This window comes from Macrotis lagotis, chromosome 8 (genome assembly GCF_037893015.1).
Source record: "Macrotis lagotis isolate mMagLag1 chromosome 8, bilby.v1.9.chrom.fasta, whole genome shotgun sequence".
Taxonomy (NCBI): domain Eukaryota; kingdom Metazoa; phylum Chordata; class Mammalia; order Peramelemorphia; family Peramelidae; genus Macrotis; species Macrotis lagotis.
In genome coordinates, this window is record NC_133665.1 from 160,777,222 (window position 1) to 160,849,310 (window position 72,089).

Here is a 72,089-nt window from a genome sequence, read left to right on the forward strand (position 1 = left end):
ATGACCAGGCAGAAAGAACTTAGCTGAAGAGGAGTGGTTCTAATGGATTAGGGTCTTCTGAATGTGTCTCCAATTTGAACTACGCATTCAGTCAATGTGGTTCTTCTTCATCATGTGGCTAGCAAATCGGAACAAGATGCCAAATATCTACTCCAGTTCCAAATTTCACCAGGGGATTGCATCAGCCAAGTGCTCTTTGCATTCTCATGAAAACCTGGAAAAATTGACTGCTAAGAAAAGTGAACACCAAAAACACCAAACAATTTGGCTAAGAATTAAAAATCTAGGGATAGTCAGTATTGGAAGGATTGCAGGAAGGCAGAAACCTTAATACATGGATAATGGAGCTCTGAATTCAGTTGTACCTTCTGATAAAATTTAGAATTATGCTTTTAAAAAGTGTTTAAAATGTTCATATTCTTTGACCCAGAAATTCCATTGCTAGGCATATACCATAAACAACACCCAGAAAAAGGCTCTCTATATACTAAACTATTCAAAGCAATACATTTTTTGGAAGCAGTGGCCTGACAATAAAAGGGGTTGGTCATTGACTGAGGACTGGTTAAATAAATGCAACATGATACAAGAATGTAATGGAATATTATAGCACTATAAGAAGCAATTAACAGGAGAAATTCAGAGAAGCTTAGAAAGACTTAAATGAACTGATTGGGAGCAAAGGAACAGACCTAGAAAAACAATTACATGCAATGACTACAATGATGTGAATGAAAAGAATTTTTTTAAAAAATGAATTTGAATACTGTGTAATTAATAACCAAGTTTGTCCCTAGACACCTCTCTCCTTCATTGCAGAGGGTCGGAGATTACAGCATTTACTGTCAACTATATATATACATATATATATATATATATATATATATATATATGAGGGGGTGATTCTGTTGCATTTTTTTCCCATGTGAGAAGTGATGGCTCACAGGGCAGAGAATGAAAGAGATCTTCAGAAACATAGGTGATGTAAAGATAACAAGCATCTAGAAAAATAAGATAAAATTTTTAAAAATTTAATAGAGAGTATTATCAATTAATCTATTAATAATTATCAATTAATTAATCAATTAATCAATAAAAACCTAATTACTATCAAAATATAAGAGGTTCAGTGTCATAAAAAATAATCAATCTTTTATTTAGGCCAGAAGTGGCAAGATGTTGAGTGGCAAGATGATATGACAAATAACTTTTTCTCTTATATTTCATAACTAATTATTGCATTAGGACTAAGGTTTTTCTCCTTTTCTCCTTTCTCATCCAGAAATCAACCAGTGTGGGAAAACTCTCTTAATTTAAACAAGATAAGATCTCATCAGAAAGTAAAAGAATAAGTCTGGGCTAATGGATGCTCATTGTGCTTACTCAGGTAGATCTGGGAAGTGTTTATTTTCCCTTTGTCAAAGAGGTGATATTTGACCAATTTTTAGGTGACCCAAAAGCACCTACTCCAATATCCTCATTGTAATATAGCCCACTCTCTCCTTGTAATGTTCATTTTCTCATTAATTGTTAACCAATCAGAGCTGATTGGTTCTCTCAGGAACATCTGCTCTTCAAAGGACATATGAACTGTGAACTCACTATCATGAGGAATCTTTTGTCTAAGAGAGATGGCCAAATGGCAATCATTCTATTGAAAATGCTAATATCATTGATACAATGATAAAATTGCCCAGAAGTTATGTCTCTTGACCTATTTTAAACACTACAATAAGGGAGGACAAATTTAGATCGTTTTATGCTTTGTATTTTTAACATGCATGCATATTATAATTATGATATATAAAATTATTATAACAGACATGAATATCATAATGCAAATGACTATACAATGATATGAACAGATAAAGCAAATATTAGTATCAACTGTTTACATAAGGTTTTTACATTTCTAATTAAAATAAGATAAACCAGTTATTAACTGCCTACAATGTGGAGACATGGGGGAAAAGAACAAATATATTTAACCCATTGTGATCTCCTGCCAAGCAATAGACAAAACCATAATGATATAAATTGTGGAAAAACAAAATAGTGAATTTTTCTGTATTCAAAGAAAGATAATAAATTAAATAATTTCTTAAATTTTACTCAACATTATATAAAGGTACTTTGGAAGGATGGTCTCAGAATCAGGGAAATCTTCCTTCAGATCATGTGATCATGGATAAATAACTTGACTATTAGTAGCCCATGAAAATTTTTGAAGATGCTGATTTAAGTAGGTAGTTGATCTGAATCTGTGTGTAGAGACTCCTTCCAAAAATAAAATATTCAGGCCAGAAACTACCCCCCCCACAAAAATAATTATTTGTAATACAAAATAACAGATTCCATCAATTGGTCACTTGGCATTCTTTTTTTCTTTGAAATGAAAATGTGATCTTCAACTGTAGAAAAATGTTTATGGATAAAATTACGAAGCAAGCTGCAGATTTGCATGACAATCTTTCTTTTGAATAAAGAACATAATACATAAACTTTGGAGAGCTAAGGTCCATGTTGAATGCAAGGAGAAAAATTAAGTAAATTCAGTATTATAGTTATTAAAAGCTTAATCTTTCAGAATCAAAAGTTCTTCCTGATTTCCTTTTTCACACGCATTAAGCTAATTTTTATTAGAATGATATGTCTTAAAATCAGGTTGTTCTATTATTTAAAACTATGTAAACTTTACTGTACATTAACACTTGAATAGGCCAAATAATGTTTAAGAGCCTACACATAGATAATTAGCTTTCACATTGAAGTCTAATGATTCTTTTTTTTAAGGGAGCAGCCAATGGCATTAAAACAGATAAAAATAGGCATCTCATTTAGAATTATAAAAGCAATTGGAATCTTTTAAATGTCACATTTAAAGAATAGTTATTAGTTGGAATGATATTCTAGACTCCTGATATCACCGTTTATAAAAAAAAAAAAAAGAAAAGCTGCTATTAATGGGATAAAGTGCGCAGAGTGGAAAAATAAGCAAAGTATTTTAAAATTTACTTTTCCCAATGTAATGAAAAGAATTTATGCAAAGCTAAATGAAGTTTAACTATGAAATATTGGTGCCTATCTACAATTCTATAATTATTGCAAATCCTATGAAGCAATATTGTGAAAGGTAATTTTCAAATAAATTGGCATCCCTTTAAAAATCATCTCAGTTTATAACAACCATGATCAAAAGTATGCCTTATACATAGAAAAAAGATGGAGAAGTTAAGCCAATTTTGCAGTAAAAATATGCCTATTTACATTTTCTACAAATATAAAAGGGAGTATTAAATTTGTTAGGAAAATGTTCTCTTATAATTTAAAAATTCAGAGAAAATACATGATTTTAGTGGAAGGAGCTGAAAGTTTAAACATGCAGTAGAATCAATTTTAGTAGTTTAAAATCCATCAAGTCCATAAAGTGATTTTAAAAATGCCTTTTTGCAATAGAGCTTTATATATATCCTGAAGTAAGGAAATAGTGCCAAATCAAAATAAGAAAATTAATCTGAATCCAAATATCAGATAATTTTTGAGTCAGTCAAAAATTTGTTGAGCTCCTACTATGTGCTAAGAACTGAGGATAAAAACATGAAATGGAAAGACAATCCCTGCCCTCAATGACCTTACATCTGGGAAGTAGGGTGAAAAGATGACAGGGAAAGGGTGTTTCTAGGGCAGTTAGGTGGCTCCATATTGCATAGAGAGCCAGGACCAGAGTCAGAAAGACAAATCTTCCTGGTTTCAAATCTCACATCAGATGCTTACTATGTGACCCTGAGCAAGTCACTTAACCCTGTTTGCCTATTTTTCCTTATCTGGAGAATGAACTGAAGAAGGAATCATAGACTAATTCAGTATCTTTGCCAAAAAAAAAAAAAAAAAAAAAACCAAAGGGGTCAAAACACAATTGAACAAGTCCAAGAAAGAAAAGTTGGGAGAAAATCATGAAGACTAGTCTGAGAGATCTCTTTAAATGAAGGCTTTGAGAATTCTTTGCTCCATCCCCCAGTCCTCATCAGAGAGACATCGGTACTGGGGATTCTGATGAGGAATTGAGTACCAGAATTGATGCAGTCTTGCACAATGAGATATTTTCTTGGAGACATGGTGGAATTCCACCCATGAAGGGCAAGCTGGTAGGAAAATATCATACAAAGACTTTCCATAGTCATCCTCTATTCACCTTAATCCATTGGAGAAGGAAATGGCAAAACTCTCCAATATTTTTGCCAAGAAATCCCTATGGATATATTGGCATGCTATGGTCCTTGAGGTCACCAAGAATAAGATATGACTGAATAGCAACTAGAAGTTTAATGAAATTCAAAGGAATGGACCTAAAAATACACAATCAATCATTGTTGTTGAATGTCCTTCATTTTCAAAGAGAACCAATGACAATATGAGAGTGATGTCTTGACTTGTCCATAAATTAAAGATTATGGCCACAGTTTTGAAAAACCATCAGCCTAGGTCTCTCCTCCAGAGTAAATCAACAATCAACACATATTGGCAATGGCCCAGGATGCAGTGGGTGACTTTGGTCTTTCTAAATTAAAGTCTTTCCCAGGTCTTAGTCTGTCTGAAGCCATGCCCGTTCAATCATGTGTGATAATAATAATATCTACTTCCTAGAGTTATGAGGAGCAAATGATATCCTTTGCAAAACTTCCAGAGCCATTTAAAAGCAAGTTATCCATGCCAAGGAGGCAGGAAATGGAAGATTCAGCCAAGACTGAAAGAAAAGGTCAGAGGCAATCATTCATTATTTATTGAGGTCTTAACTATCTTTATAGAACAAAAAATGACAGCCTCTCATTTTCACAATGAGTCTGTGATAGAGTTGGGAAGGGACAACATATAAGATAATTGGTGAGCAAAGCATGAATACAAAAGAAACTACAAAGACAAAGAAGGGATGAATTAATGTAAACTGAAATTGATAGGAACCTCAGGAAAAAGGTCCAGAAAGAGAAGCAGAACTTGGATTGTCTCCCTCCTACATGAAATTTCCTTTGATTCTTCCATGTTGAGACACCCCAATCTCCAGAAAAGTTGAAACATACATTTCCTCTTGGCATTACTCCAGAACTGAATTTTTAGTACTTTTAAGAAATTCTTCTGTATCTCTTATTTGCCTTTCTTTCAGTCTCAAATGAGTCAAACTATAGCATTGTTTTAATTAATAATAAAAACCAAGATTTATATAGTGCTAAGTGCTTTACAATTATTTTATGTGATCCTCACAAAAATTCTCTAAGGTAGATATTATTATTATTATTATTATTATTATTCCCATTCTGCAGATGAGGAAACTGAGGCAAACAGAAAGTTAAATAATTTATGCAAAGTCATATAGCTAGTGTCTGAAGTAAAATTTGAACACAAGGTCTTCCTGATTTCAGGCCTGGCCCTCTATCTACTGGACAATTTAGCTGCTTATTTCAATAACTTATTGTGATGTCTACTACTTTGCTTATTTTATTCAACTATCTCACTGACTCCTTTAACCTCTTACTGTTTTATAAAGTTTGGTTTTTTCAAAGTATCATTTCTAACTGCTGTGATAACGAAGTTGTTTTAAGTATATTACTAATGTCTAGTTTTGAGACTTCATACGATTTCTACATTAAGTCCTTTGCCATTTTCAGAGAGAACATTCTTGCAGGCTCTTAAAGGGTTTTATTTGGGCCCTGTTTCATTAATTTTGGCAGCTGACTTCCCCCCCCCCCTTCTCCACTATTGGATCCATAAAATATATAAAATTTCCCATACTTACCCCATGTGTCTCACTTTTGTTCTGCTATTCCAATATTTTCATAAAGTCCTCAATATGAACCTCCCTCTAAAAAAGAAGCTCAGTCACCTTCTATCCTGGAGGTGTAAAATATTGGGAAAAGCAGGAGAAAATAGGTAAAAATGAAAGGGAGTTTAATAATTTCATCTAAAATATTGTAGTTTTTTTTTCTTGATTTATTAGAGCAAGTGGCATAGTAGATGGAATGCTCGTGGCCTCCAGGAACCAAACACTTAATGACCGTGTAATTCTGGGAAAATCACTTAACCTCTCTATTCCTAAATATACTAATATATAAGATAGTGGATTTAGTGACCTCTAAAGTCCCTTCCATTCTAATCTATGATCTTATAATTAATGGGGGTTTTTAATTCAACCACATTGTAAAGCAGACATTTGTGGAGGCATAATCTGCATATCATATTTAGAAAATGATACAGTCAGTATTCAATAATAAATAAGAAGCTATTTCAAAAGAATGATAAAATTAGTTGTGTTTTGTTACCTTTGCATTGCATACTTTCCTCAATGGAAAACTAAACTCCTCCATAATTCCATCACATAATTCCATTTATTTTCCAACTGAATTCAATTTTAAACTTTTTTTTTTATTACTTGCAAGATTCCTTTTTCTTTCCATGTTTAAAGTTGTATCTACAAGATGTTAAAACATTTGGAGGAAAAGTAAAATATTATGATACATACAGATAGCTATCCAACTGTTTCGTATTCAGATAACTAACTATTTCTTCCTTTGAGTATTTGATGATGAGAAAGTCTTAGTATGGATACTCCTGGTGATGTCCTTAATTTGATCATTGACACTGGATATAAAGGAAACAATAGGCGCTGACGGTTCTTTATTATAAAATAACTTATCAAACAACTTCACTCAAAAAGGTGACCTAAGACACACATGACAGAGGCAGCGCGACTTTTCTTAACTCTGCTTTTCAGATGAGAAAGTTGTTTAAAAAAAGAAATCACGAAAACTTTAGAGTGATCTCAGAAGGCAATTTCTGCTACATCTTTTAAAATATAATTTTGTCATTCAGATTTACAAAGAAAATAATAAACAAGAAAGAAAACTAAGAAATTAACCCCCAAATGAATGGAAATAGGAAATGTGCAGAGATTGATTTGGAGTTAAAGGGACTGAGTTCATATTAGGACTCTGTCATCTTATAATTTTGAGGTCTTGCAAAAAAGATCATTTAACCCACTAACCCCACCCCCAATTCCTCAGCAATAAAATGGGGGGGGTGAGCTGGATAACCTCAAATATTTCTTCTAATTTTGAAATTATTATAAAAAAATCAGTTTGTACTTTATTAGGAGACCAGAAAAGAACCAATATTTGAGCTTGAAATAATTATTGGAAAAAAATAATACACTTCAGGCCTCTGGGTCTCTTCTAGATCTAAGAACCAAGGAACCCAAGTCACTTGATTTCTCTAGTCCTGTTCTCATAGTAACCTAGAAATATGTATTACATACACACTTTGATCTCATATAGGATCAAAGTTAGTCTTAAAGTTGGAGTTAGCTGGTCTATCTGCACTCTCCAATAGCACACGTACATACATGTGCATATGCGTGTGGACATACATGTGTGCAGGTATGTTTGTATATTGAGTGGGTGCAGATAGACCACCTAAGGCCAACTCTAAGACTATGATCCTACATGAGGTCATTGGGAGCTAAGTCTTCTATCTGCACCCACCCAATATGCATACACAACTGTCCACACATGTCCACATACACATTTATGCATATGTGTGCATGCGTGCTATTGGAGGGTGCAGATAAGCCACCTAACTCCAGCTCTAAGACTAACTGTGATGCTACATGAGGTCATTGGGAATTCATCTGGTAACAACGTCAATGTAAGTTCCTTCAATGAAAGGTAATTGCTAGGAGCCATGTTGGAGAAAATCTAAAATAAGAGTAAATGCGTGGAAGTTCCTCCCCACAAAGTAGAGGAAAAGCAGAGCAGAGTATCTGAAAACAGAGGGAAGGTGGAAGAAATGTCAGGTCACATAGGTGGAAAGGAAGGGGAGAGAAAAGGAAGAAGAGAAACCGCTGTTCTGAGGGTGTTGAGGTATGGGCATAATGGGTGGGGGAGTTGAAAGAGCAAACTATAGCTTGTCGAAGTTTTATTGTGGGAAGATGGAGGTTGGGAAGGTGGGGGAGACAATCCTCTAGGTTTTCTCCGAAATCTCTAAGGTCTCAGACCTGGAGCTTGTGGGCAAGCCTGCTGTGAAGAGGGCCTAGGGTGTTTGTGTGTGTGTGTGTGTGTGTGTGTGTGTGTGTGTGTGTGTGTGTGTGGACTCACCCTGAGATTGAGTGAGTGTGCTTCCATGGCTGTGGACAGCTCCTGTGTTAGGCTGTGTGTGTGTGTGTGTGTGTGTGTGTGTGTGTGTGTGTGTGTGTTGGGGGGCTGCGCCCCCACGTCTGTGATGAGCTCCTGTGTATAGCCGTGTGTGTTGGGGGGCTGCACCCCCACGTCTGTGATGACCTCCTGTGTGTAGCTGTGTGTGTGTTGGGGGGCTGTGCCCCCACCGCTCCCGCGTGCAGCCGTGTTGGGGGGCTGCGCCCCCACGTCTGTAGTGAGCTCCCGCGTGTAGCTGTGTGTGTTGGGGGGCTGCGCCCCCGCCCACCGCAGCTCCCATGTGTAGCTGTGTGTGTTGGGGGGTGGCTGCGCCCCCACGTCTGTGATGACCTCCTGTGTGTAGCTGTGTGTGTGTGTTGGGGGGCTGTGCCCCCACCGCTCCCGCGTGCAGCCGTGTTGGGGGGCTGCGCCCCCACGTCTGTAGTGAGCTCCTGCGTGTAGCTGTGTGTGTTGGGGGCTGCGCCCCCACGTCTGCAGTGAGCTCCCGCGTGTAGCTGTGTGTGTTGGGGGGTGGCTGCGCCCCCACGTCTGTGATGACCTCCTGTGTGTCGCTGTGTGTGTGTGTGTTGGGGGGGGCTGCGACCTCCCCCCGCCCCCGCCCCCCGCAGCTCCCATGTGTAGCTGTGTGTGTGTTGGGGGGTGGCTGCGCCCCCACGTCTGTGATGACCTCCTGTGTGTCGCTGTGTGTGTGTTGGGGGGCTGCGCCCCCGCCCCCCGCAGCTCCCATGTGTAGCTGTGTGTGTGTTGGGGGGTGGCTGCGCCCCCACGTCTGTGATGACCTCCTGTGTGTCGCTGTGTGTGTGTTGGGTGGCTGCGCCCCCACGTCTGTGATGACCTCCTGTGTGTCGCTGTGTGTGTTGGGGGGCTGCGCCCCCGCCCCCCGCAGCTCCCATGTGTAGCTGTGTGTGTGTTGGGGGGTGGCTGCGCCCCCACGTCTGTGATGACCTCCTGTGTGTCGCTGTGTGTGTGTGTTGGGGGGCTGCGCCCCTGCCCCCCGCAGCTCCCATGTGTAGCTGTGTGTGTGTTGGGGGGTGGCTGCGCCCCCACGTCTGTGATGACCTCCTGTGTGTCGCTGTGTGTGTGTTGGGGGGTGGCTGCGCCCCCACGTCTGTGATGACCTCCTGTGTGTCGCTGTGTGTGTGTTGGGGGGTGGCTGCGCCCCCACGTCTGTGATGACCTCCTGTGTGTCGCTGTGTGTGTGTTGGGGGGCTGCGCCCCTGCCCCCCGCAGCTCCCATGTGTAGCTGTGTGTGTGTTGGGGGGTGGCTGCGCCCCCACGTCTGTGATGACCTCCTGTGTGTCGCTGTGTGTGTGTTGGGGGGCTGCGCCCCCACGTCTGTGATGACCTCCTGTGTGTCGCTGTGTGTGTGTGTTGGGGGGCTGCGCCCCCACGTCTGTGATGACCTCCTGTGTGTCGCTGTGTGTGTGTTGGGGGGCTGCGCCCCCGCCCCCCGCAGCTCCCATGTGTAGCTGTGTGTGTGTGTTGGGGGGTGGCTGCGCCCCCACGTCTGTGATGACCTCCTGTGTGTCGCTGTGTGTGTGTTGGGGGGCTGCGCCCCCACGTCTGTGATGACCTCCTGTGTGTCGCTGTGTGTGTTGGGGGGCTGCGCCCCCGCCCCCCGCAGCTCCCATGTGTAGTTGTGGGGGGTGGCGGCTGCGCCCCCACGTCTGTGATGACCTCCTGTGTGTCGCTGTGTGTGTGTTGGGGGGCTGCGCCCCCACGTCTGTGATGACCTCCTGTGTGTCGCTGTGTGTGTGTGTTGGGGGGCTGCGCCCCCACGTCTGTGATGACCTCCTGTGTGTAGCTGTGTGTGTGTTGGGGGGCTGCGCCCCCACGTCTGTGATGACCTCCTGTGTGTAGCCGTGTGTGCTGGGGGGGCTGCGCCCCCGCCCCCGCCGCTCCCGCGTGCAGCCGTGTTGGGGGGCCAGCCCGCGGCCGGCACGTGCGCGGCTGAGGCAGGGGGCTGCGGCAGCCCGGGCGGCCCGGAGGCGCGTGAGCCAGGGCCCTTGACGCGCGTCGGGGCGGGCGCAGTGAGTCACGGTGGGCTCGCCGAGCGGCCGCGGGCGCTTTATAACGGCGGCCCGGGGAGGATGCTCCGGGGAGCCGCCCCGGCAGCTGGGCTCCGCTCCTCGCCGCCGCGCCGCGCCCGGCTCCTGGCCGCCCCCCGGCCGCCCGTCCCGTCGGCGTCCCGTCGGCTCCCCGGCGCGGGGGGCGCCCCGCCGCCCGGAGGGCGCCATGCGGACCCCGCGCCCCGCCAGCCCCCCGCCGCGGCCGCTGCTGCTGCTCGGGCTCCTGCTGCTGCTGCTGCCGCCGCCGCCCTCGGGCCGCGCCGCCGTCATCACTGGGGTAAGAGGCGCCGCCGCCCTCCACCTGCCCGAGCCCCCGACGCCCGCCCGGAGGCTCGGGCCGCCCCCCACCCCCGGGCCCCAAGTCCGGCCGGCCGGCCGTCGGGCAGACCCGGCCGGCGGCCCCTGGCCACCGGCCCCTCGCCGTCTGGGCGGCCGGGGCGGCGCGGTGGCGGTTTGGGGGGCGCGAGGGCTCGGGCACCCGGCCGGGCTTCAGCCGTGGCCGGGGCGGAGGGTCCCCAGGGCGCCCTCGAGCCTGGCCCCCGCAGCGGTCTCCCCACCGCTCGTTCGATTGGGCGGCTCCGGCTTTCCTTCCCCCCACCCCTTGATTTTTGCCTCTCGCGAACGCCCCCAAATAACCCCGCCGAGCTCCGGTCCGACCCCAGCGAGAAACGGGTTCGAGGGGCCGGCCGCCCCCCGCCCCCCAGCCTCGGGCCATCGCTCCGCGGGGACCCTCTGCTTTCTGAGGTTAGCTTGGAAAATGGTTCCCATGGGCGAGCCTTGAGAAATGAAGGGCACCCGCGCGGCCGCGCCTCCCAACTCTCATTTCTTCCTTTTTTCCCCAGTGGTTTCCTTCACTGGTTTTAATGGGCTTGATTCCGAATCTCACAAACAGCAGCTCAAAGGAGCATTGCCATGTACAAAGCCGAACAGATCGTGCGGACTGTACGTGAGACCGCAAGGCTCCCTTGCATTAGTCCCGCAGCGAAACCGTGGAGCGATGTTCTCTCCTTCCCTTCCCGACCCCCTTTCCAAAAAACAACCCCAAACCCATAAACATTGTTTAAGCTTAGACAGGCTGATAGAAATCCTCATCGTTTTCTTGAAGGGGAAAAAAGCAGGGAAACTTTTTTTCCTCCAGTGTTGTGTTAAGCATTTTGCCTCACTGGAAAAATTTAAGTAAGAAAAGGAAAAATGTATAGTCCTCTAAATACTACGTCTACATATATATATATATAGATATAGATATGTCAAACTATAAAATGTATAGAACTCTAGTATAGTCCATCTTCCATTTGTTAAACCATAGTCCTCAGAGTTTTAATGTCAATAAATTGCTTTAGACACCAGTTAAAATGCTCCAGTAATTAAAATCACTCACTGCATGACTTAGAAAAGTTGGTGCTTTCGAAATTAGTCTAACTGGAATGAAATATGTACCTTGAAAATGAGGTGCTTTAATAACACACTAATTGTCTTTTTCAGTTCCAATGGTTCTTTTCCAGTGGTTTCTTTCCCATGGTATTTACAATAATTCAAAAAGAAGACCCTCTCCACTAATTACTTGTTTTCTAAAAAGAAAAAAATGTGTCCCCGATTCCCCTTTAATCAGAAAATTACTTTATTAATAATTTAGAGAACTTTATGTGTTTTGTGCTGTTTTGGATCTTGAGGGGAGGGGTGTTGCTACTTAATTTAAATTTTTTTTCTTTTCCAATGGTTCTGTATATACGATTCAAAAAGAAGACCCTCTAATTACTTGCTCTCTAAAAAAAATATGCCCCTGATTCCCCTTTAATCAGAAATTACTTTGAGAATAACTTAATGAAGTTTATGATATTTTATGCTGTTTTGGATCTTGGGTGGGATGCTGCTACTTAATTTGAATATTTTTCTTTTCCAATGGTTATTTATATACAATATTTCAAAAAGAAGATCCTCTAAAGTAATTACTTGCTTTCTAAAGAAAATGTGCCCCTGATTTCCCCTTTAGTCAGAAAATGACTTTGTCAATAAGTTAGTTAAGCTTTTAAAGTTTTATGCTGTTTTGGATCTCGAGGGGAGGGGTGTTGCTACTTAATTTTAACTGTCTTACAGAAACTTTCATAACCTCTGAGCAGAAGAAACTGTTGCAATAGTAATAGGTGGTGTCCCAAAAGTCTTAGTGCTGTTTTAAACTTAGACTTCTGAGATCTGTTTATTCCAACTTACAGTGTGTCCTTTGAATGAATATCAGTGGGTCAAGAACAAAAGACATTACAGAATGTGGGAACCAGCCTATTAACCTTTAGAAATATTCTTCCCATAAAACAAAACAATGTCATTTTTAGAATATCATGAATGACTTCCATAATTTTTATATATTTTCTAGCAGTTTTATTATCCTGGATTTTAAAGCCATTTTAAGCATTGCTGATAAGCAAAGGAAAATTAATAACTTTGTTTTCCAGAGAGCAAAAATCTGGATGAAAAGTGGAAAAGGTGATCAATTCTATGTGACTATATTGTTATCACAGTGTCAGACATCCAAATTGTCAGTGACATTTTTGTTTTTATTTGAATTTTGTTCTGCTGACAAAACCAATGAAGTTCAGAGATAAAGATTTAGTATATGTTTAAGCACAAAGACTATAGATATTATATGTGTTTATTTTAGATAAACATAATTAGGAAGTCATGAATCTATTCATACAAATTTAAGACAATTATCATATGAAAATACATTTCTAAAAAAAGACATGTATATATGACATCAGACATTCAGATGAAAGGTTAACCATTAGGATATTTTTCTTCATAATTCCAAACACCAAATAATGGACAAAGAATTTCCAGTTTCTTATATCTGCTTGGTTTTAGAAAGACATCATAAGCACTGGGAGTTAAAATTTTGTCACTGAAGAACAAAATCTTTGTAGCATTGTAATTAGTTTGCCTTTATTTTGAAAGATGGCTACTATATTGGGTAATAAAGTTGAAGATCAATTTTACCCATTTCAAGTAAACATATGATTTGTAATAAATTAGGAATTTAACTCTTATCTCAATTGTGCTTATCAACAATATTTAACATTACTTTTAAGATTCAGGATAATAAAGAAGCTTTAAAATGAGTAAAATTATGAAAGTCATTTTATTATAAAAATGGCAGGTTTTTATGGAAAGTTTAGAGCTGTAATATAGGAAGAGCTCATAATTTGCCCCATGTATTACACATGTATAAATGTATTGTACATTTTTATATTAGCTGTATTTTATAATGCATTTTCTAACATGCTTTAGATTGATTTGTAATATATTACTTTACACATTTAATGGATTTGTTGAGATTTCTTCATGTCATTTTTGTTGTATCTTAATTGATTTTTTTGTTAGGATTTAATTTTATTTTAGAATAATGCATCTGTAGAAATCAGTGTTTAGAATTCCATGTTAGAGTCAATTATGTTTAGTTATCTGATGCTTTCAATAGGGAGGGATGAAAGCATCCGTTGGTTTTTTATATCCATTTATAAAACTTCTAGCTGAATGATTTTAGCAATATTTAAATAGAACAATTTTAGTAATATTTAAATAGAATCTCCTAAACAAAAATTATCCTTAAAACTTACAAATTTGAGGTAGTAATTATTTCTAATTAATAAAAAGAAGAGTCTTGGCATGATCATACTGGTCCCCTTAAAGGTAATTTTCTATGGAGAAATTAAAAAGACCAAGATAATTGCATAGGACAAGTCAAGTGCCATAAATTAATTTGAAGAAAATGGTCACTACTGAAATTTGTTTTGGTGAATTTCTACATGACAAGCATTTCATACTACTTTTATAGACTTTTAAAATCCTTTAAAACTCAGGTCTAAGATATTCTATAGTTAATAGTCACAAAATCTTGTTATTCAATTTAAAGTTCAAAATGACCTTGTATGGTGTAAGAATAATACATATGGAAGTTCTTCAGGCCAAAGGCAATTCATCTATAAAATGCTGGAAATAAAAAGTTGATTTTATACCATTACATTTGAGATTTTAATAAAATAGGGACAGTGTTTAATCCTTTTTTGAAGCAGTATATTTAACCGAATGCATACACATACATATATATTTATACATATAAATATACATATATGCATTCATAGCATATAAGAGTTTACAAAGTATCATATACATTATCTCATTTGATCCTCCTAAGAACCCTGTGAGATGGGTGACATTATCATTTTCATTTTATAGTTGGGAATACTGAGACTGATAGAGATTAGTGACTTGCCCAGGGTCACAAAGCTAGGAAGAGGCAGGATTTGAATGACTCCCTTTCTGACTCTTAAGCTCACTGTGTTCACAAGATACATTTGCTCATCACCTGCCAGTCACTGTCCTGCCCTATCATTTTATCACATTTATGTTTTTTATATTTTTTAAAAAGTATAATGACCTTTGCCTAATTGATTTTACTTATTTCTGACTTTCAGGCTTGTGACAAAGACCCTCAGTGTGGGGGTGGCATGTGCTGTGCTGTTAGTATTTGGATCAGAAGCCTCCGAATGTGTACACCGATGGGCAATGTGGGAGACAGCTGCCATCCATTGACTCGGAAAGTTAGTATTTGACCACCTTGGTTTTCATACATTGGTATAAAGGATGGGACACTGATGGCCATAAGATATGAAGGCCTAAGTAATATGGCTCACAATTGGAGTTTGGAGAACAACAATGGAGATTTGACATTTCTTGACAGTTCTACTTTTATTTTGATTCAGACCCAGAAGGGAGGCTAAGGTAGATGATATACCCATTAGAAGTAGGAGTTCATGGAGATTTTGATTAAATTTAGGCCATTTCATGGTGGGAAGGGATTAAAATTAAGGAAAAATTTGTTATATAGGCAAAATTTTATTAAAGTGCACAATCCACAGTATACTTTGGTATTTGCCTTCTTACAAAACTAAGTTTGCCTAGGTACTGGTAAAAATGTTAATTTCATATCCATGTTGAACAATTAAATATGCTTTTATTTTTGTAGATTATCAGAGATATCTATTCTCTCACTATTTTAAAAAAAATTGTTTTGGTGTTGATTGATGGCTTATTTATTCTACCATTTCATGCAATGCATCAATGATACATTTTGATTTTACACCAAAATCATTTCCCAATGATACAGGATAATGTATTGTCATTCCTTTTATTTCCCCTTGCAACTGAAAGGCAGTGAAATAGCTATATCTAACATTATGCCTCCATATCTATAATCTTCCATCTCTATGAAGAGGAACAGAAGTGTGCTTCATCAATTTTTTTCCTTCTCCAACCACGATTAGCCACTATTAGGTCAAGGTTCAACTGCCTCTCTTTGCAGGAAAGAAAAAAATGATAAGGAGTCATTTAAAAAGAGATACTATTTTCATATTTTAAACTTGATTGAATTTTTTTTAAAAAACAACTTGAATTCTTCATTCAAAAAGTAAAGGAAAGCTTTTTCACATGTGGTTTAAGGTTTAAAACTGTAACACAGCCAAGCATTTTACCATCTTTCCTGTACTCCATGGTTACAGAGAAAAATTAATGTTTCTGTTCTTCAGAGGGAATTTTAACGTAATAAATTTTGACCAGTTGGCTTGTTTTTAGTTCTCTGGCCTTATATTAAATAATATAACTTGGGATTTATACATGAACAGCTGAGTATGGAGTTGGCTCTTTAGCTTTTCCATAGCTTCACTGAGATATGTTTCTTGTTATGGTTAAATTATTCTTCCACACCCTTATACCATACAAACTTCATTGCTACTCTCTATTAACTGTTCTTACTAGCATACTGGTAGTAATGAATTTTATGATGTTCATATTTAGTTCTCATAAAAGAGAAGAGATTCAAGTGTTAGTCATCGATTTCAATGCCAAACTTACGGAGAAGAAGGTCAAGATGCTGTTATCGTTATTAGCATTTTGTTAAGGTTCTTAATCAGTATTGAAAATGAGTCATCCCTTGTAAGTTTGTATCATTTGTACAGAAGAGAACATTTTGTTCTGTTCATTTTTATTTAGGATTTGAAAAATGTTTCGCTTTACATATTATTATAAGCAAACTTATCAAATGGCCTTTAGAAAATTAACTGAGACTGATTTCATGATATTCAAACAATGAACTGAAGAGAGTAAAATAATATCAAATGAATAGTTTTGGCTTGAAGGCAAAAGAAAGAAGTTATGCTCCAAAAATAAAAAAAAATTTAAAAATTGAATTTTTACAAACAGGCTTGTGAGGAGTTTATCATGTGAGGTGATTGATGCACTAATTCTTTAGAAATTCTGTAGAGTTCCCTGAATCTGATTGTCTCAGGTTTTACACTTAGTTAGATAACCATCTGCAGAATTGTATTTAGTTGCTCTAAATTTTAAAATACCATTTTAAAATAGGTTTTGATAGACTGAAGAGCATCCAAAAGAAAAACAAGAAATGGTGAAGGGCCTAAAATCATCTCGTGCAAATATAAGTCAAAGGAACTGAGTAACGTTTAACAAGAAGAATAAAAGACTTGGGGGGGGGGGGAGACATGATGATTGTCCTTGTGTTTTTGAGGGATGTTCACATGGAAAAAGGTTAGACTTGTTCAACTTGGCCCCACAAGCAAAACCTAGGAGCATTAGGTAGAATGAAAAAAAAGTAACTAGGCCAGGTCAGCTGGGACATTGACTCAGAATGCTGATATTAAAAGGGGACACGGGCAGTCCTGGAAATCCTAAAGCATTTAGAAAGTGTGAATGATAGAAGAATTCCTTGAAAATAAATAATAGAAAATATAGGAAAAGTAGAAACAATAAAAGAATAATTCCTTGAAACGTGTAACTATCAGATCGCCTGCTTACTTCCTTTCCTTTGTCCCCATAATAGCTAAGACAGGGTTTACCCCAACCTGGCTGTACCTTACTCTGTAATCCCATAGAGAGATGGTTCTCAGTATGGCTGGCAGTTTCACAGGAGGGTCTTTTCTCCCTTCAGGACAAGTCGCTACCAGAACTCTCTCACACACCTCAAAAGAGTTCACATTTTATATATGAGGATCAGAAAGGTCATAAAGGCAGTAAATCTGAGAGCCAGGATTCAGACTCAGGTCCATGATTCTTTCTGATGATTCTTTCAATCTGGATCAGAATCCACGATTCTTTCATTTGACCTAACAATAACACTTTAAAGTAAATGAAGTTCGGAGGCTATTTTTAAACTGACAGAGGGACAAGATTTTAGCCCAGATTTTCCTCTTAAATGGTTAACACTCCAAATATTGTGGGGCAATACTGAAACATAACATTAACATTTTATTTTGGGGGTAGGGAGGGGGAGTTGATTAGGAGAAGGAATGGACAAGTGAATTCATTACTGTAAAGAAGACATCTTTATAAATGCCAGTCTACAAGGATTCTGTAAACTGTAATCCCAGAGAATTATCTAGACTACAGAGTTTAAATGACTTGTCTTCTAAGGTTACCCAACCAGTATATATCAGATATCTAAATCTAAATCTAAACCTAGGGCTGTCTGACTCTGAAGTCAACTCTATCTACCACACCAAATCGCTTCTCTCAACATTTTGTTGTTGAATTGTTATTTAGTCATTTCATTCATATCTGACTCTTTGTGACTCAATTTGGGGTTTTCTTGGCAAAGATACTGGAGTTTAATGTTTCTTGGCAGAGATACTGGAGTTTGCTGTTTCTTTCTCCAGCTCTTTTTTGAAAATCAGGCAACAGGCAAACAGGGTTAAGTTATTTACCCAGTACCTGAAGCAAAAGTTGAATTCACAGTTTCCTGACTGAAGCCCTGGCATTCTATTCTCTACCACCTAGCTGCAGCTCTTAAGGTGAAATGTCCACAATTATTCAATGGAAAAATATATGGAGAAAATTTTGATTTGATATGAAAGATAAATTACACTTAAAAAATTGATGGATGGGTTGTCAGGACACAGAAAAGTGGAACTAAATGAAAGTTATTTAAATTTCAAACTTTCTGGTTTTCTTAGTCATTGCATTTCTAAAAAGATGAAATTAAGGGTCAGATTTAAAAGGATTGATATTCAATAAAATTTGTTTAAATTATTTTCCTCTGAGAGACAAGTTAATAACTAGCATTTTCATATGTGACATTTATATTGCAAAGCTAAAGCTTTACAATTAGAGTTTTTATTATAATCTCATATTTTGACAGTTGTTATTAAAAGCAGAAAATGTCCACTAAGCTAGAAAGAAGAGCACATTAAATTTGATAATATTCTTTTCCAGATAAGATTGTAACATTCTTGCAATGAATTCTATACAAAAATACCCCCACCTAATTGTCTTTCTTTGACTCTACAAAACTATCATGTTAAAGTCTTAATTTTTCTGACTTGGAAAAAAAGATAATCAGTTTTACTCAAATTGCAGTCAGCTGGAACCTCCAACATTGTAAATTATCCCTTTCTGTAAACTCTCTCTTCTCTTAAGTTTTATGACACTGCTTTCTACTGGTCTCTCCCTGACCACTCCACTGATGGCTCTTCATCTTGGTCATACCCAATAATCCTAGGCATCCCACAAGACTCTGATCTGAGCCCTCCTCTCTCCTTTCTGAATTCTGTGACTAGGTGAATCATGAGGTCCCATAGGTTTAGTTATGTCTCCACAGATTCCGAGATCTTCTCTCCTAAACTGTGAAGTGGCTGTTCTTGAGGCATCTCAAACTCGATATTTACAAGGCAGACTTCATTCTCTTTCCCCAAAAATCCTCCTCTTTTCCTGATTTCTCTGTTAAAGTTAATGTCACTAATTAGCTTATCTGTTGCCCAGACCCACAGCAGCAGGGTCATCCTCTTTCCTTTACTCACCCTCACCCCACATAGATAATTTGTTATGATATTTTAGCTTACCTATCATCACAACATCTCTTACTTGGGGTCCCTTTTCTCCAGTCACACAAGTTTTACACTGATTCAGGGTCTTGTTATCTCACACCCTGTCTACTGCCATAATCTTCATATTGTCTCTCTGACTTGCCTTTTTCCATTCTAGTCCATCTTCCAATCAGTTGTACAACTACAACTCTGTTTTGCTTTAAAAACCTTCACAACGTTTTTCCTTCTTGTAGCTCCAATCTTTTTTACCTTTTGTTCCTCTGCAAATCACTTTATGATCCCATGACACTGACCTCATTGCCGACTGGCCTATTCCTCTCTTGGGACATTTCATCTCTGGACTTTTCTTTCTAATGAATGTCCCACATGCCTGGAATGCTTTTTTTCTTCACTTCCAATTCTTGGTTTCCTTCCAGATCCCACTCAAATCCCACTTTGCAAAAGACCTTCCCCTAGAATCAGGGTTCACATGTTAATACCTATAGATCCAAATTGTTATATAAAAGATTAGCTACTTTAATCCTATTCAAATTAACCATATTAAGTGATTGAGTTTCAGTTCCACAGTTTTTTGTATGCATGGTGTTTTTGATATTATGTTTGGTTTTCTAAATGAATGATTTTTCTTTGTAAATTTTTGAATTTGTAATTTGTAGACTTTTGAATTAGCTTCAGTTATTTTCACAGTCATTTAACAGATACTTATTTAGTGGCTTATGATGAGCATGGTACTGTGCTAAATTCTATAAAACTCCAAGGATAAGTAAGATATAATCTCTCCTTTCAGGAGTTTTTTCATCAATTAATGGAAGAGGCTGTGTATACAAATAACCAGAATACTCCAAGGAGCTATGATTTCATTGGTCTATGTCTCTGTAGGCCCTCCCTGTCAGTCACATGCTATACTATCAAAGTAAATGTCACAAGTACCTAAGATAAGTAATTAAAAGAGGACTTTGTTTCTGTTTGGCTTCAAGCAAGCTGTGGTCCATGGAGTAAGCAATAGGAGTTTAGTGTATCTGGTATAGAATAATGGATTATAAAGCTGGGAGCAGAGATTGAAAGATGTTGTAAAGGGGCCTGATTGCCAAACTAAAGAGTTTGGATTTTCTTTGGTAAGGAGTAAAGAATAATTGGAGGCCTTTGTATAGCAGAGTTATGTGTCATGACAGAGACCTGATGAATTAATAATTAATTATCATATTCTGGAGATATGCATTTTTTAACCCTGTTGGGTTTTTTTTTTGGAGTGACCTAAATGAATTATTGTGAATTGCCTTGTTAAGGCCTTTTATCATTCAAAAACTCATTTTAATTAGTATAGTAGGGAAGGGGTAGGGATTGGATCTATGATTTCATCAGTATAGGGAACTTCCAGGTGAGTGATCTTCCTTTATAAATACTGTATAAGTGGACAGCTACTCTGCAGTTACATCTTAGAGAAGATATGTCGTCTTACAAGAAGAGGTTAAGTCATTTCCCTTGTGTCACATAGGCAGTGTGGCTCATAATTGAGACTTAAACCCAAAACTTCTGAGTTTTATGACCAATCTCAATCTACTATACGATATCATCAGAAAACGGTTGCTTCTAGAGAACTTCACCAATAGTTAATCGTTTCATTAGCTCTTTATCTCAGACAATTTGTGATATGGTGAAACCTTTCAGTAAATATATCTTGCTGTTGAACGTTTCACTTGATGTCAGTAGTTCGCAGATCATTGAAAAAGTTACCTACATAATTGAATCTTCGAAGGAGTCTTGTACCGTTTTAATATATATGGGAGAGAGAACTTGTCTAAAGAGAATCTGCAAGACAATATTTTGTCCTTCCAAGACATACACATTTGTAAAAAAACAAAAATACAAAAAATTAATAAACTATAGACACAATATTATCTTATACTCACTGTGCCTTCCAGTCAGTTGTTTGACAGAAAACTCTTCTTCATTTCAATTTTATTAGTATTATATAGAAAAGGGGGCACAGTGGGTAGAATGCTAAGTATTTTAAAGTCAGGAAGGTCTGAATTTAAATTGAGATACTTACTAGCTGTATGATCCTGGGCAAGTCACTCAAACTTATCTTTCTTCAGTTTCCGGAACTGTAAAATGGGAATAATAACAACTCCTCCTCTGCAGGGTTGTTGTGAACATCAAATGAGATCCTGTGATACAGCACTTAGAGCAAAGCCTGGGACACAGCAGGTGCTATATAGATATTATTACATGTTATTATATAATGTTATATAGTCTTTTATTATATAGAGATATTATTCCCTTCTTCCTCTCTCCTCTAAATAAAGTTATGAGCAAGAAAGAATCTTGATCACTTAGTCAAAATTTTTCATTGATAGAAAGAAAGAAACAATATTGATTTGCCCAAGATTTCATAGTCAGTGACCAAGCAAAAGCAACAGAGCCCAGGACCTCTGATTTTCTATTATATCATGTTTCTTTAATACCAAATTAGTATCTGTCCTTGGGAGTTACATTTGGTCATAGAGGATCTGGGTTCTATATTGGAATTAACTTCAGGACCCACTAAAAGAAGGCAACTTTATCTTCTGTAGTTTTTTAATTAAGTCTCAAAACCAGTCTGATTTTTTGGAGTGAGATATTTGGAAAGCCTTGCAAATTTTCCCAAACTCGTGGGCTCAGTGTTTGTGGTGGAGGGAAGGTCATTTATCAACAGAATATGCAATTTTCAAAATTAAAAAATACACCTGTTTCCTAATTTTTGGTCTCTTGGTAGTTGAGGAATCCCTGGAGAAAACTAGCATTGGTTGTGTGATTGGAGTTTTGGAAGCTGCCTGAAAGGATATATGCAGGGAAAGAGAGTTCACGATCCCCTCACCAAGCATTTGATACTCTTGGTATGGTAGTTTTCATTTCAACCTTCAGAAATGGAAAGGTTAGTAATGAGAAGTCCAGCAGTATGACCCTGGGCAAGTCATTTAACCTCAATTTCATCTTTTAGATGTTTTCTTCATGTATCTCACTCAAAGCCTTCATGTGAGCGAGGGTTTTGTGACAAATCTCATTTGATGAACAAGGCATTGAATAAGTAAGTAGATGCCCAAAAAATCTTTCTTCTAAACACTTCATGAGGATGCCCAGATAACCCTGACAAATGTACATTTCTAAAAGATTAAATATTGAAACAAACAGAAAAGGAAACAAGAGGTTGGGAATGGGGGCAGTGGAGATGGATCTCAGGAAGTGTAGAACTATCTCTGATGCTACTATCCCCTGTCACAAGGGGATACAAACTGAGAAGATTAACTGGGACATTTTGTGATTGTGAAAATTAAATGATTTTGGCATGTTGTTTTTGCAACTCTTGGTACAGATGGATTTTATACCCTCAGTGGATATAGAACTACCCTGTAAAGTTTTTATATAGAAATGAGATAGCAGGAGTTATGGCTTGGTCACTTTTTTGTGCTAAAAACCCTATCCATGCTCTTTCCTGTTGCTGTTTTTTTTTAATTTAATAGAATCCCATCTCCCTACTTCTTGAGGTCCCTTGAGATTGGATCCCTAAATGGTTTTCGCATTGCATCTCCCTTCAGCATAGATTTCCCCCGTATATATTTAGTTGCATCCAGCTGCCAATGCCATTTCCTTCCTCACATACTATATTAGGTGTGCAGGCAATAGAAAGTCCAAATGTGATAGTTCTGATATCCTTAATGAGAAATTAGATTACATTATATTAGATTACTACAAAAATACCAGGAGTATGTTCTTATTTTTATCATTTGTCGTCATTCTAAAGGCTCTGGTTTTAGAGTCAGGGAAACTTAGATTCAGATTCTGCCTCAGATTCTATGTAACTCTGAGCATATTACCTAACTATTCTGTACCTCAGTTTCTTCCTCTGGAAAAAAGAGATTTAACTCAATGGTCTCTAAAGTCCCTTTGAGCTCTAAATTTATGATCCTGTGATCAGTTGCGTTTTCTCATTTGTTTTTCGTTGTTTTGTTAATTGATGCTGATGAACAAAAAAATTATTAAGATAAATTTTTCAATGTGGTTGTAGAATTTTTAAAACAATTTGTATGTTCAATCAGTGTTACCCTTGTCTACTATACAGAACTAACTATTTCAGATTGTGTGAGTTCCTAGACTCAGGCCTCCCTTTGTAGTGTTTGTTTTGTATCGGTTAAACTTTTCAAGGAAAATTATAATGTTAATTTTTTTTGCTTTTGTTATTTCCTTTTTTTTCCCAGTCACTGGCTTGCTTAAAATAAGTCAGTTAAATGCTATATTTACATGCACTGTCTCTGTATTTTCTTTGACTCTCTAAACCAACAGTGACCCAAATCCATACATGCAACTGATTTTAAAATAATTATGAGTAACTTACAAGTTAAGTCTCTCTTTGGAGTTTACATACATTATTTCATTTTATTTTTATTTTTAATTATTTTGGGGGTTTTTTGCAGGTCAGTGGGGTTAAGTGACTTTCCCAAGGTCACACAGCTAGGTAATTTTTAAGTGCCTGAGGTCAAATTTGAACTCAGGTTCTCCTGACTTCAGGTCCAGTTCTCTGTTTGTTGTACCACCTAGCTACTCCTCATTTTATTTTTACAAATCTATGAGGTGATAATAAATTGTAATTCACATTTTAGAAGATACGAAACTGAGCTTTAAAGAGATAAAGTGACTTGCCCCAAGTCACGCATAAAGAAAAGGAGAAAGGGAAGAAAAAGAGAAGGGATAGTTAATATTAACATAGCTCTTTAAGGTTTGCAAAAATGCTTTACATCCCTTAAAAGAGCGGAAGTAAGGACCAGAATTGCCTCCTGGCTTCACATCCAGGACATTTTCTATGACATGACAGCTGCCTACAATCTGGAAGTAGTTATTTCCTGCCTATTAAGATTTAGTTAGTTTTCTTTAAAAATACCATTTGATGCTTGTATTATCCAATACCTAACTTTTAATCATTTTAATTTTTTTCAGATAACAAAAATCTCTCCATTTCCTCTTAACATGGAGATGGGAGGGGGCTCTTTTAAAAAGACAAACAAGCAAACAAATATGAATAGTCAAGCAAAGCAAATTCCTGCATTGACTGTTGTCCAAAAAATTGTCTCATTCTGCACCTTGAGTCCATTACATTTTTTTCAGGACGTGGATAGCAGGCTTCATCAGTCCTCTGTAATCATAGTTGGTTATTACATCATTCAGAGTTCTCAATTCTTTCAGAGTTGTTTTTCTTTAAAAAGTTGTTTTATAAATTGGTTCCCTGTTTCTGTTTATCTCACAATGCATAGATCATACAAATCTTCCCTGAAACTATACCTTTTGGTTTTTTTCTCATGGCACAGTAGTATTCCATTACATTCATATAACATTATTTGTTCATCTAGTCTTCAGTTTATGAACTTAGGACTTTTTTTTTGCAAGACAAATGCGTTAAGTGGCTTGCCCAAGACCACACAACTAGGTAATTATTAAGTGTCTGAGGTTGGATTTGAACTCAGCTACTCCAAGGCCAGTGCTCTATCCACTGTGCCACCTAGCCACCCCTTTTTAGGACTTTTTTGTTTGAAAAATAATCAGTTTATACTTTATAGGTAAGGAGTAGGGGTATATTGGTTTAAAAAAAAACAAAAAGGTAACTCTCCAAGGTAAAAAAAAATTTTCAATTTAATCTGCAACATTAACATTCTATTCTCTCCACCATCTTCTTAAGCCCAATCAATAAAACAATAAATTAATTTCTGATTTGCCCATTTCTGAGGTATAAATGCTCAAACTGAAAATTTAACAATCAGATCCACCTGGCACTGGCTTCAGCCATCTCCCAAGTATAAGCTTCAACAAATTCTTGACCTGGTGGATCATTTCTTTTCTTGTACTGTGTTCTCCAATATATTGAATTGCCATTTTCCCTCTGCCCTCTCTTGCCCTCTTGCTGCATATTAAATTCTATATTTGGTTAGTATGATAGACCTTTATCAAATTCTTCATGGAAATCGACTTGCTCATTCTCAGTGGCAAATAGAAATTAATAAGGGTACTTTGTTTAAAAGTCAAAACAGGTTCTGCCATTTAATAAGATAAGAAATGCTTCTTCCAGTATATTTAAAAAAAACTAGAAAAAGAATAGTTTTCATTAAATAAAAGGAGAAATTGAAACCCAAATGACCTTTTGACCACTGGGGATTTGTGATTCCACTGATCAGTGGATTTCTCTCAGAGGTAAATGTTGCAACCCATCCATATGTTCTCTGATTGTTTAACCTTTTAAATTAAGAATTTTAGAAAATTCTTAAATATCTAAATCTGCAAACATTCAAAAACTTCACACTGTCAAGAGACCATAAAATAAATAGTAAACAAAGTTCTTGGTTGAAATTAGAAAAAACTGGGGGGGGGGACATCAAACATGGGGGGCAAAGTGGGAGAAGAATTGACCATCAGAATAGAAGGAACTAGTCACAGAAGAAAGAGGGATAGTGTGATGGATTTAGTCAGAACAATGCTTCTTAACCAACAGATAACAAACATCTGAATTTGGAAAAAGACCAAGTCATGTTACTGTAGAACCATATTATCACTCTAAAGCCATGACTTTGAAAGTCTATTGTTAATAAGATATGAAAATGACTTTGTAAACTCTGAAGCACCCTTTTTTCTAGTTATTAGTAATATTTCAATTAGATTTAGCCTTAAAATATTTGAAAGACAGAATTAAATTTTAAGAGGCAGAAGTTAAAAAGAACTGAAGTCACTAAGGAATTCCTGGATTCTTCCATTGACCCATCCTATCATAGTGATCAGGACCTAAAGCATTAGGCACTTAGATTCTTAAGTTATACTGAAGACCCTGAAGACCTGTATCATTAGAGAAAGGGAGATTTCCCATTTTCTTCTACTCAAAGAATTCCTAGCTTACTTGGGAGTTTTCTATACCAGGAAAATCAGAAGTCTCTTATCTCTTCCCCTTTTCAAGTATCTAGCCAACCTGAAACGTGTCCTCACCTGAGAAGAGTAACAAGCCTAGCTCATGCTAGAAGAGAGTCAGTTAAAGAGCAATAGATCTGCAGAAAAAAACAAATCAGAGGAATCAACCCAAGCCTGCATCTGGGTCTAGCACTGGATTTACTACCTGATGACCTCACAGTGGTTTGGATTCAAATCCATCATCAGGCTAATATCTGTAAATGTATGTTGTCCTTTTAATAATAGCTGCCATTTAGACAACACTTCAAGGTTTTAAAACACTTTGCATACTTTGATCTTCACAATACAGTTGTGAGATAAGTATTAAAAATATTATACATTTCATAAATGAGGGAAGAGAAAAGTTAAGTATCTTGCCCACAGTTCCTCTTTCCCCATCCCATTCCCACTCCCACTCCAATAAACTTGGGATTCAAACTTAGGTCTTTGTTTTCTTTAGATTTTTTGCAAGGCAAATGGGGTTAAGTGGCTTGCCCAAGGCCACACAGCTAGGTAATTATTAAGTGTCTGAGACCGGATTTGAACCCAGGTACTCCTGACTCCAGGGCCGGTGCTTTATCCACTATGCCACCTCCCCGCCCCAAAACTTAGGTCTTTTGATCCCATATTGAGCACTTTATATTATCTCTCTCAGAGATGTCTCTGGTGATAGTTCTTTAGGTTCTCCTTCAAAGCATACCATGATGTTTATTTTAAGAAAATTATATATAGATATATAATAACAATGATGTTTTTCTTCATTTTCAAATTGGCCCATGACATCAGGAGGGTAATACATGCAGGTGAATTAGATCTGAAAGTGGTATGGCTGTACTAAGTCACCATCACTGTGATTCCCAAAAGTCCATGCAGCTATTATGGAACTATGACTTCATCCTTCTTACATTATGCTTTAAAGGCTATAAAGGACTTTCTTCAAATTATATGTTAAATTTATTTCATAGCAAAAGGAAAAGTAAGATGTACATGATACAGTTTTGAAATTTCATGCACCATTTTATCTGACATAACACAACTGGATGAATACATCCTACAGCCAGTAAGACCTGAGTTTAAATTCAATCTCAGCCACATACTAGCTGCATGACCTTAGGCAAAGTGTGCATTAACAATATGACTCCATATATAGTTTATTATCTGCTTTTTAAGTTTAGAAGTTTGTGATTTTGATCCTTAAAGACAATGTTTTTCTATATCTTTACTGTAAAAATGTAATAAACTCTGTTTTCTAGTATATAAGAAAGAAGAAACTGTATTTACTATCAATAGTAAATAGTAAAGGGGTGGCTAGGTAGCATAGTGGATAAAGCACCGGCCCTGGAGTCAGGAGTACCTGGGTTCAAATCCGGTCTCAGACACTTAATAATTACCTAGCTGTGTGGCCTTGGGCAAGCCACTTAACCCCATTTGCCTTGGAAAAAAACTAAAAAAAATAGTAAATAGTACCCTTCTATGGGCTATATAAAGTGGTGGATTTATTTTAACTAATCAAAGACAACAAAAAAAAGACATTTTCTAGTGCTTATTAGATAAAGTTAATCAATCAAAAAGTAATTTTGAAGCACCTTCTCAACACTTTGCTATATCCACTAGAGATACATTAGAAAAAACAAACAAAACTAAAAAAAAACCAATAGTCCCAGTTCTCAAGTAACTTATTACTGCTAGGGGAGCATGCGCATATATAACATAAATAAATGTAAGGCAATTTAAAGAGGTGCTAGGAGTTAAAAGGGGTTGGGAGAAGCCTCATCCTGGAAAGATTTTTGCGATGTCTGTTTTGTGTTCTGTTCTCAGAAATAAGGCAGTTAGGTGGTACAGTGGATAGAATGCCAGACCTGGACTCAGATGGATCCAAGTTGAAATTTGATCTCATACAAGTAACTGTATGACCCTAGACAAGTCACTTAAACTCTTTTTGCCTCAGTTTCTCCATCTATAAAAATGAGCTGCAAATGGAAATGGTAAATCCAGTATCTTTGCCAAGAAAACTTGAAATGGAGTCACAAAGAATTGGAGCCAACATATTGTCTAAGCAATAAATCTCAGAATTAAGAAAGACAAAATAATTGAAATGTTTTCTTTCACTCCATTATCTATTTTGGTCCACATTTCATCATTTGAAATATAGATTTTTCTTTTTCGGTCGCTAAATTTATTAAATTCTTAAAAAAGTGAGAAATAGTTTTTTTCCTTTTTCCCCCTAAATTCATCTGCAATTGTGTTGTGTGTTTATTTCCAGGTTCCATTTTTTGGGAAGAGAATGCATCACACCTGCCCTTGTCTGCCTGGGTTGACCTGTGTACGGACTACATTTAACCGATTTCGATGTTTACCCAGGAAATAATAATAACATTTGAAATGGAATCATATATTTGAACAGCAACTTAATGTATTTAAAGTTTTCCTTGTGATTGTAATGAATAAGTTATATGCCAGAAAAATGCTATTATATTTTTCCCTTTGCAAGCATCAAAAAGAATACATCTAGGCCCAAGTAATATTTTAAGTCTTGATTTGAAAACGATGTTTTTTTAATAGAGATATAATTTTGAATAGAAATGTTGAAAGTAAAGTATTAAGTACTAGATTTTCTTCTCCACATTCATTTCATTTTATAAAACTAAAGCCAGAGTTTCTATCACAGATAAGATAAGGAAACTTGTAATCTAGTGTAATCCAGTAGTGTCCCTGCTGGTAAGGAAGCAGTATAATAACTACATCAGCTTCTGGGAGTTACAAGCCAGGCTAAGAAGTTCTCCTAGCTCTCCTGAACTGGGATTCCCAGAACTCTATGAGGTATCCCAGAATTTCTCCAGATCTGTAGGCAAGTTGGCTCAGATTCAGAGCTACACTGATTATTTGATTACTATTAAACTATCAGCTAGACTGTTTTTAGGTTTTCCCTTTTCCCTCATCATAGATCCCCCAATAGATACACATTTTTGTTTTATCTCAATCCTCAAGGCATGTTAAATCCCAACTTAACTGTGACTGATCTCGCAACTTCTTCTTCCTCCTCTTTCATCACCCTACTCAGATTCTAAGCTGGCGTTAACCAAATGTCTTAGTAGAGTGTCCACATTTGGTGGAAAGTCCATCAATACTGGGCCTGGCAAAAGCTAGCAACTGATTATTCCAACTTCATAGCTTTTCCTGAGATAGTTAGTCTTAGAGGCACAGCAGTCCAGAAAATGATATTGCCTTCAATTGAGCTAACCATATGTAATGAAGCTATATTGCCTCTATCTGTCTGAATTAGGAGCAGCAAGTTAGAGAGATATAACAGCAGGCAGAATAGTAAACCCAATTAATTTTTTTTTACTTCTTTTTGAGTTGTCCATTAAAGCCTTTTTTTCCTCTTAATAGAATTTCATTTTATGAATGAGATATTTAGATATATTAGAGAACATACCATCAGAGAGGAAGAATTTATTTTAATCTGGCATAAAACTAGTTACCCATTTGAAATATGTATCAAAATGTCACTTGTATTTTATTTGAAACTTAAAGGTTTATTGTAATGGATTGCTTAATTGTCATTTGTATCTGTATCAATATTGCTGTGTAAAAATTCTGTATCAGAATAATGACAGTACTGTATATCATTTGATTTTAATAATTATATCCTTATTTTTGTCACAGTGGTCTCAGTGTTTATTCTAAATAGGTCACATTCTAAATCAAAGGAGGACTAATAGGCTGGTAAAAATAGGCCTCTTTAGTATACATACAGTTTGAACTTATGCCAAATGAAATTCTGCTAGTATATATTTCAGAAGATTCAAAAAAACAAGCCCAATATGCAAGTAAATGTGACAATGGAACTTAGGGGAAAATCATGAGATGTACAAAAGGTTGTAATTAGGGATGAATTAATAGAATTTCACTGGGTATTTAGTACAATTGATTATATATAGATGCACATGAACAACATTTTTAAAGATATAGTCTATATAAATTCATAAGATTGGAGAAAAAGCAAATTGCCTCTATTGTACATGACTGCATGTTGTCTCAAGAGAACAAACTACATAATTTATTTAAAATACAAAAACCGAGTGAAGTTCAACCACCAAAAGGTAGGAAAATGTCCATAATTTGAGCACTTTCTCCTTTGTTTATTAACCAGAACCTGCAGTTCCAAATTATATACATTTTATATTTTTATCCAATATGAATCAAGCTAAAAGCATTTATTATTAATTATGGACTAGGCACTGGAGATGCAAAAATAAGCAGACAGTCCCTGTCTTTTGAATGCTAATGTAATTACAAGGGAAATAACAGAAATTGGGAAGTGGTGACCAGGGCAAGGTATTAAATCTTCTAAAGTTACAGGGAGATCCTTTCAAGTACAATATAGTATTGATTTCGTTATGATTCTACAACTGTAAGGACCAGGGGGGATCTGGAATGTACTTATGGGCAGTGAAAATATGTCTGGTGAACTAAGAAAAGTATACCTGATAGAAATCTAATATAAATTACTTTCTTCAATTACTTTAGAATTTTCTAACTTTGATGGAGTTAGCTACTTAGCTGCAGCAGGCAAGGTGAGGCACTCACCGTTCTACAATACAGAAGTTCCCTATAGGAAAATGTGAAATCTTCCAGGGACTAGTATTTGGTCTAGGGGCAAGATGGTAAGTGGGGTGCTGTTTATGGTGTTGTACATAAAAAATTCATTTTGCAATAGAGTCCTACTTGTTATTCTAAGGAATGAACTTCCTTAGGCAATTTATTCCATTTTGATATTAGCTTCAGCTTGTATTTCAGGTACATTCCCCACTGGGTTGACTCAAGTTGGAGCAGATGGCATTGTATATATATATATATAAAGCAAAGGTTAAAGGACTCTAGTAATTTAGAGTTTTTTCCGGTTAATTGCTTGGGTTTATAAAATTCTCTATAAAACTTTTTTATACTGGTAGGAACATAGTGAGTGAAACATAATTTTTTCCTTGTTTAGATTATAAAGTGAACCCTTCAGGAACTTTCCTATATCATGCCCAACCCAACCAATAAAAGTTTTTGTAAACTTGTAAAGTAGTCTACAATTTTATAGAGCTTAATGAAATAAATTCAGGACTATATAGTCATCCAAATGAAAAGCAGATAGGAGGAAACAGGAAGTTTTAGGTGTTTTACTTAGTTTCTTCATAGTAACAAAGTTCAAAAAATTATTCATGAATAATAAAACTATATATTTCATATATGTGTATAGCTCATAGCATATATGTGTACCTGTGTAAACACACATGTTTGCACATATGTGGTTTTTATTTTATTCCAGAAAGAAATTTCAATAAAAGAAAGTGAATATAAGAAAGTCAACAGTTATTAATATGCTAAGGTACTTGATTTAAAAAAGACAGTAATGAGTAATAACAGATGGGCATACCTTTGATTTTTACATCTATACATATGTCTGTATATACACACATATACATATTATGAACCTTGACTTAAAGAACATGACAAAAGATGATAGGGTTAGGTTTTGTGCCTTCTGTGATGGTCTATCTCTAAAGTTTTGTATGCAGCAAACAAAACTTGGTATTTATTTTATTCATTTATTTATTTAGCTATTTAGCTATCTATCTATTCATTCATTCATTTATTTACTTGTTTTAGGTTTTTTTGCAAAGTAAATGGGGTTAAGTGACTTGCCCAGGGCCACACAGCTAGGTTATTATTGCATCTGAGGCTGGATTTGAACTCAGGTACTCCTGACTCCAGGGCCAGTATTCTATCCACTGTACCACCTAGCCACCCCAGTATTTGATTTTTAAAAGTAAGTTTGGCTGGGCTCTTAATGATAGTAGATCTTAAACTTTTATTATGAAATACTTCAAGCAGAATTCTTCATTAAGATTAAGGCTATAATAGCAGAAAATGCTTACTATTTCTAAATAATAAGGAACAGATAAATCCATATGGAAATGGCTTTAATTTCCGAAAACATTAATTGGCCTTTGTGATATACACCTTTATATTTTCTTTTTGTCATTCTTTTAAAAGTACATTTTGGTACCATGATAGTCACTAAACACTTATTAAGCACCCACTGTATATCAGGTACCAGGATAGAAAGAAAGAAAAATGACAAATTGCTTTTGAGGAGTTCACAGTCTAATGGACAATTTTGGTCAAAACTCCCCACCACAAACTTTTTTGTCTGAGCATAGACCCTTATCCTCAATTTTTCATTTTTGTTTCTGTAAAAACTAAATAATTTATAAACTTCAATTTCCCCCACAAAAATATTTTTAAAACAACCTTATTTTTAAAAAGATCTTATTTTGCCTCCCTTCCCCCTACATACATTATAATTTCCTAGTTATAATGATTCTCATTATTTTGTTTAAGTGGTTAAAGAGTGGGAACCAGTTTAGAATATTTTATCAGTATTTAATAAGGCAACTTGAACCTAAGTAGTGATCTGAAGATTATAATGATTTTTTTTTACCTTCAGCATTTTAGAATAATGCTGCAAGTAAAATTTCTTTCATTAAAACAATTTTTTAAATAAATGATTTGCCTCAGTCTTCTACAACATGACTCATTGTAGGAACCCCTGGGCTCCCCAGTTTCTTCCCTTCAGCTATCCCAAAATTAAGTCATTTCTCAATCACATTTATCCTCAAACAGACTTTACCTCTTGTTGCACTAATAAATTACAAAATATACATTTCCCAAATTAACTAAAACTTTCCCTACCCTTGATCTCTATTGATTTTTACTCAGTTAAGAACTCCACTTTTCCTTGTCTGCTAATTCTTTTTTTTAGGTTTGTTTTTTTTTTTTTGGCAAGGCAATGGGGTTAAGTGGCTTGCCCAAGGACACACAGCCAGGTAATTATTAAGTGTCTGAGACCAGATTTGAACCCAGGTACTCCTGACTCCAAGGCCGGTGCTTTATCCACTACGCCACCTAGCTGCCCCATCTGCTAATTATTCTTAAAAGCTTCAGGCAACTTGAGTCCATTTTTTTTTCACAATAACTTCCTCCAAATGTGTCCAAGAAGTTGGACCCTGAATTTGTATTTGATATCATAGAATCCCTATTTTATAAGATTTAAATTCAACAACTAAAATTTTACCACTTACAGTTCCTTTTTTTTCATGATTTAGGCTAAATTTATTTCTTATTTCATGTGTATTGCATGTATTATTTATCTCCTTGTATTCTTTAACTGATGATCCTCTCGTTTACCACCTTTCCAGTTTATGCAGCATCTATGTTTATACATGTCTTATAATTGCAGCAATTACCCCCTTGCCTCATCAGGTTCCGTCACATCCTTTTTAAAAGTACTCTATTCAAGCAAAAGCTTCTACTTTTGTATTTTTAATTAGGGTTATGGAGCATTATATAGTATTTAGTTCATCAAACGAGAATCCAGAAATCCCAAGTTCTATTCCGAGCATTGTGACTGCCTCCACATAAAAATTTATCTATTCTGCATCTATAAAATAAATGTTATGCAGTATTTTTCAATGCTCTTGTGATTTTTTAACTGAAAGTTACAAAGAAAGTGATGGACTATTTGAGTTTCAAAGAAAGGCTTGGGTTCTCAACTGATAACTGCATTTGTTTGGTAAACATGCTAGTTTCTAAGTAAAAATAATTCTAGTTTGAGTCTTCAGTTGACTCAAATTATTCTTTGTATATAAAAACAATTTTAAATTAATTATAAAGAAATTAATTAAATATTATATTATAAATGTGATAGTTTATTGCTTACTTGAAAATTATAATCTAAGTTTCTTATGGTTTGTTAGCCCCCTAAATTACTAATTTGTAAACTAAAGACCTTCTGAAATATGGGCCTCAATTTATTCACATAATGGGGTCTTGTTTTGAAAAAAAATCTTTAAGGCAAGAAAAAATATGATATTTAATTGCGGTTTGAAAGATTGAATATGATAATAATTTTCCCCTATTGGGTGAGAAAATTATGTCATGGACCCAGAGGAGGAAAGTATAATGCAGGTTTCATCTGCTTCATTTCAAAATAGTCTGGACTTTTTGTACTTTTCCACAAGTGAGGGAGAGGAACAAGCAAAGAGCCTGCCACTCTAGGGAAAAACTTCATAGAAACGGTACTAGCCTATTTGGTGGAAGTACTTCAGGCCTGGAAAGGGGGGAATAAATCTTTGTATATCTCATTCATTTGTCCCAGTAAATTTCAGTTGAGAACAGGAAAAGAACCAGAGCATGGGGTGGAACAAAACAAAGAACTTTGCTGCTACCATCACCCTGCTTTAGCAAATGAACCATTACTCACATTTGTGTATTAGCCCAGTTGATACCAACATTTCATGCCTTGTGAGATGCACTGAAAAATTTTTAAATGTATAAAGTTATTTATAGTAATGCTGGGAGGAAAACATCATTCGCATTTTAGTACAAGACTCATTTCTATTTTACAGTGAGGGCACAGCCTCAGAGGGCAGAAATGGTGTCTTGGTCAAGGTCATATAGCTAGATTACTCAATTCTAAGTATATCATGTTAGTAAACCACTTTGCCTATGTAATAAGTGTGATTTTTTTCCCCTCCAAAATTAAACAGCCCTTACACAGCCAAAGGAGTGTTTTCCTTCGAAGGAGTCACCATGGGAAGCAATACAGGTAGTCTGATGAATTTGCCATTGCTCAAAACATTGAAGTTCTTTTGAATTGCTTTTAGATATAATTTGTGAGCCCCCAGAGAAGGGGATTTTTGTACTTTAAAATCACAGCTCATTTTTTAGCATAAATGACATCACTCATATGTGGTTCTGCCTAACATTTAACTACTTGTAAAAATAAAATTCATCCTCAAATTCTCAGGGTCTACAGTCTTTTTGAGTCTCTAAGGGATGACCTGAAGCAAATTCAACTCAGAACTGAGTCATTAACCGAGAGGTGTAAATGAAATAATCTAAAGAATTAAACTAACAGGGGCGGCTAGGTGGCGCAGTGGATAAAGCACTGGCCCTAGAGTCAGGAGTACCTGGGTTCAAATCTGGTCTCAAACACTTAATAATTATTTAGCCGTGTGGCCTTGGGCAAGCTGTTTAACCCCATTTGACTTGCAAAAAAAAAAAACAACCAACAATATTTCATATTTATAAAGTTTAAAGTTTGCAATACTTTTGCATATTTTATCTCATTTGATTCTCACAATAACTCTCTGAAGTAGGTACTGTTATAACCCCATTGTATATGTAAGGGTGTTAAGTATATTTTACATGTGTCCATATGGGTTTGTCTAGATGTGACTCACAGAAATTTGTGACTGATTATTTCCGGAATCTTCTCCACCCATCTTTCCCAAAGGGAAGTTTTGATTCTTGACTGGAGGGGAAAAGGAGATTAAAGCCATAAGACTGACCTGCTTTGCTCTCTTCAGAGAGGAAGCACTGGATAAGAATTGTATCCATTTATTCCCCTCCCTTAAATAAATTCTTAGGTTCAAGTCATTTTTCTTATTGCTATCCCTTAGAATGAAGGAATACTTAAAAGCATAATGAAGACTTGAATGCCTTCCCACCACCTGCCAATCAGTTATACCATCTATATATCTAATCTATATCTATTCTATATCTACATATCTATATATCTATATATTTATATAGTGAATAATAAATGAACCCATTTATCCAAGTCATAAAAAAGGAAATCAAATTATTCATATTAGAATTAATTAGACAATATATTCATGAATGATCCCTTCCACTGGGAGCCACATCGCTCAACTAAAACAATCCCCAACCTCTCTCAAGAGGATATTCCCCTGTGTCTCTAGCAGGACAAACAGAGAATAGAGATATTCTTAAGGCATATATGTTGACTTCTTCCTTGGATAATTCTCTCCTTCTAGGAACTTTTCTCTGAAAAGAACAGATCCCTCTCTTCTCAAGTTCTCAACATCACTTCAAATATAAGCATTGACCATGACCATTCTCTCCATCAATGAAGAATCTCATGTAAATATTAAGTTTGAGCCCTGAGTTAGATTATAGATGGCAAAGTTTATACCAGTACTAAATGTCTGAAATACAATTTCAATTTCCTGACTTAAAGTCCAACAAGACACCACTTAGTTTCCTCCCAAACCAACTCATGTTAATTCTTATATCATTAATAACTATGAAGCAAAGATGTAGCATCAGGGTAAATAAGTTCAACCAAAAATCTCATCTAAATACTTAGAAATATGACCGAGGTCTGGGTGAGGAATAAAGAGATTGCATTGGGGTTATTCCAAGCCTCATATAGGTTTTTATCTAGCTCAATCAATACTCTGATTTTACCCTATGACATTACCAAACCTGTTTCTGGACTACTTGAGATATAAACTGGCTTTCCTACTAAGCAATTTCTCCAGATTGGTTTAGAAAAGGGACAGGGAACCTCCAACCCATAGTCCATATAAGGCCTGCAAAATGATGTGGTCTGGCACTGCCAAAACAACTATTAAGTGGGACTCAAAATTCAATAAATCTGGGAGCTTTTAATTTTAATTAAGTTTTTGACCAAATATAGCAGGCTAATTTTTTAAATTGGTTGGGGGAAAAAGTTCCCCACATCTGGTTTATATCGTAGAAATACCATTCAAGATCTCAGGTACTTTCTTCTCTCTCTGTTAACTTCAAGTTGACCTACAGCAGACAATCCCATATCTCCATTCGAAATATGAGATTTCCCAAGTCAGAAACTCTTCTTTATATCTATTAGCCAGAGAATGTATAATTAAGGGAAGTATAATTTCCAGTTCTTATGTGACAGGGCAGTGACTGATGGATAGAACATCATTGAGATGGAATAGACCAGCAAATTTATTGTGCATGAAACTGAAAAGAATGGTGTATGCAATGAACAGGTAGATGACCCTGTAAACCAGCCCAAACTCCCCACTTCAAACAAGGAATCTGATATTAGAGATTTTAAAATTTTCACCTAAAAAAGAAAGTAAAATGAAAGATACCTCCACACAAATATAAAATCTTCTGACATGAATATCATAGGTGTGATGTGAGGATTCATTTCAGCTTCACATCATGTAATTGCATCAGCTCTCTTTTGGAGTTCTAGCTAGAGCAGACATTCATTCATTCATGTATTCTCTCCAAGTATGTCTGAGCATTGACTAACACCTTTGTAGAGGTAGAATGGAAAGGCAAGCTAGTAGCAGAGTTCGGTGGGGGGAAAGAGAGAGAGATCAAGCAATGAAAGGAAAACTGATGAGGAGGGAAGGGGTTAGGATGGCTTTAAAACCAACTATTGCCCCCTATGCAGTTCCAGATGGCATGTAGTTAGAAATTCCTTTTGATATCCACTCTAAAATTATTCTAAAATTTCCCAAGAGAGGTGGACTAGAGAGAACAGATATCCGTTAAAGACATTGATCTTTCAGTTGTGCAATTCTCCTTTATTTCTGTAAAAAAAAAGCATTGATATGTTCCTTAATAGGTTCTGAATATATCTTGATTAATTTCCAAATATTTGTATTCCAAATATTTGTATTTTTTGCAAAAACGATGGAGTTGTCTCTTGCCCAAGATCACACAGCTAAGTGATTATTAAGTGACTGAATTCAAATTTGAACTCAGGTCCTCCTGACTCCAGGGCCAAAGTGCTATCCTCTGTCCTACCCCTTTTGTATTATTATTTTTTTTGCAAGACAGTGGGGTTAAGTGACTTGTTCAAGGTCACACAACTAGATAGTTATTAAGTGTCTGAGGTCAGATTTGAACTCAGGTCCTCCCGATTCCAGGACCAGTGCTCCATCTACTGAGCTACCCAGCTGCCCCACACCCTGCTGTGTACTAATTTGAAAAGCATTTTGATTTCTTTTTTATCTTGTGTTTTATATTGCATATACAAATACTTGCGATTTGTGTGTCTGTTTCCTTCTACTTTGCTTTAAGCTATTACCTAAATTAGTTTCTTCCTAGATACCCTGGAATGCTCTAAAGTAAATAATTTTGTTTCCTTTTAACTAATTCTTTTACTATTTTTTTTTAATTTTCAGGCATGCTCAACTTCTCATGATTCCATCCAGGGTTTTCTTGCTGTCTCCTTCTCTAGTTCTTTTTACAGATAAGGAAACTGAGGTGGATAAGATTAGGTGATTTGCCCAGGGTTACACATTAAGTGTCTGAATTCACATTTGAACTCAGGTCTTCTGGATTCTAGGTCCAGCACTGTGTCATCTAACTGCCCATCTTATCCTTTATTTCCCTCCATCCACTCTGCAATTCATTTACAAAATTTCCTCCTGAAATATGTGTATGAAGCATGTCTTTCCTTGTCCAAGACACATCTACTCTTTTTGTGCCTCTGTGCTCTCTATCTTTTATCCAAGTCTAGAATATTCTCCCTCCTTATTTCAACTTATTAGTTTCCCTTCCTTCCATGATTCAGCTTAGATCCCATATCTGCCATAAGTCTTCTCAGGTTGCTTATTGTCTTTTTCTTTGTTCTCTGTAGACATCCTCTGTGTCTTTAGTAGTTCATGAAATTATTCCCCTGTAATAAGAGCTCCTTTGGGGTATGGTCCCCCTTTGCCTTTCTCTGTTTCTTCAGCACTTAGTACAGTGTTCATTGTATGATTAATCTATTCAATTTGAGTGTTGATATCTAGAGTACCTAACTTGCAGAGTCACTTTGACCACTTTACAAACCTTAAAACTCTGCAGGGAACATGTATGAATAGGGAGTATAAATTGGTTGAGATCATGTAATTATGACTATATGTTAAGGAGCCTACACATAGTGAATAAATGAACCTGGCATGACCAAGATAACTCATACCTAGGTTGCTAGTAATGTCATCAAGTGGGGTGATTTTCCCACTGAGCTGATTATAGCCTTCTGCTACTTTTTATCTTGGTTACACTGATTTCCATTATCACCTTCTTTATTTTGGCCACAATATGGCACCTTTCTCTTCAGTGGGTAGGTTGGGGAAAGTTCTGCTAACTCTTTAGTTTAGCTACTCAAATGTCTAACTTTTTGAGATGAAAAACTTCAGTACCTGCTGCTCTTTTCCAACTAATTAGGAAACTTTGCAGTCATTTAAATACCTGAGTTTTCACCCTCTTCTTCTATTGATAAGGGTCCCTCACTTTGAACTCTTCTTTAAGTCTTGGTTAACTGAAACTAGCACAAATACATACATATATATACATATATATATGTAGTATGTGTTATTTTATTATATACGTGTTAAATTATATATATATATATTATATATTTTCTATATACATTAAATATTGGAAGTGCAGAAATACAAAATAAAGGCCCCAGTCAGATAATAGGATATTCTATATTTATTAGTGTAATATTGATAGGGAAGAAAGGATGCTGTATTTACTTTGAAAGAATGCTACCGTTGCAGATAGCATGAAATCTAATAAAATGAAATATCTTGAAAATGTACCTAAAAATATATTGATAAGTGGCAGCTAGGTGGCGCAGTGGACAGAGCACCCGCCCTGAAGTCAGGAGGGCCTGAGTTCAAATGTGATCTCAGACAATAATTACCTATGTGACCTTGGGCCAGTCACTTAACCCCATTGCCTTGCAAAAACCTTCAAAAATTTCACTAGTAAAATAAGGATTTTTTTTTCTAAAGAATAGTAGACAATTTTAAGGAGGAAAAACAAATTTTCCCCAAATGCTTGTGACATCAAAAGATTGCTTCTATTGATGTTTTCCCCCACTATCTTTAGGTCAGATCTGCTGCATTTTCTTCTCCTCCCCAGGTTGCCTAGCACTGGGAGGTTTGCTCTCCATCCTTGACTCAACCCCTACCAGGTCTATTCTCACCTCCCATTTTAGGGGTCTACTGAATAGCACCTTGGTTCAACTTACCTAGCCAAGGAGTACTTAGAATTTGGTTAGACATGGAAAGTCATCAGTGCCTCTTGAGCCATCCCCAAACATCATGACTCTGTCCTGCCACCGGACTGTGGAGAGTACAACTGCCTCACTTAAATCCAGTTTATGTAGGACTCAAAAGACATATGACCTAAAGGGATTTGTTTTCATTTGAGTTTGACACTACTGTCTTACATGTATGGTTTCCAAGATTTTTTTAAGGGTAATCAACTTTTCTTAAAGTCCATTAAGGGGCAGCTAGGTAGTGAAGTGGATAGAGCATTGACCCTGGAATCAGAACCAGAGTTCAATCTGGTCTCAGACATTTAATAATTACATAGCATGTAATGCACCTGAGAATTCCTCATACCAATGATATCCCAGGCCCCATCCTATCATTGATATACTTATCAAATAACAATTTTGATACAATGATCAATTAAAAAACTGGTTGCAAAGGAAATAGAGAATAAAGATCTTTTATTTATCACTGAACTAGTCCACAAAAGTAATTGTCATTTTATTTAAAAATACTTCCCCACTCATGGAATCAAGATCCTAGTTTAGAGACTCATCACTTCTTGCCTGGACTATGGCAATAATCCCCCATTAGATCACTTTACCTCAAGCTTTTCTCTACTCCAGTCCACTTTCACATGGTTACCAAAACGTGTTATCTAAAATGAAGGTTAGGCATTATCCCCACTCTCTCCTCTTTAATCTTCTCCCACATTCAATAAACTTTAATGGCTCCCTAATATATGGTCAAATATAAACTTCTGAGTTTGACAGTAAAAGTTCTTTATAACTTTGTCTCTTCCAAACTTTTTAGTCTTCTTAGATATTACTCCCTTCTATTTACTCTGTGATCTAGTCATTCTAGCTTATTTATTTTTTCATTTCCCAACTTTCCAACTTCTTTCGTTGTGCTTTTGTATTAACTGACTTCAGTTTCTGGAATGCTCCCTCTTCTCTCATTTTGCTCTCAGAAGCCCTGGTTTCTTTTAAGATTTAACTGAGGACAGTCTGCATGTAGTTTTCCTTTTTCACTCTTCCTCCCCAGTAGCTAATGTACTACAATCTCAATCTACTTTGTTTTTCCACTTAATATATAATTGCTTTGTATCCACACTGCATAACATACAAATATAGGTATATGTATTCTCATAGATGTCCGTGTTATCTTCTTTGTTAGAATGTAAGGTCCTTGAAGGCAAGAACTGTGTACACTCAATATTTAATACAGTGTCTGACACTCAGTAGACCCTAATAAATGTTGATTGAGAATATTTTGAAATATAAATGGATAAGGAAGCAATGTGATAACAATGGGCAAGATCTTGTTCTATCGAAACAAGAGCAGGTAACAGACTTATCTTGTGATAGTACATTGAAATAAGTATTTTAATCCATAATTTTTATCATGTTTTAGCTCTGGATATGTAGCATGTATACTGTGAATGATGGTATTGAGGCAGGAAACTCAGATTCTATCACAAAGTGTTCCAACATGATGACACCTCAGAATTTGGATTTGGGGGAACTGCTTTTAGAGTTTCTGATAGAAAAAAGCTAAATGATCATCCATATTGCCAATGCTTTAAGTTGCAGACAAGTGGGAGTCTGTTCCATAATGTTATGAGCTGAAGATTTTATTCTCTCTTATGTATTCTTTAGTATATTCTAATCTGTAGGACTTCTCAGTTCCTCTTTGTTGGTTTGCCTGGATAAGTGTATATTTTGTCTTTTACTGTTGCTGTCGTGATGGTCTTTTGTGTAATGGGTATTTGGTGGAAAATGCTGTCAACTCTAAGTGAAGGACTATCCTCCCCCTTAAGAATGATGATGGAAACATCTTTCCTTCTAAATCGACCCATACACCTAAAGCAGAACTATTTCTAGGGTATGTAGATACAATTCTAACCTTTTATCCATCTTGGCTATAGGAGGTAAGATTGCCTAGCTATGACATTGCTCTAGGGGCCTTCTTAACCATCTAGCATTAAGGAAAGTGATGCTGATATGGTCCTTCTTCTGCAAAAGGGGTCCAGACATCAGATTATATCAAACTGTCTCAGTTCTTGACCTTTATCTAAATTGTAATCCAACCCCAAGCACATATTCTAAAACAGTTTCCACTGAAGGGGAGGAAATGCAGTGGCCAAGTAATCATGAAATCAACCTCCAGAGGAGCACCAGCTCCCTTGTTCAGATTCCTCCATGACCCTGAAAGTTCCTGTTGGGAAGACAGGGATCAGAAGCTGAGGTGTCATTCTTTATGATGAAGCAGACTGAGCACCTAGAGGAATCTCCCTAAAATAGGTTATGTCAGATTCTGCCCTCTCTAACTCCCTACTGGTGTTCTGTAGGAGACATCATTTAGCAAGGCAGGAAATGGTTAAGAGCCCCTTTTTGCCCATTACAGGCCCTGCAACAAAGGCAGGAGATAAAAAAAAAACTCAAAAATTCTTTTTGTTTGCCAGTCATCACCAATAAGCCAAGGAATAATCACCACAGCATCAACAAAACCTCTGAAGAATTCTCCTTTTGTTGCAGCAGAATTTAGAGGCCTCGTGGGCCAGAACAGAAGAGGAACACTTTTACTGAGACATCACTTCCACCAAAAGAAACTTTTTCCAGAACGTGGTATGCTTCAAGGCTCCAGTTTCCTGGGAGTTTCCATCCCAAATTCTGGATTCCAGGGAGATAAGTGGCAGCCCTATGTTCTTTCCCATTCTGTTACTTGTTAAGGAAATAATCTATCCAAGGGAACATTCTTTGCTTATTCAGTAGCTGACACAGCACTCAGTTATTCTCCAATTTCTTCTTCTTCTTCAACACTTGAGGCTGTCACACAAGGCTGTCAATAATGTTTTCCTTACCAGCCCTAGCCTCTCAGGTAAACCAGCAAGAAAATCCTTACCATTTACCTAAGTTAAATTTTAAAAGGTAAAGTAATAACAACAGCTTATATGTACAAAGGCTTTCAAATTCACAAAATGCTTTGGGTACCTTAACTTTACAGCTATTTTGTGAGATTGGCGATGGTATTAAAAGATAGTTTCTAGAGGGGTTTTTGTATTCTTTTTTTCAAAAATGAAAGAAAAAGTTACAGAGAAATCTCTTAGGATTAACACAGTATAATTTCAAAGTTTGAAAGACCCTCAGGTGTTGACTAGTCCACATGAACCTGGGCAGGAATAGTCTCTAAATCTCTGGTAAGTGATCTATTTTTGGCTTGAAAATTTTCCTTTAATGGATACTCACTACCTCTGGAGCAGGGGTCCTTCATCTGGGTTGCTGAATATGTTCTTTTTTTTTCTTTTTTTTCTTTTTTTTAGGTTTTTACAAGGCAAATGGGGTTAAGTGGCTTGCCCAAGGCCACACAGCTAGGCAATTACTAAGTGTCTGAGATAGGATTTGAACTCAGGTACTCCTGACTCCAAGGCCGGTGCTTTATCCACTACGCGACCTAGCTGCCCCTCTGAATATGTTCTTTTTAAAGTTTTTGATAACTATATTTCATTATAATTGGTTTCCTTTATAATTCTATGTATTTTATTTCAAGAATTTAAAAACAGGGGCGGCTAGGTGGCATAGTGGATAAAGCACCGGCCTTGGAGTCAGGAGTACCTAGGTTCAAATATGGTCTCAGACACTTAATAATTACCTAGCTGTGTGGCCTTGGGCAAGCCACTTAACCCCATTGCCTTGCAAAAAAAAAAAAACTAAAAAAAAAGAATTTAAAAACAGCTTTCTGAAAAGGGTCTATAGGTTTCATCAAACTGCCAAAGGAGTTAATGACATCAAAATGGTCTATCTAGTTCCTGCTTGAAGGTCTCCACTTATGTAGTCCTCTGTATCTGAAAAGGCCACCTATTTCAATCTTAGAGAATTCTAATTATTTAGAGATTTTTACCTTAAGTTAAGCTAAAAATATTTGAGCTATTACATTTAGAGATTCTCAAACTTTTTTTTTTGTTTTTTGTGTCATAACCCCTTTGAAAGCTGTGTCAATGAATCCCTTCTCAAATTTTTGTTTTAATACCTAATATAAAACATATAGATTTCAAAGGAAATTGGTTATGCTGATGTACAGTTTACATATACATAATGTAATGTCTTTTAAATTGCACATATTTCTAAATAAGGATTATCTCTACTCACTTCTCTGCTGTTTGTGTCTCTCCCTCTATACCCCCCAGCCCAGTTCCTCTGCCTCTCTATTGCTGTCTCTGATTGTTTCTCTATCTTTGTGTCTCTGTGTCTGTTTCTCTCTCTCTCTGTCTCTCTCTGTCTCTGTCTCTCTCTCTGTCTCTCTGTCTCTTTGTCTCTCTCTCTCTCTCTCTCTCTCTCTCTCTCTCTCTCTCTGTCTCTCTGTCTCTATCTGTCTCTGTCTAGCTAATCTTTCTACTCTGTTCACAAGAATAATAGTAAAATAGAGAGCTACAAGGTACCTTGCTTCCTTTCCATGGACAGAACCCCTTTAGAATATTGAGTCTGTGGGTCTTGCTCAAAAAGGAGTCATTTCCTATTGATCCCCGTCTCAACTGAAAGTTTGCTTGAGGTCCCATCTTCTTCTCCTTGTCTCAACCTCCAAAATGACTAGCTAAAAGTCTTTGTGACAAAGTGGAAATAAAATTGGATAAGAAATGAAAGGACTTTATTGCCAATTCCAGAACTACTTCTTAGATCTTGGTCAAGTGACTTTACCTCTCCAGGCCTCAGATTCCTCATCTATAAAATGGCAGTGAAGGGTATTGACCTAGAGAATCTTGAAAATCTTCACTGATTCTAAATTCCAAGATTGTTCTGTGATAGTTCTGATTCCTGAGGTCAGGAATAGCATGATTACTAATCCTTCTTCCATCTAAAAGCCCTTAAAATACTTAGGGGCAACTAGTTGGCACAGTAAGTATAGTATTGGCACTGAAGTCAGGAGGACCTGAGTTCAAATCTGATATCAGATATTTACTAGCTATGTGATCTTGGATAAATCACTTAACTTGCCTTGCTTCCATGGCCATCTCCAGTCATCTAAATTCATATCTGGCCACTGGATACAGATGGCTCTGGAGAAGAAAATGAGGTTGGTGACTTAGCACAGCACCTCCTCACTCCAATCCAAGTCATGCGCTTGTCATGGCATCACCTCCCTGATGTCATGGTCTTCTTCAACAGTGAAGGACAAATATCATCATCATCATCATCATCATCAAAATACTTGAAAGAAGATACATTATAATTTAAGCATGGGAAAATTATACTGAAATGAATACTCTTCATTTGCCTTTCCTCTGAAGTTTAATCATCCTTATGTTCATTGATCAAATGAGATAATATTTGTAAAGTGTTTAACACAGTGCCCTGGCACATAATAGGCCCTATATAAATGCTAATTCAGGTTCTCCCCTCCTCCTTTGGATACTGAAACTGCAGAGAGCTATCTGGGGGCAAGGAGAACTTTCAGAATAATGCTGAAGATCATATTAAGTGTTAAAACAAATGACGAAGGGAAATAAGATTGCAGGGTTATGGTTTTGTGCTTCAAGTTGTATCAATCACTAAAAAGGAAGAAAGCAACAAAAAAGAAGGAAGGAAGGAAGGAAGGAAGGAAGGAAGGAAGGAAGGAAGGAAGGAAGGAAGGAAGGAAGGAAGGAAGGAAGGAAGGAAGGAAAGCCAATATTTTCCTCTCTCTCTCTCTCTCTCTCTCTCTCTCTCTCTCTCTCTCTCTCTCTCTCTTTCCCCAACCATGCCTCATCTCTTTCCACTCCCACTGGCTTGTATAAGTACTGGGATGATTATGTACTTAAGGAAAAAAACCTTCCTAGACATTCATTTTACATGGAGAACCAACATAAATACACTAGGAATCTATGTGCTTTTGGTTAAAAATTTTGGCTTTTCTGAATCTGCATTATATCGTTTCTTGATGATATTCTTGGGAAAACTTGAGAAATCAGTATTGAGTCTGGAAATTGCCTAAACTATACTTTGTAATAACCCACAGACCTGGTTTTCTGCCAAGCATAAAGTTAATGCTGAGTTTGTTTGCTGACCTTCCAGGGTGGCAATTAGTATCTCCCTGTGGACTTTCGGATAGAAGAGCAATCTCTCCATTCTTCCAGGAATATTGTCTTACTTAGATAGTCCTGAGTACTTAGGATCATTTATACAAATTTCCTAATGGACTTTTTCCTATTTCATGTAAGTATATCTTAGAGAAAATGTGGAATCATTTTTTTTTAAATTTAGAATTACAAAGAGAAGAACAACAAAGGCTATCATTAAAGAGATACATGTCTGGAAAAGGATGGTCTCTGGTCATATGTTGAGAGTGAAGTAACTGAAGGGTAGTTCACCTGATTGGGAAATGATTTTTATCAATGACAGAAAGATAGGTTACAAATGGGAACAGGCATTTTTTGAGGTAGGAGGGGAGAATTATTTTACATTTAATTTTATTTTTCTCCCAGTTACAACTAAACAAAATTTTTCAACCTTTTTTTAATTTTGAATTCCACATTCTCTCTCTCTCTCTCTCTCTCTCTCTCTCTCTCTCTCTCTCTCTCTCTTGAAAAGGCAAGCAATTAACACTGACTATACATATGCAGTCATACAAAACATTTCTATATTAGCCATGTTGCAAAAGAAAACATAGGCTAAGGGGCAGCTAGGTGGTGCAGTGGATAAAGCACCAGCCTGGAAGTCAGGAGTACCTGGGTTCAAATTTGGTCTCAGACACTTAAAAATTACCTAGCCTTGGGCAAGCCACTTAGCCCCACTGCCTTGCAAAAACTTAAAAAAAAAAGTATACTTCAATCTGCATTCAGACTCCATTAGTTCTTTCTCTGTATATGGATAACGTTTTTTATAAGTCCTTCAAAATTGTCTTGGATTATTGTATTGCTGAAAATAGCTAAGTCATTCAAAATTGATCATCATATACTATTGCTGTTACTATATAGAGTGTTCTCCTAGTTCTGCTTACTTCACTTTGCATCAGTTCAGATAAGTCTTCCCAGGTTTTTCTGAAAACATCCTGCTCATCATTTCGTATTCTGTCACAATCATATACCACAACTTGTTCAGTCATTGTGCAGCTGTTGGGCATCCAAGGGAGAGAAAACTTTAAAACAGTGAGATTTATGGTTTCACTATGGTTTCACTTTTAAAGATGACCTAGACATGGTTTCTTTACAAAAGAATATATATTAAATAACATTACATATGTAAGAAAATTAGAAAACAGATCCTGGCTAGTAATCACAAATATTATGTCTTCATTGGTTTAAGATTGGAAAAGGAGTATGACAAGGCTATATATTGTCACCTTATTTATTTAGCTTGAATGCAAAGTACATAGCATGAAATGCCAGGATGGATGAATCAAAAACTTGAATTAAGTTTGTTGAGAGAATATCAAGAATCTCATATATATATATATATACATATGTATATGTATATATATATATGATGCATATCAAGAATCTTAGATATATAGATGATGCCACTTTTATGTGGGAGTAAGAAGAATTAAAAAGCCTTTTGATGAAGATGCAAGAGGAAAGTGGTTTGGAATTTAATATAAAAAAACCCTAAGATTTTGGTAACTTTTCTCATCAGTTCCTGGCAAATGTAGAAGAAATAGAAGCAGCAACAGATTTTATATTCTTGGGCTCAAAGTTCACTGCAGATGGTGACTTGCTCCTTAGAAGGAAAGCTATGACAAATGTGGACAGCTTATTAAAAACAGGCATCATCTTGCTGACAAAGGTCTGTATAATCAAAGCTATGGTTTTTCCAGTAGCTACGTATGACTGTATAAGGAAAGCTGAGCATTGTATAATCAATGCTTTTGAATTGTTGTCTTAGAGTATACCTTTGAGAGTTTCTTGGATAGCAAAAAAAATCAAAACATTCAATTCTTAAATTAATCCAAACTATTCACTGGAAGGTTAAATGCTGAAATTGAAATACTTTGCCACATAATGAGAAGAGATCTGATTGGCAAAGACCTTCATGTTGGGAAAGATTGAAGGCTAAAGGAAGAAAGGGAGATAGCAGAGGATGAGATGGATAGATAGTGTCATGGAAACAAAGAACATAATCTTGGACAGATGTGGCATGAGAGTGGAAGATAGAAGGAGTGGTGGGATATGTATCATCCATGGAATGATGAAGAGTCTGACACAACTGAATAACTTAATAACAACATATAAGTAAATTTATGCAAATTTCTTCTAATTTACTATTGGCTAGGAAACAGGATATTGAATTCAAGCAACATTTTTTAAAGTGCCTAATATGGGCAAAGTTAGGTGCAGGGAGTGCAAAGAGAAAAAAAATAGTCAAGCATCCCCTTCCCTCATGGACCTTAATTTCTATTGGAGAGTACAATTTATTAACCAATAAATAAAAACAAAGCAATGCAGAAGGATAGGAGCATGGACAATTAGGAGGATCAAGAAAGAGACCTAGAACAAGTATCTGCCTTAATTGAGCTTGAAGGAAGCTAAGGACACATAGAGGTGAAGAAAAAAAATGCATTTCAGGAATAAGAGCAAACTTTCATAAAGACCCAGAGGTAAAACAGAGCAAAAAAATACATTTGAGAAACAGAAAGAAAGCTAGTTTGTGTGGAATGAAGAGTCAATAAAGGAGAAAAGTATAAAGTAAGTCTGGAAATAATGAATGGAACCAGATTGTGAAAGGCTTTTAAATACTATTTTGAGGAATATGTATTTGATCTTTAAGACACCAGTGAGTTGTTGAAGATTTTGGAGCTGGGTAGACAGAGACCCTTGATAAACTAAGTTTATTTTGGCAGCTCTATTGGAGGTAGGATTGGAAAGGGGAGGAACTGGAAAAAGAGAACCCAATTAGGTTATTGCAAGTCTAGATAAATGATCTGAAGGGTTTCAACTTAGGTTGTAGTCCTATTAATGGAAACAAGGTAATGGATAGATGTTGTGAAAGTAAAAATTAAAAGGACTTGACAATTCATTAGGAATTGGTATAATAATCAAGATTGTTAGAATATTGTATGTGTAGGTTCTAAGTAATGGTACAAGGGCTTCTTCAGGTTCCTATCCTTTGTCATTGAAAACAGCATTCTATTAATTTTCCCTTAGGATAAACTCATTAAGAAAAATTTCCTTAGGAAGAAAAAGGCCAGGAAGCTGAGAGCTCTGAGAATTAGCTAACTAGTTTCCTCTAGGGCAGTGCCAGCCCTTTGTATAGGTAGGTATCTAAACTTTGCCAAACTATATTTATCCTTTAAGCATCAGCTTTAGTCCAAGGGTTTCCAAGAAGTGTTCCTAGGTTATTCTGATCCCCCAGTGAGCTCTCTTTTTCCCAACCTCCTGTTGCCATGAGGACAGCACAATATACCACTTAATATTGATTGTACCCTATCTCTTCTCAACTAGATTGAAATTCCTCACAGGCATAATATTCCATACTTCCCCTTATGTTCATCTCTTAACAAGCTTAGGTCAGTCCTGGGCATATGGCCAACTTTCAATAAATGCTAGTACATTGATTGTCAGAGCTAGCAAATCTAAAAATTTTGAATAGCTCTAAATATCCTAACTTAAATGGCATCATCCATCTATCTATCTATCTACCTACCTCTAGATGAATCAATGTCTATGGATGTGTTATATGCAGGGACTGAAATAGACACAGATATTAAAAATATTCATTTTTTCATTTATTACATCTATGTAATCTATGTAAATGTAAAAATGTAAAATCTATGCAAATGGTTTTACCCAGGATCTGATGTTTTTAAATGTTTATTGAGTTGGAAAAAAATCACATGAAATATTTTTTTTTCTTTTAACTGATCCTTATTTGGTGAACTCCTAGAGGATAGTAACCAATTGTCATTTGTTTTCAAGTGTTATTTAGTGCCTGTGACAATGCCTTACACAGTGAAATCATAGAACACCAGAATGAGAAGAGCCATTAGATGGTATTGTTTTTTCCTTATTTTCCATATAATGAAATCAAGGGCTGCCAGGAGAAATGACTTGCCTAGGATCCCATAACAAGTCATTGTCAAAGCTGGAACTAGAACCAGGGTCTCCTGGCTTCTTATTGCCAAGTCTTTCCTGCCATCCAGAAGTGGGTTTTCAGTCAATGATATGCCACAGATCATATTAAAAAAGCTGCATCATAAACCAGAAGAACATTGTACACCCTAACAGCAACATGGGAGTGATGATCAATTTTAATGGACTTGCTTGTTCCAATAGGACAACAATCAGGCATAATTTTGGGATATCTGCAATGGAAAATGCCATCTGTATCCAGAGAAAGAATTGTGGAGTTTGAACAAAGACCAAAGACTTTCTATGTACCTTTAATTTTTTTAAAAAATTGTCTTATTATGTAATTCTACTATATCTCATGCTATATGTTTCTTCCTTACAGATATGATTTCTCTCTCATCACATGCAGCTTAGATCAATGCATACTATGGGAATGATGTAAAGACTAACAAACTGCCTTCTGTGGGGGTGGGGGGAGGGAAGCAAGATTGGGGGAAAATTGTAAAACTCAAAATAAATAAAAGCTTTCTAAAATTAAAAAAACTGCACCATGATAGCATATATTAGAGTCCTGACCAATCATTGCTAGCCTTGAAACAAGTGGTAATGTCTTCTCCAGAAACAAATATTAATAAAAGAGTTCACTCAAGGATAAAAAATGTTGTTATATTTCAGTTTATATAATGCAAATGAGAAATGTAGATATAAATATTTAAATGGAAGTTATGTTAATAAAAATGGAGTAGACAGCACTTAAGAGAATTTCATATTTCAATTGAAGATTACATGTCTTACAAAGAAGCGTTCTTTAAAACTATAGTTCTCATTATTAATTTAAAACAAGCATCAGTATTACAATGTACAGCTTAACCTGGCAAACATTTAACGGAAACAATTTGTCTCTCAAAAGTAGTGTACCATAATTATCCATCCATTTGTATTATTAACAGAAGAGCCATTTACCAAATGGAAATATTTGTATATGACAGGAAAATTTAAAAAAAGAAACTTAAGCTATTCAATGTGCAAACTTTCCATAAAATTATTTCAACCATTTTTATTGTCACAAATATTTAAAGCAATTTTAAATAATAAATATCCTATGCTGGACAATGTTATACCAGCTTGTAAGGTATATCCAGTACATTAAAAACAAAACTGGCAACATTTTCTTTACACAATCAGAACACTTTTGGGGGGCCATTTTAAAAATTATGATTGTACTGAAATGTTCCCCTCTGTTATATAGAAAAACATTCATTTTCATTTAGAAAAGTTGTGGTTTAGGGGGTGTCTAGGTGGAGCAGTGGATAGAGCACCGGCCCTAGAGTCAGGAGTACCTGGGTTCAAATTCGGCCTCAGACACTTAATAATTACCTAGCTGGGTGGCCTTGGGCAAGCCACTTAACCCCATTGCCTTGCCAAAAAAAAAACAAAACCTAAAAAAAAAAGTCGTGGTTTACAATATTTTTTGGAAGTGTTATGAAGTTAGTACATTTCACTGCTTAAAACTGCTCCTGAATTAAACTTTAACTCTCCAATTTTAAATGCAGTTTTGCACCAAATTCTTAATTATTTGTAGAGGAAGGGAGTGAGCAATCTCCTCCCTTCCAGGGGCTGCTACATATCTACACCACTGGTAGCAGTTGCTTAACCAGCAACGTCAATTGTGAGCGTTTGATCCCTTTGCCTTGTGCTAACAGAAGCCCCTCAAGAAACTGTTCAAAAGTTCCAAAGTGTAATAATATCACTTGAGGGTGTCAAAAGTGGCGTCTGTAGAAAACTGGCCTTGGTCTTGCACGAATAAACTTAGTTTATAGGTTTGAAGAAGAAAAGGGAGGAGGAGGAGGAGGAGGAGGAGGAGGAGGAGGAGGGGGAGAGGGGGAGAGGGGGAGAGGGGGAGGAGGAGGAGAGGGGGAGAAGGAGGAGGAGGAGGAGGAGGAGGAGGAGGAGAGGGGGAGAGGGGGAGGAGGAGGAGGAGGAGAGGGGGAGGAGGAGGAGGAGGAGGAGGAGGACAGGGGGAGGAGGAGGAGGAGGAGAGGGGGGAGGAGGAGGAGAGGGGGAGAGGGGGAGGAGGAGGAGGAGGACAGGGGGAGGAGGAGGAGGAGGAGGAGGAGGAGGAGGAGGAAGGAGGAGGAGGAGAGGTGGAGGGGAGGAGGAGGAGAGGGGAGAGGGGAGAGGAGGAGGAGGGAGGGGAGAGGAGGAGGACAGGGGGAGGAGGAGGAGGAGGAGAGGGGGAGAAGGAGGAGGAGGAGAGGGGGGAGGAGGAGGAGGAGGAGGAGGAGGAGGAGGGGAGGAGGAGAGGAGGAAGGAGGAGGACAGGGGGAGGAGGAGGAGGAGGAGGGGGGAGGAGGTGGGAGGGGAGAGGAGGAGGAGGAGGACAGGGGGAGGAGGAGAGGGGAAGGAGGAGGAGGGAGGTGGAGGAGGAGGAGGAGAGGGGGGAGGAGGAGGAGGAGGACAGGGGGAGGAGGAGGAGGAGGAGAGGGGAAGGAGGAGGAGGAAGAGGAGGAGGAGGGAGGAGGAGGAGGACTGTCAAATCTACTTTAGAAAATAAAGGGAACCAGGCTAGGGGCGGGGGGGGGGGGGTGCAGGGAGCAATTCCCCCAAATCCCTGCAGGCCAGGGGCAGGCTGCGGCCCCCAGAAGGCGGACATCCTGGAAGCGGGGGCAGGGGCGACTCGATCCCCCCCGGGCCCCGGGCCCGTTAGGTGCCGGCGCTTTTCATCACGGCGGGGGGTGGCCCGCGTGGCCTGGGGCCCGTGGCCGCAGGGGAAGTGGGCTCGCAGCAGACGCCTCGGGGAAGAGGCGGCCGAGCCTGGCGGTGGCGCCGGCCTGGGCCGAGGGGAGCCGGCCGGAGGCGGTGAGGCAGGCGCGGGGCAGGGCGCCGGCCGGGCCAAGGCCACCACGTCGGGGCCCCAGAGCCGGAGGCCGGGGCGCGCGGTGGCGCCCAAGCTCTGGCGGCGCCCCCTCCTCCGTCCGGCGCTCCTCCAGCCCCTGCGCCCGCGGCCGGACGCCCGCCAGCGTGGACGGCGCGGGGCCCCGGCCCCAGCCCGCGGCCAGGAGCGCCCGGGCCGTGGCCGGTCCGACCGGGGCTGAGGGCGCCCCGCGCCGGGCTCGAAGGAAGAAGCGCGGGCGCGGGCGGACAGGCGCGGGGCGCCCAGCGGGGCGGCCAGGGCAGCGCGCAGCCGGCGCCCACCCGCAGGAAGGCGGCGGCGGGGAGCCCGGCGGCGGGGAGCCCGGCGCGCCCCCGGGGGGGCCGCCCCCGGGGCCGCGCCCGCAGCCCGGCCGCCGCCGCCACTCCCGCACCAGCAGCGGCGCGGACAGCGCGGGGCCCGCCGGGCTGCCGCCCGGGATCAGGCTCAGCGAGGCCAGCGCGGCGCCCCCCGGCCCGCCGCCCCCCGCGCCTCGGCCATCTGGGAGCCGGAGCCCCGCAGCCCCGCAGCCCCGCAGCCCCGCAGCCCCGCAGCCCCCGCAGCCCCGCAGCCCCCGCAGCCCCGCAGCCCCGCAGCAGCCCCGCAGCCCCGCAGCCGCCGCCCGCTTCTCCCCCTCCTCGCTCTCCTTCCTCCTCCCTCTCCTCCTCCTCCTCGTCCTCCGCCGGGAAGGCAGAGCTGGAGAAGCCGGACTGGCCCGCCGCGGCCCGGCCTCTGGCCTCGGGGGCTCTGGCCCACCTAGAGGGAGACAAGAGATGCCGAGGAAGGTAGGCGGGCGGTCCCTACGCTTCCGTCCCCTGCACCTCCTCCCCCTCCTCCCCTCCTTCTCCTCCTCCTCCCCCTCCCCCTCCTTCTCCCCCTCCTCCCCTCCTCCCCTCCTCCTCCCCCCATCCAAGCACCAGTTTCAGACAGGGCGGCAGTGCCAACTTTCTGGGCGCTAAGACATCTCAAGAGTCACCCCAGCGTTCTACAGCAGGTAACCCTGCCGTCCAGAGGGCCCAGGCTTGTGTTTTGGGGTGGAAAAAATAATAAAATATATGTTTATCTATATATACACAATATATATATGCATCTCTGTATATAGACACATATATACCCATACATGTGCATAGAAATATATGTGTATGTTTAGAGATATATAAAAAACCCTAGCCAGCCTTTATTAGAATCCAAAATAGGGGAAGGAGAGGGAAAGGAGAGGGAGGCATTACCCCTGGATTGAGGACCTCAGGACGGGAGCAAGATCTGGAAATACTGGTTTCCCTCCTCTCCCCCCAACTTTCCCTAGACCCAGGAAGGACTTTGGAGTGAGACAAGGGTTCTGTATCTACCTGATGAACACTTCCTACCTGAGCTAATTCTGTCCTGTCCCCTAGCTATTCCTACTTTGACATTTCTTAGGGGCATTTCTGGCAGTGCTTAAAAAATACTCCTTAGTTGATTGAAAATCTCACTGCCCGTTTAGAAGGTTCTCATTTATCCCTCCAAGGATCCCTAGGCTTCACTCATTTTCATTGCTGCTCCAAATTTTCATTTCCAACCCTTTAATCCCTCTACTCAGCTCTTTTAAATTTGTCCAGTCTTGCAAATTTCCGTTTTGTTTCTGTCCACAGTGCCTTACTTTTCCTCTACTTCCTCCCCATTATACCCTCTCCTGCTTTGGTCAAGCCATCTGCCCCCCATGTTTTCAATGTGGTCCTGTTCAGGGCTGAAGATCACATGATTCCAAGCCAAGTAAATCAGTTTTCTTGAAGCCCTTATTCCTCTTGCAATCTCAAATGAAAACTGTGAAAGAAGGGGGAGATTCAAAGAGGAAGAAAAGACCATAGGGATGGTTGTCAATATAAAGCCATTCCTCACTCTGATATTTCCAAGACAGATTTATAATCCCCAAGACTTCTGAATTCAGAAATTTCTTCATTGTCAATATTCTATCCCCTGAAGAAAACCATGAAACCCTCAACCTTAATTTTTAGGTTTTCCTGAATCCCCACGGTTGGAAAATGGATTACTTTGAAGGAACTTGGAACTCAACCAAAGTGGTCTTTGAATGACACACAGAAAGACCAGCAAGGAATATTTCCCATCTTGGTAGAAACTAAAAGAACCCATGCTCCTTTCATGGTGACTTCTAGAACCCAGCATCATCTCAATGCCACAATGAAGTTCTCCAGTAGGACTAGGGTGGAGGATGCAAATTGGTACAGGTAGGGGGAAAATAACTCAAATTCAAAGACCAAGGTTCAAATCCCATCCCTGATGCTTGCTTCCATGGAACTTAGTTTCCCCATCTGTGAAATGAGGGCTTTGGATTCACTAGCTTTTAAGGTCAGGTGTGAAATATGTTTGGGTGACCTTTAAGGTCCCCTATATCTCTAACTCTGTGATTCTATCAACATATAACAGATTCACATACTTCCACCAAAATAAGCAGTGAAACTGAGAAAGCACACATAGAAATAAAGTTTGATGTCCTTTGGCTCCAACAGGTTAGGTTCCCTGAAGAAAAGATTAAGGTTCATTCAGAGTCTCTCTACTTCCCTGTTGTCTCTGAAACAAGTAGTAGCTCCTGTTTTAAGTTTTCACTATGGCTATTTAGAAATAAAATTATTTAAAATTTTTATTTTTATAAAGGAATGAAGACTATAAAAATGATGTCTGAAGCTACTTAGAAGGGATTCCTGCTTCATCCTTGAAATGTAACTAGGGCTGAGACTTCTGGGAAATTTATCATACTTTAGGCACTCTCTTTATAGACTTATCTGCTCCCTCCTCCCCACCCCACCCTCATTAATCCTCCTTTTCTTATTTTGGGCCAAGAACTGGTACTAGAAAAGGAAGTAGTCATACTATGTTGTAGCACAATAGAAAGAGGGAGCAGGGGAATAAGTCTTTATAAAAGTATGTAATATGTGTCAAGTGCTTTGCTAAGTCTGTTTTTTACAAACATCACATTTTTATTATCACAACAGCACTATTATGATTCCTATTTTACAATTGAGGAAACTGAGTGAATCAGAGGTTAAGTGACTTGCCTTCAGTTACACAGACCCAAAGTGACCAAGGCTAAAGTTGAACACAGACATAGGAAATAAAAAAGGCACATTTTAAAATAAGTATTACTTTACATACATACACATGCAACCTGTGATCCAACATCTCAAGCTCTGAGCTCAAATTGGATGAGGCCAAACTTGGAAGCTACCTCCAGAAGCTACCTTTCCTATACTGGTTCGCATTGACTTCACCCAGAGTTTATTGTGGGAAACATCAGACTATAGATGTTGTCTACATAGTTATCAAGAATAGGATTCCTCCCTCTTTCAGGAACAATCGAAATAACACAAATGTTTATCAGGTATGGGACAGTCTATTTTGTTCCACAGATATTTGCAAAAAATTTAAATAGTCCAGAAATTATCATTATCCCTATGCTTTCTTTTGAGTGAGTCCCATTTTTGCACCAGATTCAAATGTCTGTTTCCCAAGGGAATTGAACTTAAGATTCTGGGTGTATAATTCCTTGTCCTATAGAGATTTATCTGTCCCATCTCATAATAGCATTCTTTGGTCACTCTCGGAAAGGAAAAATCCTTGCAACTGCTGCTACTCCAAAGGCAGAAACAATATTGCAATGAATCTTTCCCACCCCACAAAGATCCTCTGAGCTTTCACATTTCCTTCAGAAGGCAGATACTGAAGGTACTAAGTAATTAGCCCCCATCCCATCAACCACCCTGTTAGAGTAATTCAATGTAACAATGATGTAGGGAAGCCCAAGGCCATTGTGCCATCATATTCTGGATTCCAGAGCCTTAGTATTCTATCGAACTAGCAGCAGGAGGCATGTGCATGTAATAAATTCTATTCCTTCCAAAAGGAACAAAAGGAACAATGTTCAGGGTAGTGTGACTGTGTAACAACAAATCAGAAGGTACCCCACCTATAAAACATGTGAATTCTATTCAATGCAAACATTACATAAAGAGTTGTTTCTGCCTCAATTTAGCTAACATCTGCTTTAAGGGATTATCTTGGGATTCACACATATGTGCACATACATGCACATATACATACCATTATGTCAGGTGTCTTATGGATAGGATATCCAGTGCTTTACTACAAGGTAATTGAACATTGAACAATGTGTTTCTTGGAGCATGAGCAAATCTAGATATATCAAAAGGCGGCTAGGTGGCTCAGTGGATTTAGTGCCAACCTTAAGTCAGGGAGATTCAACTTCCTGAGTTCATCTGTCTTCAAACACTTGCTAGATGGGTGACCCTGAGCAAATTACTTATCCCTGTTTGCCTGTTTCTCATCTGTAAAATGTGCTGGAGAAAGAAATGACAAACACTCCAGCCAAAAAAACACAAATGGGGTCCCTAAGAGTCAGGCACAACAGAAGCAGCTATATGGATAAATATCTACATAAATATATATATATTTATGCCTGTGTATGTGCATTCATCCATATCAATTGGCCACCAAATTTTTGTCTGATTTGATTAATGACAACATGAGGCTGAGATTTAAGAAGTTTTTATCCCTTTAGAAAAACAGGAAGCACATCTCAGCCCAAGAAGTTCCACAAATAAGGGAAATGTACTAATATACTTTAGGAAAATACACATTTCCAATAAATAGCCACCTTGGGTATAATATTGGTATAACTTTCTTGTTCCTGGGACACCTGAAGCAGAATGTATTTCTAAAAAAAGATCAAACCTCTTCCTGGGGCCACTAGATGATGTAGTAGATAGAGTATCTGTCCTGGATTCAGGTGGATCTGAGTTCAAATTCAACCACACACACTTAATAATTACCTGTATGACCTTGGCCAAATCACTTAACCCCATTGCCAAACAAAAACAAAAAAAATTTTCCTGAATCTCTACCTCCTGCCCTTGTGAAGCGCACCAGCGAAGTATTTTGATTTTTTGTTCATAATTAGGCAAAGGACATACATGATAACAAGGAAGGGGATGATGGAAGGAAAATAAAGAAAAGAGCATTTTCTGTGTTTGTTGCTGCTGAGTTCTCTCTCTCCTTTCTCTTCCTCCTCCATAGGATGGGGCTGCACAGCAAGCATCTCATCTTGTCCTATCTTTATTGTCCTTCTGCCACATTCTGCCAGTGTCCTGGAGGAGCAGGAAAAGTGAATTCACAGAAATGAGATATTGTGGCCCTAACAATACCATGCACTTCCCTATGGCACTGAAGATAAGGAATTCCCCCAGCTTCTTTTTCTGCCTCTTAGAATTCTCTCCTATAACAAAATTTCTCATGTTACCAAAACAGATGAACTGTGAAATATACTGATTTTCTTAACCACTTCTGGAGTTTAATAGCTTTCACAAAGCAAGTGATTCAACAGGAATTCTTTTTTTTGGTATAAAAATCTAGATTCCAAATATCTAACTTGGATTTACTTACAAGGAAAATCCTGAAATCTAAATAAGTTTAGATTCTGAGTCAGGCCAAAACCCCAACTAGAAAGTCAGAATTCTGGAATGATAATGTCCATTAACTCTCTTTGCAATTCTTTCCTTACCCTATGACAATGTCACTATTCACATCACCTGAGATAGTATTAAGAACCCCCCCCCCTCCCATTACTGGATTATTAGAAGATAAGTGAAAGAGATGCCAGAAATGGCTTCTTTTTATTGATCAATACAAGGAGATGCCTCCTTCCATAAAAATTCATCCTTTGAAGAGTCTTAAGTAAACTAGTTCATCTTTGGGGGAGCAAAGTCACTGAATCATAATTTTGTAGATTTTTTTCATTTAATCTCTGTAAATTCAAGTTAATTTGTGAATTTCTTTCATTAACACCTCCTACTCCCACATTTTTATTTTTTCTATTTAGCATATTTTTATTTGTTTTGTTAAATATTTCCCAATTACATGTAAAAATTTTAATATTCAGCTTTTAAAATTTTTTCAAATTATCTTCCTCTTTCACAGCCCTTCCCCTTACTTGTAAAGGCAAACAATTTGATATCAATTATGCATGTGAAGCCATGAAAAACATTTTTCCTTATTAACAATGTTGCAAAAAACCCAAGAAAAATAAAGTAAAAAAATTATATTTCAATCTGCATTCAGACTCCACCAGCTCTCACTCTGGAGGTGAATAGGATTTTTAATCAAGGATTCTTTAGAACTATCTTGGATCATTGTCTTGAGCTTTCATAATTGATTTTTTTTTGCAATATTGCTCTTATTGAATAAAATGTGCCCTTGATTCTGTGCATTTTACTTCACATAAGTTTATGAATATCTAACCAGGTTTTTTCTGAAACCATTCTGCTCATTTTTTTGGCAAGGCAACGGGGTTAAGTGACTTACCCAAGGTCACTCAACTAGGTAATTATTAAGTATCTGAGACCATCTAGCTTCCCCCCCTACTTAGCATTTCTTATAGCACAGGTGTATTCCATTACAATCATTTACCACAACTTGTTCCCAACTGATGAGCAACCTCTCAATTTCTAATTTGTTACCACCACCAAAAGAGGTGCTATAAATATTTTTGTATAAATAGGTCATCTCCCTTATTCCATGATCTTGTTGGGATGTAGACCTATTAGTAGTATTGCTGGGTCATGGGGTGTGCACAGTTTTATAGTCCTTTGGGCATAGTTCCAAATTATTCCCCAGTATGGTTGGATGAATTCACAACTCTACCTACATTTATGCTCCATTTTTTCCCATATTCCCTCCAGCATTTGTTATTTATTTTTTCTTTCTAGTTAACCAGTTTTATAAGTGTGAGGTGCTATCCATTTCTCTAATCAATAATGATTTAGAGAATTTTTTTATTTCACTATTAATAACTTTGATTTCTTCTGAAAGCTGCCTGTTTACATTCTTTGACTATCAATTTGAGAATGACTACTATTACTACAAATGAGGTCTTTATCTAAGAAACTTGCTGTAAAATTTTTAATAGCTCCCCATTTTCTGGCTGTAATGGTTTGTTTGAGCAAGGCTTTTTAAATTTTGTGTAACCAAATTATGCATTTTATTTTCAATGATACTCTATCCTTTGGTCATAAACTCTTCTCTAATCCACAGAGAGGTATATTTTTCCATGCTTTCCTAATTTGTTTATGACATTCTTTATGTTCAGAGCATTCATTCATTTTGGCTTTATATTGGTACACAATTTACGACATTCTATGCTTGCTTTCCTCGAAATTGCTTTCTAATTTTCTCAGCAATTTTTGTTAAATGTTGAATTCATACGCCAAGAGCATGAATCTTTGAGTTTAGCAAACAATAGATTATTATGATCATCTTATTGCTGTGAATTCTGTCTCTAATCTATTCCACTCACCCACCATTCACTTCCTTAGCCAAAACCAGATTGTTTTGATGATTAACACTTATAGTTTGAAATCTGGTACTGTTAAGCTGCCTACCTTTACATATTTTTCATTGCTTCCCTTATATCCTTGACCTTTTGTTATTCCAGATGAATTTTATTATTTTTTTTGATTTTTATAATATAATTCTTTGATAGATTGATTGATATGACACTGAATTAGTAAATCAACTTAGAACTGGCAGTTTTATTATATTGGCTCACCCTACCCATGACCAATTAATATTTCTCTAATTATTTAGCTCTATCTTTATTTGTGCCATTGATTGATGTTAAACGAGTTTTTACTAAGCAATCTCTAATCTGGGCATTACAGAGCAGGTTAGAGACAGATAATTTTTATTAAGTATTTTATTAGTAAGGAACCAGCTTGCAAAAATCATAGGATTACTCCTTGCAGCTTTGTCTTGCTGAAGTTCAGATAGAGAATATATGCTTTATGGAACAATCAGATTTGAGGCTTGAGTGATCTTCCTAGGATAAGCTCATCGTGCAGGACAATACAATGATTGCATCTAACTACAAGTCCTGTGGGAAGGGCTAAATCTTGGGGGTACATTATTATTGTACAGGACAGCACATTTATACTGAACCACTTCTCCTAACACAAGCAAACACAGTTCAGTTCCACATGAACCTGTAGATTTAAGGTAAAGGGGTAGAGCCTGTCATGATTAACAGATGACTTCTGTGACTTTATTGTCACTGTTTTTCCAGGTCCAGAATCTGTCTGTGAAAAGTATCTTTAGATACTAAATTATTATTATTAAACTCATTATACATATCATTTTAATAAGTGAAAAATTATAACTCTTGACATGTGAATGGTATTTTGTAATTATATTCATATAGTTCCTGAGTGTGTCCTGACAAGAATTTTATATGTCTGCAATTATGTTAAATAGAATTTCTCTTTCTATCTCTCACTGCTAGGTTTGGTTGGTAGAAATGCCGATGATTTGTGGGAACTTATTTTATATCCCGAAACTTGTCTAAAGTTGTTCATTATTTCAGGTGGTTTTTTTAGTTAATTCTCTAGGCTTCTGTAAATAAATCATCATATAATCTGCAAAAAAAATGATAACTTTCTTTTTTGTCTATTTATATTCCTTCTATTTTCTTTTTCTTGTCTTATTGCTATTACTAGAATTTCTATTACATTGAATAATAGTAGTGTTAACAGATATTTTAAGTAAGACTCCATTGATTGTTATGCTTTCTAGTAGTTTTGATATTTTATTTTCTTACAATTACATATGTAAATAATTTTTAACTTTCTCTTTTTTGAGTTTCCAATTCTACTCTCCTTCTAATCCCCCCCCACAAACACACACCAAGATAGTAAACAATTTGATATAGGTTGTATATGTGCCATCATGTAAAACACTACCATATTAGTCATTTTTTTTTGCAAGAAAACTTGAACAAAAAAAGAAAGTGAAAAAAAGTGATTTGTATTCAGATGAGATCAGTTCTTTTCTCTGGAGGCAGATAACATTTTTCTTCATGAGTCATTTGGGATTATCTTGGCTCATTGTATTTGCTGAGAATAGCTAAATCATTCACAGTTGTTCACTGTTCAATATTGTTATTTCAGAGTACAATATTCTCCTGGGTCTTTCCACATCACTTTGTACTAGTTTGTGTAAGTCTTTCCAAGTTTTTCTAAAAGCATCCTGTTTGTCATTTCTTATAACATAATAACATTCCATTACAATCATATACCACAACTTGTTAGGCCATTCCTGAAACAATGAGCATTAGCTCAATTTCCAGTTCTTACCCATCACAAAAAGAAATGCTATAAGTATTTTTCTGCAAATAGGTTATTTCCCCCTTTTAAAAAATTTCTTTGGGATACAGACCTTGTAGTTGTTTTGTTGGATCAAAGGGAATGCACAACTTTATACTTTTTGGCAAGAGTTCCAAATTGTTCTCTAGAATGATTAAATCAGTTCACAATTCTACATACAATGCAATAGTGCATTCTCAGATGCCTTCCAACAGTTATCATTTTACTTTCTTGTCACATTAGTTAACCTGATGGGTATGAGATGGTATTTTATTTTTGTTTTTTGGGGATGTCTTTGTTTTTAGGTTTTTGCAAGGCAACAGGGTTAAGTGATTTGCCCAAGGCCACACAGCTAAGTTATTATTAAATGACCGAGGCCAGATTTGAACTCAGGTACTCCTGACTCCAGGGCCGGTACTCTATCCACTGCACCACCTAAGCTGCCCCTGAGATGGTATTTTAGAGTTAATTTACATTTCTCTAATAAATAGTGACTTGGGGTATTTTTCCATATGACTTTTGATAGCTTTGATTTCTTTGTCTGAAAACTGACTATTCATCCTTTACCCATTTATTTATTGAAGAACTACCTTATAATTCAGTTTGATATTTAGTATACCTAGGCCACTTTCCTTCCCGTTTAAAAAAAAATAGATTCCTTTGATATTTGGGGGCTTTTTGTCCTTCCAGATGATGCTTTTATTTTTTTCTAACCCCATAAAATTTTTTGGTAATTTGATTAATATGGCACTGAATAAGTAATTTAATTGAGGTGGGATTTTTATTTTTATTATATTGGTTCAACCTACCCATGAGCAATTAATAATTTTCCAATTGATTAGATGAGACTTTATTAGTGTGAAAAGTGTTTAACAGCTGTGTTCAAAGAGTTCCTGCATTTGTCTTGGTAGGTAGACTCCCAGGCATTTTATATTGTCTACAGTTATTTAAAATTCTTACTACTGGACTTTGTTGTTAATATATAGAAATGCTGACGATTTAGGTAGATTTATTTTATATACAGTTTTACTAATTATTTCAACTACATTTTTAGATGATTCTCTAAGGATACTGTCATATCATCTGCAAAGAGTGACAGTTTTGTTTCCTCATTGCTAGTCTAATACCTTTTGTTTCTTTTTCTTCTTTTATTGCTGAAGCTAACCTTTCTGATGCAATAGAAAATAGTGGAGATAATGGACATCCTTGTTTCACCTCCAATTTTGGGGGAAAGTTTCTAACTTATCCCCATTACAGAACTAATATTTGCTGGTGGATTTAGATAGATAACACTTATAATTTTAACGAAGGCTTCATTTTGGGAAGTACAAAAGAACAAAGAACAGGAAGCATCATATATTGAAAACAATATGTGGTCACAAACTCTGATCATATATCATGTAAAACAACATAATTGGATGGAAGTCTGAAATGTAGGACTAACAACAACCCCTTCTTTCATCTTGTTGCTAGGGAAGACTCATTGGTGGTACCTACCTGCATAACTAGTTGGTGTCACAGTAATATGAGACCAGACTTTCTTGAAGGGCAACCAGTACTGCAGAGATAACATTCTGGATTCCCTGGCATCCACCTCCACCTTTCAAGCATAGCAAATTTCTTCTAATTGTACAAGGGAATCTAGTGCTACAGAGATAACAGTTTACTTTCTTAGGTTTTTTGGGGGGGGCGGGGTTAGGTTTTGGGTTTTTTTTTTTTTTGCAAGGCAAACGGGGTTAAGTGGCTTGCCCAAGGCCACACAGCTAGGTAATTATTAAGTGTCTGAGATTGGATTTGAATTTAGGTACTCCTGACTCCAGGGCCGGTGCTTTATCCACTGCTTTATCCACTGCATCACCTAGCGGCCCCAACAGTTTTCTTTCAATTAAGAAATTTCAATTTCAATTTCTTTCAATTGGTTTTTAGGGAAACAACTTTTAAGTTTAAATCAACAGGGGCAGCTAGGTGGCTCAGTGGATAAAGCACCAGCCCTGGAGTCAGGAGTACCTGAGTTCAAATTCAATCTCAGACACTTAATAATTACCTAGCTGTGTGGCCTTGGGCAAGCCACTTAACCCCGTTTGCCTTGCAAAAAAAAAGAAGTTTAAATCAGCAAAGAAAACAAATTCTGGACTCATTATCTTTTGAACTTAAAGTCAAGAGTCAAAGAAACATGACTCAGGCAGTTACAAAATGGCATCAAATATAGAATGGATCAAATATAAAATATGACAGCAATATTTAATATGCTTTATATAGAATTGTAAATCATTTAACTTTATTGAATCCTTTAACATTTCTCTTTCATGTTTACTACTTATGATCCTCTTGTGTCTTGTATTTTAAAGTCAGCTTTTCTATTCACTACACTTGATCTTAGCCAAAAGGCCGAGAAGCGATAGCTTTTCTACTCAACTCTGGTCTTTTCATCATGAATATTTCAAAGTCCTCTGTTTCATTAAATATCCATTTTCCCTTTGAGAATTATATTCATTTACTAGATAGGCTATTCTTCGTTGTAGTACCAGCTTTTTTTGGCTTCCAGAAAATCATATTCCAAACCCTCTATTCCTTTAACATGGTAGCTGCTAAATCTTGGGTGATCTGATTGCAGCTCCACAGTATTTGAAAGGTTTTTTTTTTTACTGGCTACTTGAAGTATTTTTATTTGATCTGGGAGCTCAGCAATTTTGTTAAAATATATCTGGGAGATCTTGTTTTGGGATTTCTTTCAGATGGATTGTTTCCATTTCTATTTTACTCTCTGGTTCTAGGATATTGGCTTCAAGGATATTGGTAATTTCTTGGAATGTGATGTCAAGACTCTTTCTTTGATCATGGCTTCCAGGTAATACAATAATTCTTAAATTATCTCTCCTCAGTCTACTTTCCATGAAAATTGTTTTTCCAAAGAGATAGTCCACATTTCCTCCTATTTTTCCTTATTCTGATTTTATCTTATTATTTCTTGATATCTCATGAAGTCATTAACTTTGATGTGACCAAGGAATTTAATTTTAATTTATTTTAATTTAATTTTAATAATTTAAGGAATTCTTTTCACCAGCGAATTTTTGTTTCTCATTTTCCATTTGATTGTTTGATTCTGTTTTTTTAATCTGTTGATTCTGATATTTTCTTCAGCATTTTGTGTTTCTTTTATCAGATTGTTAATTGTCTTTTTCATAATGTTCTTCCTTTGCTCTTATTTCTTTACCTAATTTTTCCTCTGTTACTCTTATTCATTTTTGAAAATAAATAAATTCTTGTTGAACTTGTGTCCAAGTCACTTTTTTTTTCCCTTTGAGTAGCTCATTTTACATTGTTCTCTTCTGCTGAGTTTGTGTCTTCATCTTTCCTATTATAGATTTTTATTCCAGGTTCTTTTCATGGTTTTGCTCATTTTTCTACCCATTTCTTGTTCTTGACCTTTATGTTAAAATCAGACTCTGTTTGTGGCCGGAATTTAAGCTCCTGCTGTTTTCAGAGGTAATTTGCAGGATTTGGAAATTTGGAAATTTAAGTTTTAAAATGGTGTGTTCTGGGGAAAGTGTAGTCACTGCTTTTCTGATCTTTGCGCTAGTTTTTTTTACCAAGGAAGGGCCCCTGCTACTTTGGGATAGAAGCAATATTGTTTCTCAGGACCCCGTTCCCTAGTAACCAAAAATATTCCTTTTTTGCCCTTGAACTGGATCCCAGATGTGCCTATAGTCAATGGAACTCCCAAACAGTGTCTAATTTTGCATCTAGTGTTAGCACAGGGGGTCCCCTGTAATCTCTTTCTGACCAATTACCACGTCCCCTTATCATCTCTGGCTTAAGAACTCACCAAACCTGCTGCTGCTTTGGTTGCCACTACCTAGTCTCAGTGTTCACTATTCATTATTATCCTTATGGGCTCTAATCCCTTATCCCCATGCTACCGATCTCTTTCTCCAACCTCCTAAGGTGTCTTGGACTAGAAGAATGTCTCACTCTGAGTTTTTGTTAGTTCTGCCACTCCAGAATAGAATTTAAGGTGTCACGTGAAAGTTGTTTGGAATGGAATGTTGAAATAGTTTGGATGACCACTTCTCTACCATCTTGCCTCTACCTCTTACATCTTTAAATTAAAAAGAAATTTGCTATCTATTATATGAAGGCATTTATTGTATGATGTTAGGGGCCATGTGATAGTGAAGACTCAGTTCTTTTGATAACTAATAAAACATGAAAAACAATTTTCAAAATAGAAATGAGGTTAGTGACTTTTGAAAATGTATTGTAGAATACACAGGCGTGTCATGGTTTCATCTGTGTCTACTATATTAGATTAAGAAATCTTACCTTTAAGGCCTGCATTTCCTAGACCAGGACTCAAGAAATCCCAGGGTCAGGCAAACAGGGACACTCACAATTTCATCATAATCCTAACACATCATTACCTAGAATTTCAGAATAAGAACAGGTTATTTTCAGTAATTCTTAAAGTTTATCATTTTTATAACTTGTAAAACATAAGTCTGAAGTTCTAGAGGGCACCATTAATGGTGAGAGCACAAACTTCTCTGTTGCCTTAATACCGGTATTGATGCCTGCAAAAGAGCAGAGGAGAAGAGGATGAGGATGAGGATGAGGATGAGGATGAAGGAGTAGGGTAATGGCCATCATGGTTTCTACCTATCAGCCATGACCTAGGAATGCATTATTTCCTTTTTGATTCTTTCCAGAGGCCTACTGGAAGACCTTCTATAGACCTTTGTGTGCTTGCTTTAAACCTGTTGTCTGTTCAGTAAGAATGCCATATAGCAACACTTGCTTTTGTTTTTTTTTTCCCCTTGAAAGGTGAAAACAATGAAGGCTGTCCTCTAAATCTTATTTATCAAGCCTGGTGCCAGATCAGTCTGTCTTCAGTTTCTGTGCCTGTGCTATTCCATGACTTGAGGTTATGTTTTCATTTTGTAGAATTCCCAGCTTACTTTAATGCTAAGCCCAAGTACCAACTTATATGGGAAATCTATCTTGATCCTTCCTGTAGCTAGTTCCTTCTTCCAGGAAATTATTTTGTATAAAGTATAGATGTATTTAATTTCCCATGTACCAATTAATTTTGTCCAGTAAAAGAGAAACTCCTGGGGGCAAAAGTTGTTTTATTTTTGCCTTTTTCCCTCAATAGCTAGCACTGTATGTGGCACACAGTAGATACCTAATATATTTGGTTAGCTGGTTGCCAGGAAATTATTATTACAAAACAAGGTCCAAAACAAAAGCAATGAGAAGGCACCTTCCTATCTTCTTTGTAGAGATGACATAAAACACTATGTATAATATCAGACTTTTCTTGATGCATTTGGTTAAACTGGAATTCTTTATCTTTTTCTTTGTTATAAAGGATGGTTCATTGGGAAAGGAAACAAAGAATGATATTTGGGGAAATGTAGGTGATATAAAGACGAGGGATAGCAATAAAAAAATTTTAAGAAAATACATGTATGTTGAATTGAAATTAAGATGAATCCCAAAATAGAACAATGAGCACTTGAAGATTAATAATGATGAGTCAATAGTTTTCACAAAAGACTCCAGGTTAATTTACATCTCAGAGAGACATTCCAGTCTGGTGTCTTTATCTCCAACTGAGGTGGGTCATCTAAGGTCAAAGTAAACCTATAGAATTGATAGTATTGTTGGAAGAGGTCAAGGAGAAAATTTCACATCCCAAATCAAGCCTCTTGTTTTCTGATAGAGATAGGCAGAATTATGAAAATCAGTTAGAACAGGAATCATCCAACCTGAGTGTGGATCCCGGTTCAGTCATTTTAGGCAGGATACTTCTGGGGTTCAGTTCCTTCAAATGCCCTCCAAGAGTTTGCAATTTAAGTAAGGGAATGAGTTAAGAAAATCCCAAAATGAGACCACAAAGAGTTGCTTACCATTGAAATGACTGAACACCAACAACATGAGGCAAACAAATAATTCTGCTGCAAGTTAGACAATGCCTAAATATTAAAGAGAGGTCTTAGAGTTTTTGAATTGGGAGATATTACATCTAACCAGGAATTCAGGTAAGAATTGGATCTTCCAAGGAAGAAGTAGTATCAAAAGACTACAACATGGGGCAGCTAGGTGGCGCAGTGGATAGAGCACTGGCCCTGGAGTCAGGAGTACCTGAGTTCAAATCCAGCCTCAGACACTTAATAATTACCTAGCTGTGTGGCCTTGGGCAAGCCACTTAACCCCATTTGCCTTGTAAAAACCTAAAAAAAAAGACTGTGACATGAAGGGAGGAGTGATAGTCCATTAAAAGCATGGTAGTGGCATAGAAAAAGAAACACAAATGGGAAAGGCAAAGCAGTAGATAACCTACTTTTACTGGTATGTAGTATATGTGAGGGAAACTACCATGAAATGATGTTGAAAAATGAGGTTGGAGGCATATTGTAGGAGGTGTTGGATGCCACAATAGAGTTTGAATTTTATTTGGTAAGCAATGGAGAGGCAATGAAGGTTTTAGGAAAGAGAAATGAAGTGATCAGGTTTGTTCATTTTGGGGAGCATGGTTCCATCTAATTCATTTTGAGATTATATATGCAGCAATGCATTTCACAAACTTAGATAGGTAGCCCATATTCACAAGTTTAGATAGGTAGCCTATTCTCCATCTCTACTAAGTTTCAGAGCTGAAATGGCATAGAAAGTGCTAAAAAACAAACAAAAAAAAAACAGAGGCACAACTGATTCAGTTCAAGAGGGAAGCCTGGTGCATTAGCTGTCCAAGAAGAAGAATGGACAGGGAAGAAAAAGTAAAGAAAATGACCCCAGAACTCTTGTGCATTTTCTGCTTCAGCCACTTGAACAGGACTATGAGACTAGGACCAGTTTGAAGACCTATATCCCCTGCACTTTCTGGTGAAAAGGAGAATAAAACTTTGTGATGGATTCCTGGTGATTCAATGTTCCAAAGCTCACAAAACTGTAACCCAGTCCATTGTATCTCCAATACTCATTCAATTCACTAAAAATTTTTAAGCACCCCCAAATTCTGGGGGATATAAAAAGAGGCAGAAAAAGACCCTTCCCTCAAAGAGCTTACAATCTAATATGGGGAGGGGGGATATGCAAATAAACATATTCGGACAACTTCCTATAATTTAGAAATAACAAAGAAAAGGCACTATATCATTCACCTAAAACAGGAAATTAAACAAAACAGACAAAGAGACAGGAAACTATGTTTTTCCTGCCACATGATAACTAGGTGGAGAGTTCAAAGGCAGACTCTGCAAACAACCACCACTGCCACTGGCTCTCTCTCCCTACTCTGCCTCAACCTGGACACCCACAACATTCCTTTTTCCTCCTCACTCAAAAGCAATAAAGGAAGAGAGATTTTGCTTAATTTAACCTTTTGCATGCAACCTGTCAAATAATATTTATTAAGTGTCTACCATGTACTAAGTGTGCTAAGTGTGAATACAAAGAAATTTATAAAAAATACCCCTCAAAAAAGTCACTGTTTTCAAGGCACTCAAATTTGATGGGGAAGATGACATGCAAGCAAGTATATACAAGCATGATATCTGTAAGATACATTGGAGGCAATCTCAAAGGGGAAGAAAGAATAAGAGATCTTATAAGCATGACAACTTCTATCTCTCTACAGCAAGTTGGAAACCTTTTACCTTCAGGATCCTTGTGCATACTTTCATTTCTGGAAGCTGGTTCACCAAGCCTCTATCCGAGCAGCAGGCAGATATTAAGCATACCCTTGAGTCTAAGATCTGGTTTAAGTCTAAGTTTAGTCACTCGATTTATATATGTGTGTGTGTGTGTGTGTGTGTGTGTGTGTATGTGTGTGTGTGTGTGTGTGTGTGTAAATCATATGTATATAAATATGTATGTATATAAAATACTAAATAACCATAAAGAACTAGTGTTATCCAGTTGGAAATTGTTAATTTTGAGCTTGGTTTTCTTAACTAATTTTTAGAGTGATGTTGGTTACTTTTGTTTGTGTGTGATTGTGTGTGATTAACTAGGGAACCATTGGCTTTCTTTGGTGTAAGCAGGCAAATTCATGAATAGTGGGCTTGTAGTTCTAGCAGTTACAAAAAAAAGGAATAAGATTCCTTCACATCCTTTTCTGGTAACTACAATGTTTAAGTTAAAAGCAACACACACACACACACACAGATATATATATATATATACATATATATACATATATATACATATATACACATACATATGTAAATCTGCATGGAGTATTACTTTGTTATCCATTTCCTTGACCATGAAAAGGCTTATTGTGGCTTCCAATAATTGCATTATGAATTTTAAGCATAACACAGTTTAAATTAAATTTAAATAATAAAAGGGGGAGGGAGAAAAATAAGTTGAATTCAGTTTTTTCATTATTTTTACTTGCATTCCCATAGGGATGTATGGGTCTTCAGACTTTGACATTTTGGCTGGTGATTCTTAAATTTAAAGTTAAACAGAAACAAGAGAAGAAAGTATATATCTTGTATCAAACTGAGCTTACATTCCTGTTTCCTACAAGTTTTACCTTTGTTGACTGTATTGAAGCTAAAAATATTCAAGGAAAAACCATTATAGTTTTCTTTGGCTTGAGTTGACTTATTTCCCTTTCACTCTGTGAAGTGAAGACAAGAGTTTTTTGAAGTTTTCTTAGGCTCTCAGTCAAGAGACTCCAAGTCTCAAAGACTTGTCATATTATTATAGTTTTTTTCCAGTAATCACTCCCCCCGCCTCCATTACCCATTTTCCTTAGGGTCAGATTCCTCCCATCTGAGAGTAAGTAGACAGAAAAGTTGTGTGAATGGTTTATAACTTGATTCTGCTGTGCAAATATCAAGTCGAAGAAGGGGTATACTATCAGTAAAAATAATATTGGACTTTCTGTGACTCATTAGCTTAATTGGTTCTAGCATCATGCCAAATGGCACAGGTTCTAACACCATGAAGACCAATTTACTTTACATACATACATACATACTTTACATACATTATATACTCCTAAATAAGTTCAGATATCTTGCTAATGTGGCCCCTCAATTATAAAAGGGACTAGGTGAGAGAATAAATGGATTAGTTGAATGATTTCTACATTATGTAAAGGCATAACTTGGAGATATTATAGGTTTGGTTCCAGACTATGGCAATAAAGCATTTATCTCTCTAAAATGAATAATAAGAGTTTTTTGGTTTCCCAGTGCATATAAAAGTTATCTTTAAACCATGTATGCAAAATAGCACCTAAAATAAACAATGTTTATACCTTGATTAAAAATAATTTATTGATAAAAGATGATATTATCTGAGCCTTCAGTGAGTAGAAATCTTTTCTGCTAGTAGAAGGTCTTGTCTCAATGTTGATGACTACTGAGAGATCAGAGAAGTGGTTGCTGAAGGCTGGGCTGTGACAATTTCCTAAAATAAGATAACAATGAAGTTTGCCAAATCAAATGACTCGTCCTTTCCTTAAATATTTACAGATCATGTCAGGTTATTTATTGACCTAGTTTCAATACTTTTGTGTCTCAGGGTATAGAGAAGCCCAAGATGAGGGAGAGACACTGTAAAGGCCAGTGGAGGAGTCAGAACACACAGAAAATTTACCAATTAAGTTCACCATCATATATGACATGATTTGTAGGGTATCCAAATAATTATAATAGCATCAAAGATCACTCACAGATCAGAACAGATATAATAATGGATGCACAGATGTGACATTATGAGCCAAGATTTCTTATTTGTGTGTATTTTTTAGAGATGATGCATTACTTAATGTAAAACCTATATAATTCACTATTCTAGGCTAATGGTAATTTTATATCTTTCTGAACTTAACAGTCCAGTTAGACAGTTCTCTTTGATCTTAGGTACTGACATCATTCCATTTC

At 37.5% G+C, this 72,089-nt stretch overlaps 1 protein-coding gene across 1 annotated transcript; it reads left to right on the forward strand.

The window, feature by feature from the left end:
* The first annotated feature begins 10,151 nt into the window (after positions 1-10,151).
* PROK2 (prokineticin 2) lies at positions 10,152-29,725 on the forward strand. Its single transcript, XM_074196084.1, has 3 exons — positions 10,152-10,544; positions 14,734-14,859; positions 28,376-29,725. Exons 1-3 carry the CDS (start codon positions 10,434-10,436, stop codon positions 28,478-28,480), a joined length of 342 nt encoding a protein of 113 aa, XP_074052185.1. The 5' UTR covers positions 10,152-10,433; the 3' UTR covers positions 28,481-29,725.
* Positions 29,726-72,089: the final 42,364 nt, after the last annotated feature.

Excerpts from the sequence above, each read along its gene's own strand:
- PROK2 (XM_074196084.1), top strand. The coding sequence starts at position 10,434 with ATGCGGACCCCGCGCCCCGCCAGCCCCCCGCCGCGGCCGCTGCTGCTG. Across the intron at positions 10,545-14,733 it reads GCGCCGCCGTCATCACTGGG|GCTTGTGACAAAGACCCTCA; the intron begins GTAAGAGGCGCC and ends TCTGACTTTCAG. Across the intron at positions 14,860-28,375 it reads GCCATCCATTGACTCGGAAA|GTTCCATTTTTTGGGAAGAG; the intron begins GTTAGTATTTGA and ends GTTTATTTCCAG.